Below are 72,089 nucleotides of genomic sequence, written 5' to 3' on the forward strand. Positions count from 1 at the left end.
GCTTCCTCCTCTCCCTCCTACCCTTTCCACCCACGCCCGCCCCTTTTGGTCCCTTTCCATCCTTCGCTTCCCTCGCCCGAAGGCGTGGAGAGGAGGGTCTTCTGCCTTGCAGAATCTCGAGTCTGGTCGTCGGCCTGTAAAATAGCTTTTTAGACTGCTTTTTCGGGTTGCCTTCGAGTCCGGAAAATTGGTCGGCATTTGCATTTAGACATCATAGAGTCACTTTGTTGGCATACTATTGCAAATAATTGCTTTGTAGATTGCTCCTTGTTTTTTTACCTTGTTTTGCAAAAAACAAAGTAGTTCATGTTGGTCTTGTGGTGTACTTTGGCGTGGTGTACTTTGGCTAGCAGAATCATTCTCAAATCTTAAAAAGTGGTTTTCTGGACTTCTCTTCTATAGCAAACTTCAGTCATTTTTGGGCTGCTTTGAAATTTCGCAGGAAACTTCTAGCAGTGTCATACAAAATTTGTTTCTGAAAGTAGCTCTATATCCAAAAAATTGTGAAAATTCCTGATAGGCTGCAAAACATGGGGTATTTACAATGGGCACATTATGGGTACATTATATAATGCATGCTTAGACACTTGATACTTTTATAAAACTGGGAACAATAGGGAATATTAAACTCATAAAAATTTATTTTTCGTTTCATTGCAGAAAGCTTCCACGAGTCTGAGAGTTAAGAAACTTCCGTGAGTCAGCCGGAAACTTCCTCAAGTCATCTGGATTGCAAGCCATTATTTCATTTCTTATTGTTTTAAAACTAATAAGCAGTGCATTGAAAGCTTCAATTATATTTACGTACCTATTTTACTAATAAACATGTTTTTACAGTTCTTGAACAGGAGAAAAATTATTTGCTTACTGGTGCGCAGCTATGGCTGTGTCACTTGAGAGCTTGCGATTGACAGGCGTTCAATATGTGGTGTACTTACAGACATGCAATAGCTATGCTTTGCTATGTTAACCATGTCATCTTATTCACACCAGCTTGGTGCAAAGGCTTATTTTTGCAACAGCGCTTGACTATATTGCAAAGACTTGACTCAAGAGACTGAAAGCCGCTAAGGCAACTAATTAGTGTTGCAATTCTTGATTGCCATGGTAAATCATGGTTGTATCTTGACGTTAGCCCCCTCACATAGTTAGTCGCTGCAGTACGAATCGGCTTCAGTACTCGTCCTTACCACTATATAAGGAGTTTAGCTATTCAAAGCCTTATGGCTTTTTGGGATTAAAATATCCAGGCCGTAACTGGGTGTCCTGTAATAGTTTTCAAGTCGTCTATGGTAGATCTTGCAAGACATCTTGCAGCCCAAGGACTGGGTGTTATGCCGGCTAGAAGACGGCTACAGGACTTTTCAAGACGTCCGGGCTATTAATATCTTGCCAAGATGTCCACAAAACGTCTTGTAGACCTTGCCAAGACAAATTTTAAGACATTTTTTTGTGTAGGCCAGAATGATGGTGCATGAGCTGGGAAAAGGATGGCTAAACACATCTTATATGCCTTTTTAAGATGTTAAATAGACCTATCTAGAGGTGCTGTAGTCGTCTTCAAGAGTTCTTCAAGACATCTTGCAAGACGTCTTGTAGCCCAAGAAAGACTGGGCATTATCCCTACTAGAAGACGGCTACAAGACGTTTCAAGACGTCTTGGGCTATATAACGTCTTGCCAGGATGTCTACAAAACGTCTCGTAGACCTTGCCAAGACAAATTTTAAGACATTTTCTTTTGTAAGCCAAACTAATGGTGCATGAGCTAAGAAAAAGATGGCTAAAAGACATCTTATATCCCTTTTTAAGATGTTAAATAGGCCTATCTAGAGGTCCTGTAGTCGTCTTCAAGAGTTCTTCAAGACATCTTGCAAGACGTCTTGTAGCCCAAGAAAGACGGGGCGTTAGCCCGACTAGAAGACGGCTACAAGATGTTTCAAGACGTCTTGGGCTATATAACGTCTTGCCAGGATGTCTACAAGACGTATTGTACATCTTGCCAAGACGTCTTTTAGCCGTCTTGTAGCCATCTTTGCGTTCAGTGGGCAAGGGGCTCCCACATTCCAGGAATCTAGTCGTTTCTCGAGACCACACCAATTTTAAGAATTCGTGCTTCAGCGTGCGACTATTCGCTATTTCTGCCGAAATGTTCCCTGCCCAAATGCGGTTGTTGTGTGAACCAGGGGTCGCATCAGAAGAGTTAGGACTGGATGCCAAGATTCCCTTTCATGAATTTCCTGACTGCCAGGAGTACAAAAATGAGAATATATGCTGCCAAATTTGATAAACAGTGCCTTTGGACAACAATCACTTGTTCGTAAAGCCCACTGTTATGAGCCAATTCACTAAAAAGTGTAAAGCATGTTTGTAATATTATTCTATGAACACAAGAGCACCGTAAACTAACCACCCAAAGTACGTTCCAAGTGTATTTGTGTTCAAATGGTAAAGACTCGTAGACCATGTTGACATGTGACTTTCATAGATCACTGTACCTTCTCAACATTCTTGCGAATTTCTGGGGTGTAATGAGCCTTGCCTTATTCACTGAAGCCACTAAAGTAAGTGGACTTAGTAAGGTACCGTACACGTAACATCAACAGAGCCAACACAATAAAGAGCACAAACGTTTACTGACACTGCCGAACAATGAATTCCAATGTTTTGTTCATGTGGGACGCTGCTTTTCTTGCCCACGTCGAAACATGAATGCGAGGAGCTGGTGGGGCTGCCGAGCGCCTTATCTGCAAGTATAAGTTGATGTATAACTATAGGTGCTTTCGAAAGCTGAAATGATGAATACATTCGGCCAACGGAACCGAGCATCCCGCGACCTAAAGCAGCTTCCGTCAGATAGCGCTACTTTCTTTGCATTCCCGGGGTCAATAACAATTTGTTCATTGCAGCAAAAAAAAAAAAAAGATCATTTGTGGTTAAACGAGACACTTGATCGCTGCGACTTAGGATCATTTAGTAAATGAGGGTGCTCAACAGGAAGATTGGGGGGGGGGGGTGGGCAAATAACCTATCAGAGATGCAATATATGGTAGTGATCATAACTATAGACATGGTACGGCCTACTTATGGTTTGATGTGGTGTTTCTTTAGTCCGTCATTTCATTAGAAAGGGTTTGTATTCACACAAATATTTAAATATACAGAAAAACAACTTGGACGCAAATTACACGATCGAAGCCATTAGCATAGTGCCGCGCGCAAGGCTGAGAAGGCAACGCTCGGTCACGGTCCTCCAGAAAGTTCCCGTTTATTCATGTACCGCACGTAACTTCTATCATTTATCCCTGCTTTTGTTTTCTAGAAAGTGCGTGTTCATTCTCGCCCCGATCACGCGACGCTCGAACCGCTTTCGCCGAATCTTCGAGATAGCGGCGCACTCTAGATAAGAGGCCGCCCGCGACCTTGTCGAGTCAGTCTCGCCCTAGCGCTCGATTCTGCTGACACGCCGACTTCGACGCCCGCGACGCTCTGCTTTCTTCTGTTTCCTTCTTTATTTTTTTGGCACAAGTTCGCCACATTAAACGTTTATTTCTTTCTGTTTATTTCCTGTTTTTTTGTTTGGTCACCACCCGTGACATTTGGTGGAGGTGCGGGGTACCGCATGCCCCTGCCGCGTACCCCTCCGAGGGCCCACAGTGCAAGTCCGACGCCTAGCCCACGAAGAACCGACGAAAGCACTTCCGAGATCCGGTTCAGTCGTCGCACCCAAGGTCTACACCCGGAATTCGGACCCCTACCGCCGAAGACTAAGCAGCCAACGAGGCCAACGATGGACAGCCAGTCGTCCCAGAACCCGTCCACCGCCAGCGTCGTATACCTGCCCGTCGCACCCAAAACTCCGACGCCTTTCCACGGAGACACCCACGAGGACATCGAGGACTGGCTGCAACATTATGAACGTGTGGCCCGACATAACGGGTGGTCAGCTGAGCACTGCTTGCAGAACCTTTACTTCTCGCTGGAAGGTACTGCAAGGTACTGGCTGGAGAACCACGAGGCTTCTTTAACCTCGTGGGAGGTGTGCAAGCAAGAGCTAGTGAAGACGTTTACCAGCCAACACCGACGCGAGAGGGCCGAAGACATCCTTCGAACAAGGACCCAAGGTCTGAATGAAAGCATCACCAGCTTCGTTGAGGATGTTCTTCGCCTGAGCGCCCGCGCCGATCCTCAGGCTACAGAGGAGAAGAAGCTGCGACACCTGATGAGGGGTGTCAAAAGCGAGATATTCGGAGGTCTCATTCGCAATCCTCCGACAACTGTCGACGGGTTCGTCACGGAGGCGACGAATATGGAGCGTGCGCTACTAGCACGCGCCAGACACTACGAGCGGCACCCTGGCGTGACTACTCTGGCGACATCCGGATACGACCTTGGTACCGACCTCCCAGGCATCCGTGACATCATCCGTGAAGTCGTCCGGGAAGAAATCCGCAAGATGCTCCCCGCTACGGATCGCTCGTCCTCCCTGTCGCTCGCCGAGGTCGTCCGAGAGGAAGTCCACCGAGCCTTCCAACCTGAGATTCCGATCAAAACGACGACGCCAGAGGAGCCTACTTTGAGCTACGCCGCAATGGCCCGAAGATCGCCGCAAGCTAACCGCCAGACCACGGCGCCACCCCGACGAGACCCTCAGATGCCACAGTATCCTCGACGCCAGGAAGGACAAGTCCACGACGTTCGCCCGGAGCAACCCTCGTCGAGGAAGACCGACGTGTGGCGAACGGCCGACCGACGCCCGCTCTGCTACCACTGCGGGGAAGCCGACCATGTGTACCGCCGATGCCCATACCGACGACTCGGGCTGCGCGGATTCCACCCAAACGACCCGCGCCCCCGGTGTGGTGAACGCCCTCGGGAGATCGACGAGTACCTGCGACGACCCCAGTCCCCCGAGCCTGCGTCCCGCCGAGAGTTCCGATCGCCATCGCCACGACGTCCAGCTTCGCCGATGCACCGACCCCGACGTGAAAGCCTGTCGCCCCTCGCTCCTCGCCGGGGAAACTAGGCGCGGCAACCCCTGGAGGTGGAGTTGCCGAAGACGACCGACGTAAAGAGCCTCCAAGAACGCCGGAGCGCTCCCACTCTCCCGACACCACGCATCGCTACGACGCCCCTGCAACGGTGTCCAACAACCTAAACGTCGTCATCGACGGTCACGACGCATCGGCACTCGTGGACACCGGAGCAGACTACTCAGTCTTGAGTGGGAGGCTCTCCCGCCGCCTTCGAAAAGTCATGACGCCGTGGGAAGGACCCCAAATACGAACCGCCGGAGGACATCTCATCACACCAGTCGGGAGATGCACTGCTCGCGTCGAGATCCACGGTGAAACGTGCCCTGTCAAGTTCGTCGTTCTGCAAGACTGTTCGAGGGACGTTATCCTCGGAATGGACTTTCTCTGCGAGTATGGCGCCGTCATCGACCTCGGAACAAACCGGCTGACGCTACGAAAACCTGCTCCACCAGCGGAGGAACCCGAAGCGACGTCACCCACGGTCCGAGTCCTCGCAAACCACGTAAACCTACCACCGCGGTCGAGTGTTTTCGTACTTGTCGGGATCGATGAAGCTTCCTGTGGCGAAGTTCTTCTCGAGGGAAGCCTCCAATTGCTCCTGGGAAGAGGCATAGGCGTCGCAAGGGGAGTAGCTGAACTTCAGGATGGGCGGACTGTGGCCCTCGTGACGAACTTCCGAAACGAAACGCAACACCTCACGAAAGGTGCAGCCGTGGGCCACGTCGAGAAACTCCGAAACCCCGCCGAAATCACTGCGATCACTGACGAATCCTCGCCGCCCCAGCAAGACAGTACGTCGCCAGCGCAGCTCGACATTGACCCTAAGCTTCCGGACCCTGAACGGCGTCAGCTGGTTAACCTCCTCGCCGAATACCGCGACTGCTTTGCGACGTCGTCAAAGGTGCGCCAGACCGCGGTTGCCAAGCACCGCATCGTTACTGAGGACGACGCGCGCCCTGTGCATCGATCGTGAAGACTCGATGGAGTCTTCGACTACAAGAGTTCAACATGACAGTGGTCTATAAGTCAGGCCGCAAGCACAGCGACGCCGACTGCCTGTCCAGAGCCCCCGTCGAAACCCCTTCCGGCTGCAGCGACGACAATGACGACGAGTGCTTTCTAGGAGCAGTGAACACCGACGATATGGCACGACGTCAACGGGACGATCCTGAGCTGCGCGCATTAATCGAGCACCTGGAAGGGGGCAGGAGTACCGTGCCACGTGTCTTCTCACGAGTACTGCCGACCTTCGCCCTCCGACAAGGTGTACTCTACAAAGAGAACTTCGGCAACAACAACACACCTTGGTTGCTGGTAATCCCGAGTGACCTTCGAGAGGAGATCTTCCAAGCCTGCCACGACGACCCGACATCCGGACACCTTGGTTACAGCCGGACACTGGCCCGTATTCGTGAAAAGTATTACTGGCCGAAGCTCCCCAAGACCGTCCACCTATACACACGATCATGCCACGAGTGCCAGCGACGCAAGAAACCGCCGACGAGGCCGGCCGGACTTCTGCAGCCCATTTCTCCTCCAACTACACCCTTCCAGCAGATCGGAATGGATCTACTTGGTCCTTTTCCGCCTTCGACGTCGGGGAACCGCTGGATCATCGTCGCCACAGATTATCTCACGCGGTACGCCGAAACGAAAGCTCTTCCTTCAGGGACTGCTGTGGAAGTCGCCAAGTTTTTCATCGAGTCCATCGTCCTCCGGCACGGCGCTCCCGAGGTTCTGATTACAGATCGCGGATCTTCGTTCATGGCCCAGCTGACGCAAGAGATCCTTCGTCTCAGTGGCACCGGCCATCGTCGAACCACTGCATACCACCCGCAGACCAACGGACTGACCGAGCGACTCAACAAGACAATCGCCGATATGATCTCTATGTACGTCGACGTAGAGCACAAGACGTGGGACGAGGTGCTGCCCTACGTCACGTTCGCCTACAATACGGCGGTTCAAGAGACCACTGGATTCACCCCTTTCCAGCTGGTACATGGTCGGAAGGTAACGACCATGCTGGACGCCATGCTGCCCCATGAGCCATCTGACAACGAGAGCGACGACGCCCAGGCGGTTGCTCAACGCGCCGAAGTTCGCCAGCTCGCCCGACTCCTGATTCAAGACCAGCAACGCGTCGACGCCGGCCGCTACAACCTTCGTCGCAGGGACGTCCACTTCCAGCCCGGAGATAGGGTGTGGGTATGGACGCCCATCCGTCGCCGCGGCCTCAGTGAGAAACTGCTGAAACGGTACTTTGGACCATACAAGGTACTTCGTCGCCTCGGCGAGCTGAACTACGAGGTGATGCCCGACGGAACACGAACATCGTCACGCCGCCCACCACGACCTGAGGTCGTCCACGTCGTGCGCCTGAAGCCGTACTACGCTCGATAGGACTGTGGACCTTTTGTGCTCCAAAAGACTCTTTAGTTTATCGTTCTTTTTTTATTTTGATTTGTTTTACACTGCATCGGGGCGATGCACTTTTAAAGGGGGGAGTAATGCCGCGCGCAAGGCTGAGAAGGCAACGCTCGGTCACGGTCCTCCAGAAAGTTCCCGTTTATTCATGTACCGCACGTAACTTCTATCATTTATCCCTGCTTTTGTTTTCTAGAAAGTGCGTGTTCATTCTCGCCCCGATCACGCGACGCTCGAACCGCTTTCGCCGAATCTTCGAGATAGCGGCGCACTCTAGATAAGAGGCCGCCCGCGACCTTGTCGAGTCAGTCTCGCCCTAGCGCTCGATTCTGCTGACACGCCGACTTCGACGCCCGCGACGCTCTGCTTTCTTCTGTTTCCTTCTTTATTTTTTTGGCACAAGTTCGCCACATTAAACGTTTATTTCTTTCTGTTTATTTCCTGTTTTTTTGTTTGGTCACCACCCGTGACAATAGTAAGTAAGGGTTAGATTGAGAAAGGGAGAGGGACAGCAAGGACGAGAAAGGAAAAATGTTCGCGTCCCATCCTCGCCTGCCCACACCCCGATGTGGATACCAGCAGTTTTTGAAATGATGTCCCGACGCCACTGCGATCGGTGAAATATATTTGTATTCAATCCTTGGACTTTTCGCCCATGCCGTGCTGCTTGTAGTGCCGCATATTCAGATAGAAGAGTCGCAGCACCCCAGTGTTCAGGCACAGCGCCTCGAAATCACCGTTGTTTGTCATGCAGCCTTGCTGCTTCCGTGCTGCGGCTTGGTATTCTTGACAGCAAACAAACTCGAGGAAGATCACCATTGGTGCAAAACAATCGCATTGGCACCTTTGCAGAAGACTGACATCAAGTATGCATGCTAGCATTTCAATAAAACGCGCATCCCATACCAGTCCGTGTTGCCGAGCCGCTGGTCACCGTCGTCGAGTGCATCTTCAGCTTCGGACACCTCCACGTCTTCGTCGAGCGGCCTCGGCGGGCCGTCGGTGTTCGGTTCCACCGCGCTCCACACATAGGCGTCCCAAGTCGGCGTCGAGTCCTACGAAAATGACCATAAAACCGCTGGCAATTTTTCCTGAGAAAGAGTGTCTCAGCGGTCTCTGAGCATTTTTTTTTTGTCGACAAAAAATATAATACACACAATTGTAACGTTTTAATTTTTGGGATGCTATGAGCGCGTAGATCACCTTACCACCATAGAATCCTGCGACCCAACAAGGGCGTCGGAGCAGGGCACCTGACAACACTCCATGGTCAAGGCCACGGAGGCCTCGTTACCGCTACAGTAACAACGCCGTCTGTGACAAAGTGTTTTTTTTTTTTTTTTGTAACGGCAATTGGACTAGCGGGATTTCATTCCTGTCGACACTACGCCACACGACACACAGAAGTGCGAAGACATATATTAGTTCTCAACGATAATTAATTCGGACCAACCCATTTCTAGAACATCGTGGGTTTTCGACGGTGTTTCGACGACCGCAGCCCTGTAATTGACCGCTTCTGCTCAAAACGTCGCCATTGTATTAACACCCCCCCCCCCCCCCCCCCCACCCTCTTAGACTCGGTGGTAAATTGAGCGTATGGTTGTCTCATGAAATGTTCCCGAACAGTTGGCTACTCTAGCGGACGGCAATGCAGCGGCGGTATACCTTCGTCCGAAGTCGGTTGGTCTTGCAGCAGGCGACTCTTGGTGAGCAGACGGCAGCCAGCTCCTTCGTTCTCGAATTTAATCCAGTGACACAAACGCTCCGGTGACGTGGTGTCACGTGCCTCGCTCTGACACTCTTATTGGGTCGCGGTGGCCGTAGCCTCCACAGTACGCTAAGATTGGTACGGCTGCTGCAGCCCAAGTGGACGGGATGATTGTCGTTGTTCCTAGAATTCGTGGGTAGATCGGCCGTCACAAAGAAGTGTAGTCTCGAGTGCGTATTTATATTTTTTTGCTGCTTAAAGCCGGGAAGCATGCGAAGAGTACATAAAAGTATGCTCGTTGATCTCAACGGCGTAGTATCCGAGCGGTGTTGGTGGCCATGAAACTATTGTAGGATTCCATCGTCACCTACAGACCACTTCCAATGGTGTGGCTTGGCGTATTCGAATTTAATTTTAGGTTTCGTCGTATGCACGTTTTGCGTCATAGCAAAAACAAGATATACGTAGCAAACACTTCCTGCTGCTACGCGTTAAATCTTACAACGAAAGCAAAGCAATGCGAAAAAAAAAAACACCTGGTCCCGTCCCGTAGCACTGCTCTCTATGGCACCATCCATCGATCGCAGCGCTCCAATCGGTCTCGCTCGGGGCTAATAGACGCTGCTTCCACAAGCAGTGCCCCCCCCCCCCCCCCTCCCCTGAATCCCCACGGCCCGCTTCCCCCAGAGCCGTTTATCGAGAGAGTTTGGCCATACATTGGTTTGAATAGGCGAGCGTCTCGGGGCCAACCACAGGCCGCGAAACAGCCCCTAGCGGTGGTCGTGAGCTCTAAATTTGTGACACGACTAATTCAAGCCGTTTTAGCGTCGCTAGAGTTAAAAGGTGTGACTCTCAGTGACTGAAAACTTTGTGCGTGCGAGGTGTTCGTCACGCCAATATTCAAGTGTAGAATAAACGAACGTGCGCTTCAAACCAGGGCCAACTTGCTAGAAACAGCGTCTCAACTGAGACGGTGAATGAAAGCACTGCCAAAGCCAGCGCACGAGCCGAGCGGGACTCCGCGTCTCCAGACGCTCGCACGCCCCACCCTTTGCACTGTTTTTTTTCCGCCAGTCACAGGACGCTGTTCTAACAAGCCAACATCAGCAGTGCAGAGAAAGGTATGGGCACGAGCGCGTGGCTTTGGAAAGTGGCTCCTATGCACGAGTTCTCGCACAAACAAAAGCGTTTTGCTGAGCTAGGTTCACGCGCCTGTACCTTTGTCTTCACTGCCGACATTTGTGAGATGGAGCAGAGAGGCCGAGATTGAACGCCTCTATTTCACGCTCTGAATGTCGTTTGCAATATTGTGACGTCGCGGTCTCCTGATTGGTCGACGCTGTGTCACAAATTTAGTTTACGCTCTAAGCGCGGGGGGAATAATCGGCGCTGGCGGCGGCCTTTGCTCCGCCTATTGGCCAAACTCTCCCAATACACGGCTCTGGCTTCCCCTGGTTCAACGCGCCACCCTTTCGTGGACGGCCGCTACTGTAACTGCAGTGTATTCTAAGCGCAGCGTCTAGATGGCGTTTCACTGCACTTTATTGAACACGCCGCTTTGAAACTAAATCTAGATGCCGCTTCAAACGATGGCGAGAAGCAGGCAAAAAAGCCGCAAAAAGAAAACTGCGGCTCAGTGTAATTAAAACGGGTAAGTCGAGCTCCCTTCATTTGATGACACGTCCAGTGTCCTAAAATGCGGTCGATATCAGAATTGGTAACTACAGCGGACCTTATCGTATCGGTCAGCTAGCGTAGGCGTTACACATTCTTAAACCTCTTCTCATAGATATTGTCGTCTCCACTGGACTCGACAAAACTAACAACCTCTCCTGCCCCAACATCAGTCTGCCAGTATTTGCTCGTGGGACTCCTTGTCTTAGAGAAAAAAAAAAAAACAACAAGAAGAGCCGTGAGCATCTGTCCGGGTGAGTAAATAAATATTCAACTTCTTTCTCAGGAAAGCCTAAGCTAGAGAGCTTATGCTAGGAGAGATTTTATACCAAAAGTTTGAGTCCAGTAACAGAAGTTGCCGACGTTTATAAAAAGTCGCCTACAGGTCTTCTTTCTTTAGCCCCGTTCGGCGAGGAGGGCCGGGAGTTCTACACAAAGAGCTAAAAACTCTGCATTCAACTGAACTCTACTTCGAAATTAAAAACAGCGCGAAAAGACGAGGATAGACAGAAAAGTAACACGGACGATGAATGGGTGATATATTGGTAGTTGCCACTGTTCGATTAAATCTTGTGTTTAGGTGAGTTGGTTCGTAGTGATTTAAATGGTTTAAAAGCGAAAACAGAACAAGGACAATAAAGACACAAAGACGACAGGACGGGCGCCCTCCCTGTCGTTTTTGTTTCTTTATTGTCCTTGTTTTATTTGCGCTTTTTAACCTTTTAAATGCCAATGTTCGTGACGTCAAGTCACGCGACATATGGTCACGAATGACAATGAATGAGGCGGTAATAACTGAAGAAACGAAACGTTTAATGGGACGAACTTGCACCCAAAAATAATAATAAAAAAAGATAACAACAGAGTGTCACGGGCGTCGAAGTCGGCGTAAGAGCAGAGTCGAACGCTGGGGCGAGACTGACTGCAGATCGCCACGCGGAGCCCCTTATGCACGGGCGATGGCTTCTGGAACAATCGGCCTAGAACGTTCGACGACTAGAACATTCGGAACTCGATCAGACGAGAATGATCTCGAACCCACGAGAACGCAATGTTGAAAGGATAAATAAAATAACATTCCACTGACTGGAATCGAACCTAGACTTTCTGCGCGACAGTCAAGCGCGGTAATCACTCGGCCACGCACGCGGTCGCTCACCGACGAGCGTGGCAATATTGGCACGTGGCAACTGCGAAAGTTAATTCCTCCGAAAAAGGCTTTTAGCCCTTATCCTTCGTCCAGCGACCTCTCGTTCAGCAGCCCGACGCGGTACCTCTCGGCCACAAAGACAGGCAGCCTTTTCGCGCTGTTCTTTTTTTTTTTTCTTTTTTTTTTTTAATTTTGAAGTATGTACCAATTCGCCCAAGCCTCAACTTTAGCATGAACTCTACTTTTTACGGGCACAACCCAACTGAAATTAACCTGGGGTTTTTATCTCTTATAAATATGGCCGAATAAAAAGTGTGACTCCCTCGCATGAAGAATATGGTGCAAGCAAGCTCTAAAGAAGAACATACGTGCGTACCTTGTGTCGTTTAAAACGCAACAAGTTGTTTTTTTTGTTTTTTTTTTGCTGCTGCCGTTTTTTTTACAGACTTAAAACATTTTATATTTTTGCTTTATGGGTTGCATGGTTCCGTTCAACGTTCTGCTGTAATTTTTCCAGTGAGAATGTATTGCCTGCTACCACTTTCAGTGTCGTTTCTATGTAGATTTAAAGAAAGGTTGTTATGTTGTTTTGTCACTTCATTGGTGACTGTCTGCTTTACTTTCCTTGGCATCGTCCTTGCCGTGCAGAATTCGGTTTTTTGTTGATGTTCATTTTAACAGTTCTGTTTGTCTCCATCACTAGAGCCCTGCGTGGATGACACTCTGATCATCCACACCCGATCCAGATCCTCAGACTTCATACCCGCATCTGAACCGCATTTAGAGACTTTGTATACGTATCCGAACCGCATCCGCAAAAATCGGAACGTATCCGACTCTCAACCCCGCATTAATTTTACATTAAAACAAATCAAGCATGACTAAAGTTTTAAAAAAAAAGACGTTTACAAATCTCTGCAACGCGAAATTAGAGCGCAGCTCTTGAGGAGGATGAGGGGAGGCTACTGAGGGGAGGGTATGCACCTTCTTCTCTTCTCTTCCTCCTCCTGCTCCTCTCCCTTTTTCCTCCTCCTTTCTACCCTCAGCTAGGGTCAGTGGGGACACAAAGAGTGGACCCTGATGATGAGAGGAAGCCCTCTCGTCGGATCGGAGCTCATTTCGTCCGTGGGCTCTTCAGGCAATGCAGTTAGCTGACCCTTGGGGGCCGACTGCCTCGACGGCTCAAAGGGCTTCCTAAGGGCAGATGTACGGGGTGGCTCTCCTCTACGTTCCAGGAACGCGTTCCTTTTAGGAGGGAGGAAGGAACGCCGCCGTTCCATTTTGCATAGCTGGAACTGGAACGGGAACTCGTTCCATTTTTACGGGAACGAAAACAGGAACGGCGTTCTTTTTTTCGCTTTTCGGGTTATTTTTAGTTTATTTCTAAGAGGGAAATTCCGAAAAGTATAAAAACAATATGCTTATAAAGAGAAGGATCTCGTTAACTTTGTTGTTATTTATCTTAGGGTTTATTTCGTGGGACCTTCGCTTGGTAACAGTCGGGTGCAGGAGAGCTAATGGACATTGATTCTTTTTTCAGTGTCCGAGACTGTGGTACAAATAGCAAAATTTTTAGTCGAAGGAAAAGACACAGAAAAAGGGACGTCTCAAACTCAGCTACTCTCTTTGCTTCCACGAATCCTCATACACCCGGAAATTTAAGACCGACTACAGCTATTTCCACAAAAAAAACAACCTACAGTTACAACAAAAGAACACGTCACCAGACATCGAATGCACCATTATATCCCGAACACTGGTCACCTAGGAATTAAACAAAAATTAATTTTTATTTCATCTCCTCCGCTCCTCCTCCTCCTCCTCCTCCTCCTCCTCCTCCCCCTCCTCCTCCTCCTCCTCCCCCCCCCTCCAACCTGAACAACAAATCCGACATTTTACGAAGGGCTGGTAGTTGTCAAGACTGAGATTTCAAAAGCCGTGCCCTCTTCTGCACTTGCTCGTCTTGGGGACAGCAACGTCGAGAAGCAACTATTGGGAAATTCGAACAAGGAACTTTGTTAGATTGAAACGTGGGAGGTTGTTGTACAATTTGGCTCATCTGAATTGCCCATCACAAACCTGAGTATGGTTAAACGCTGAGTTTTTTTAAAGCTGAATACAACAACCAATGAAAACTTTCTTCTGTTTGTTTCCTTCTCCTCTCCTTTTATTACGACACTGAAATTCGTATGTTGCCATTTGATAGAATAGATAGATAAAAAATGCCTTCGTTTAATCTAACTAAATATAGTAATTAGCTCAATAGAAAAGTAACCTATATGTAACGATACGTTCCTTTTTTTAAAACTGTAACGGGAACGAGTTTCTTTTTCACAAATGGAACTTGTAGCTGGAACGCGTTCCAAAAATCAGAAGTAATTGGGAACGAGCTTTCGTTCCTCTTTTTGAGGAATGTGTACAACACTGACCTCAGCCTACCCACCCTTAGACAAGAAGGAAAGGCGTTTCCTTGCCTAAAGTTAAATGTTTTCGTTTACCTTCAGTGTAAGAATTTTCGTTTCTTTTTTTCATTGCGAACAGGTTCGAGGGTAGGCAGGGTGACGACCATCAGAATACACACATTGCGATTAGTTTTCATACACCTCTGCCACACGGTTCTTACTGCCCGAACCGAATCGTTGCCACTTGAAGCACCGCTGAATGTTCGACACATGTGGTCGAACACAGCATTCAAGGTAGCCTGCCTTTACAGTCCCAGGGAGAGCGGTCCAGTCAAAAGTAAAAATAAACACCCTTGCTCTTGTGATCTGTGTCATCACAGCGAACGTTGTTTGTAGCGATAAAGGATGACGACTGGAAAGGGGTGTAGGAAGTCTCTAAAGCTACGAAAGGCCGAAGCTAGGGAGGCCTGCAGGTAATGGAAGGTGGCTTACGTGGTGCTGCGCACGCGACAAAGGAATATCGGTGGCCGGGGGCCAAGCGGGCACACCGAGCAAGGAAAGGGACATCGACCTAGGTCGAAGGTTCGAACAAGACTGATTTATGAGGCCGTACGGGGCACGCACTTCTCGAACTTAGGATCGAATCGGTGCGCTTGCAGTGGCCCCCTATAAAGTAGCGCGCCAAAAGAAAATACAAACACTACGGTGGTGCGCCGTGCCGCATCAACTCCCTGGTTGGAAAGGCCCTCCGCAGCTCAGCGTCAATCAAATCTAGCCAGTTGTCCCCAAAAAATAAGTCCTTAAATAGTTTTAGTTTTCGATGAGGACTGACACTAACTTTCTAGTCGGACGGTGCGTTGAGTGCCAGAAGGGTATCACTCTGCTGCTTGGCATTGATCTCCATAAAAAGGGCTCCAGTCGACATTTTTTTTTTTTTTTGGCGCTACATTTCTCCCCAACAACGCCTCCAAGTACCTTAGCAACTCGAAAAGGCGACAGTTTACTAAGGGGCTGATCGCTTTCAAGATGTAGGATTATAAACAAGGAAAGGTTTATGTTTAGGACCCATAGTAAATGGGAGGATGATTCGGTGCCTCGGGTGCATCGCCCACCACGGAGCCCAACACGAGGGTAGGCACTGCGCCAGTAAACTACCAACAGTACACTACCAGTGTTTCTGAGGCACAATATCCAAGCATGGTTACACGAACTGGACCTGATGCCACAAAAGTTGGGTGCTTGCTGCCTAAGAAGGTGAAAAAAGAAGGAAGATAGCGTACCAGAAAGAGAAAGGAGGAGGTAAAAGTGAATGAAGAAAACAGAAGACGCGATTGGTTGAATATCCTGGCCGGGCCTTACCAGGACACCCGTCTATGAGATGAGCAAAAGCCGAAGTTGTTTGTTGCCTCGCCCGGTGGGCCCCGAAGGGTTTAACTAAGCCTACCCCGGGCTTAGTTCAACAACTAGGATGCCCTTTTACAGCGATACCTGGCATGGGATCTTTCCACCACTAGAATTTACATTCGTTGTTGATGTAGTAGTAGTTGTTGTTGACATTGTACATGGCGTATCAGGGCGTAGGCTGTCCGTCGTCGAGGTTTCCAAATCTTTGAAAAAGAACGTCCGCCTCCCGCGGGATTCGAACCTCGGTCCGCTGCGTGCGAAGCGGAGGCGTTCCTCCAGAGCCGGTTTTTGCAGTACCCGACGCCCACTGCACGCGTTCTCTGAAAAAAAGAAAAAAAGAAGAAAAGAAAGCTGATAACAAAACGCCGTTGTTGCACTGTCAATGCCAAGAGCTCGGCCAGGGAGCCGCACTTTCATGCGCTCTGAAACAAAAAAAGAAACAAAAGCGTTCGGAAGAAATCGGTAAGATGTCTGTTTCGTTTGAACGCTTTTGTTCACGCACCCCACGTTGCGTGAACCCGACGCCGATTGTCCAACAACTTTGCCGAGACGTGTCGCAGCTACTGCTGGGACTGTACGGCGGATAAACACAGCGCTGCTAATTTTTTTCCCGGACACGGGAAAGTCGCGCGCAGCCAGATATAGGTGGGTAAACCCACGTCGTTCGGAATCCGCGGTGACGTCGCTTAGCAAACACCTACACATGGAGGTACCACCTGCGGGGTTTGGCGCAGAGAAATACTATGGAATTTAAAATGCCACAGAAAGCGGGTTTTAGTTTCAGATCTGCGGGCCGTGCGTCACAAAGCAATCTATTCAAGGGCTATTAGCTTTGGGATAAACTGCTGCCTACTTGTGAACGGTGAACTAACAACGGTATATTAGGAAGGTAAATATTATTTTGAAAGTAGCGCAATACCAAGCGCCTCATGCAGGGCTGAAGAACTAAGAAAAATAATCTCCCTCCGAAGAGTTTAAAAATAGACTCGTGAGTTTGTCAGCCTTTGAATAAGAGACCTCTGGTCTGTGAAGCAGGCGTGTTTTTTAAGGTGATAGATGTCTTGTCTTGCTTTGCATTTTAGGGCGCAGCTCTTAGGCACCCGATTTGTTTTCCTTTCAGATTAGAGTCGCTAGACATAATAACCGGAGGAACCCTAAGATATCAGAGGAATGTCGCTGAAAGCCCGCATCGAAGACGGCATTGTACATTCACCCTATCCCGGTGGTTCTGTACCAAAGATTTCAGTCTGTCAGGCCATAAAAGATAGGCTGCTTCAACAAGGTGAACGGACTGCATTAGTAAGCATGCCGATAAGTTTTGTGTACAGTGTGTTGAAGAAATGTGACCACTATGTATAATATAGTGTTAAGCAGAATTAAACTTAGCTGCATCGCTCATTTCTCAAGTGCAGTGCAGGACCTGTTATGTTTTCTTCTGTATGCATACCCCAGCAATTAAGGATAGTCCACCCTCTTGCAGTGTGGTTAAAACCAAGCACCTTACAACTTCTCGTGGTCTCGTACGATGAGAGAACACCCTGGTGCCTTCTATCAAGTAGTGGAGGAACACTTGAGATTTCCTCATACATTTCCTCTCTTGTAGTGCATCATAAACTTTTTAGGCTTGAAAAAATTCACAATGTTACGAGCGACCATTTCTATAGATAGTACGCACATTTTATCTGGCATAGACTGCAAAACCTTAACTCTAGTGAAATGAAGTTACGGGGCGACCTGATAGATGGCAGCAGCGTGCTAGCTTGTTCTCTCGTCCTGAGAGACCACAAGGCTGCACAGCGCACTCGGTTGCAACTAAACACACTGCGTGAACCAGCTTCGAGCCAGAAGCCTGCTTAGAAGGCTTGCCATTGTCGTGATATACCTAATATAAATTCAATCGTTAACATCATAACCTTGATTGTGTAACGGAGACTATAGAGGCAAGTAACGATGCTAGCATAATCCTGATCAAAGGGCTCAAAGGTGCCATATTTCTTAACGGGGAATTCGTATTACAATAGCTAGGAAATGCGAACAGGATTGCTTCTTAAACTTTTTACTGCGTGTGCCCAACCATAAAGCCTCTGAAACGCAACGGTTCCTACTACAATAAAATGAAAGTTATCTTTAAAAAAAAGCTTAACTTAAAGAAACTGACAATTTTGTAAAACATAAAAAAACTTCAAAGAGTCTTCAATATCACGGATTCCTATCCTTTGGACAAGATAAAAATTGTTTCGGCAGGTTTATTGCTTTGTTAAGTGACGGCGCGTAATAGACAGCACAATTGCGGTCGCCAAAAAGTCCACGGCAAATCATACTGAATTGCACGGTACAATACAAATACCTATATTTTCTTGTCAGCAGGTCAATTTGTAGCTTACTAGGCCAGCTCTCAGGGAAGGTAGGAACTAAAAAGTCGGAGGCTAATTAAAGTAAACATGCATTTGCAGTGGTGGACATACTGGTAACTCTAAAGCCGCCAGAAATATACGTTATGCTTCTGGGCACTCTACCTTCTTCGAGAGGAGAGACTAGATCGTGACACGCCAGGCATGATGTCCTCACTCACAGTATTACACATGCTCATAGTCGGCTTTTGGTGATTCCAAAATAGGCTTCCTGCCATTACGGTTATCCCAATTAAAAATAATATTTATTGACCCTTCTGCCGCTGCAGATCTGCAAAGAAAATAAAGTGACAAGCTCAGAGATGCTGAAGATGCTTCATCAATACGCCGTCGGTTTCCAACGCCACGGCGTAAAGCCAGGCGACAAAGTGCTCGTACACGTGGACAATTTTCTGGAAAGTTTCATTGCCATGTATGGAGTCGTGTTTGCTGGAGGCGTCGTCATACCATCTGAGCTGGCATCAGAAGAAGGTAGGCAGGTTCAATCAGCCTTTGTTAAGCTTTTCATTTGAAAAGCATCGGTATCTATATTTAATAAGGTTCGCTTGCATCGGTACTTTTTCAAACGAATTAATATGATGTTGGTGTTGCTTGTCCCGGCAGCGTATTCCCGTTTGCTCAAGGAGTAAGACCGTGGAGCAAGCAGAAGACGACAGTGACCCTTTCGCGCTCGTTGTTTATTTGAGGTAAGAAGAAAGCTTTCACCGAGGACGGCGGTGAGAGTTGTCTTCTTATCTCAAACCTAACCTTACCCAACCTAATCTAACCACTCTCACCAAGGACGGCGGTGAGAGATGTCTTCCCATCTCGAACCTAACCTTACCTAACCTAACCTAACCTGTGTCAGGTTAGGTCAGGAAATATCTTCCAATAGATCAATTAAGTCAAGGTAAATGCTCAGGAGGTTTGGAAGTTTCCAATTAATTCAATAGTTGTGTGCCATAGTTAGTTCTGTTTCTAGTTTTTACAACATGCCTATGTCTAAAATTGTAGCGTGTGTCAGAGCTTGTAGATTCCGACACTTACACTCTGTTCACCCCTAAGTCGAGACTGCGGTGGAAGCGACGTCCGTGTTAGACCAGTCCTGTGCCTCTCTTTCGCCAGGTCATCACGCTCCAGGCCATGCCCACGCGTGGAGGGCTAGGTCAGGTGATAAGAGGGCGGCGGCTGATTGGTCCGGGGGCAACGTAGCTCCCACCGTAGTCTAGCTTAAAGGGACACTGACACACCCAATTTTTTTGTTAATTTTTTGCCAGGCGATTTAAAATGGTTGTTGGAATACTACCCAATTGATATTTTGCTACAGAGTCGCGTATTTTTTTTTTTTTTATAAAGCCGAAAATCGCAATTGCTCGAAACCGAAACCGAAACCCATACCGCACGGAGAAGTGGAGAGGAGAGAGCGAGTGGCGGAAGTCACGTGGCTACACCCGACCGTGCGATTTGTTTTTCCGCACGTAGCAGGCGAAATGCGCCGCGGGGTCCGTTCACCGTGCGATTCCTTTGCAGTTATGTTTGTTCCGCTCGTTGTGCTGTACTTCAAGATGAGATGTGTTGTACATTTAAGTGTTGGCAATTAGGAGTGAGTGTCTGCCCGTGGTGAATTTTCATGATCGGCTCCGAAACCAATACTACCAAAATGTTGCATAAAGAGCTGCCTCACATGTCCAGCATCTGAAAGATCAACGAGTCGGGATCAATGGCTGGCTGCAATTCCTGTAGAACAGTTATGGGAACCTCAGAAAGCGGACTCTACCCGATTCATATGCTCCTTGCATTTTGTCGAAAGTGACTACATTGAGTTCGCAGGTGTCAAAAATGGAATCCAATACCATTTAGTTCGGGGACGTATTGTCCACAACAAATGTCTTTTTCAGTGATAATAGTAACAAAAGAAATGTAAAAATCGCAAAATGTTTGACAAAAAAAAATGGTACGCATATATTAGGGACCGAACGCGTGCCCACTGCGTGTGAAGCGGACGTCTTTCCACTGAGCTAACGAAGGAACTGTTTCGTTCGTAGTAATGCAGCCAGTCAACTGTATGTCGGAAAGTTTGCTGCCGTTTTCTCTTCCGGACATGCACTCCCGGCTTGAAGTCGGGCAACATCACGCACTGGCCACATTCGCACCTAATGAAGAAACCGTACGCGTGCGTATTCAACTCGAAGTGCGCACTTCGTGCTTGACGTTCGAGCGAGCGATGTCTTCAGCCACAAGAAAGGACGACGGCTCGGCGACGTCTTCGTGCAATCGGCTTGCTGGTCGGGCGTGTCGTACGGAATGAATATCAATTCTTTTGATCAGTCAGAAATTTCTCTTTCGAAGGAAGACAGAATTCGCCGGCACCGTGAACGACAGTTTTGAAGTAAAGGTCCCACGCCCGTCGTCGGTGATGTGACGTCAAAGAGCTGAGTTGGTCTAAATGTACTAAAACTAAGATTTTCCTGTTTACACCGCAACAACCTTATGTGCCTCAAAGTGAACCATACTGAACAGTGGTTTTGCTGGGGCAGGCGAAATAATTGTGAAACATGATGAATAGCTTCTTTAGATGTGACTCAGAAAGACAGACGACTCGCCGGTTTTACTGTTCATTCAACGGGGAAGGTTCTCACTAGAAGGGTGACATGTTTCTGTCTTCCTCATTTAAAAACCGCAGTCCGTGTCAGTTTCTTAAGTCGGGCAATGGCAGCTCATTCTTAAAAGGAGTCGTCACGTGAAACGTTTCCCTTCCGCCTCGGACGCAATATAATTCTATTCTCCCAAGAGAACTATACTCGGCCACAACTTTTCTTGGCAATGCAGTGGAGAGAAGGAGAGCTCGTGCAGAGCTTTATTTAGCGCTCAAAATGGGAGAGGGAACGCGTGCCTATACCCTCCGCTGCATTGCCAAGGAAAGTTGTCGGCGAGGATAGTTGGCTTATATATATCCTCGGTCATTCCTTCCAAGGACCATTTATCCCAAACACCCGAAGAGCCAAAGTTTTTGCACATTGTCACACAAAGGCCTGGATAATTGCTAAGCAGAAGCATCGCCAGTTGAGGAATGGCGCGAGCTCCCTGAATTGTTTACTTTCCCAACAAACGGGGGGCTATATCCGCATATAGGCTTATTCCCGAATAAAATTCCCAAGGGAAGGCACCGAGGCATACCGCGAGTGGCACCTGCTTTACTCGAGAACGCACAAAACGTTCTTTGGCTTTTACAAGGCATTTGGAATTAACTATTTATTCCGGTCGTTTGTTCTTCACAAATGTCGAAGCTTACGGTTTGACCTTGCTTGACGAAAGTACAAGGCTGGGGATCTGTTTGTCCTGTCCTCTCAGCTTTTAAATTGTGTTTAACTAACAGGTGATGTGCCCTTCGCCTTGCAGCCTATGAGCCGTTCATCCCTAAGCTGACACACTGTCAACTTAGGAATGAACGCTGGAAGCTACGTGTTTGTTGGAGCAGTCACACGTCTATCGTTCGCCACGTAACCACGCTCTCGTTCATACCCAGGCGCAGAGAAAGGGACGAGTGATTAAAGGAAGGTGCTTGATTGGTTCTGGTTGGCTTGCAGCTCCCACCGCACTGTCAGCTCAGGCATGAACGAAGTATAGTATCGTCGTGGTGCCGCGACGCCGTGGATCTTCGCGCCTGAAGTTCGTAACCCGTTGCCTTCCAACGATGTCCACACGCAAGCTTTTCTTCTTCGCCTTTCCAGCCCCTCTCTGTACGTCTGTTCAGCGCTCAGGTGGCCGTTGTTTATTTCCTCAGATGCTTTTTCCTACATTTCACCATGCAAAATAAATTTTCTCTGCTCTTCTAAAGCTTGCAAACGAATTTTCTAATTTGGGACAAAAGTAAATTTAAAAGTAATGAGTAATTTCCTCGATATTACTGCCTGAAAGTAATTCATTACATTACTAAATTACTAGCCTAGAGAGGTAATTCATTACATTACTCATTACTCCAAAAGTCATTTAATTACTGCAATTCCGTTACAGTAATGTCATTAATGCCATCTCTGCTCGAGACGGTCGGTCGCATCCGCTGGTAACACCACACCCGGGCGCAGAGAAGAGGACGGGTCAGGTGATCAAGGGAAGGAGGTTGATTGGTTCTGGTCAGTTCCTAGCTCCCAACGCACTGTCAGCTCAATGATAAACGAAGTTTAGCATCATCGTGATGGCGTGACGGCGTGAATCTGTCTTGTCTGGAGTTCGTGAGCAGTGACTTTCCAGCGATGTCTCTACACGTCAGCGTCAGCTTTTCTCCGCCTTTCCAGCCCGCCTTTGTGCGTCAGTCGAGTTCTTCGTACGAGCCTTTGCGGTCAGATGGCCATCTATCATTTGCTATGATATCTTCTTCATGACAATTCACCATTAAAAAAATGTTCCTCTTTTTGTTTAAAAGCTCGGGCTAAGGGACTTTTTAATTTGGGATAGAGCAATGAGTACATTTATCGAAGTTACTGTCTGAAATGAATTCATTACATTACTAAGTTACCAGCCTATAAAATTCAATAATTATATTACTCATTACCACAAAAAGGAGTTTAATTCCTGTAATCTCGTTACAGTACTGTCATTACTGCCATCTCTGTTCAGTGACCACAATGCGGTGCTGGTTTGTGTTCAATAACATTGTATAAGACGTTGAGGCAGTAACATTAATGAGAGGAACGGTTCATGCATATACATGCAGTTTCTTCGTTCCCTGGATTTCAAATTTGGGCGCGCGATTTTCGAAGTGTACTTCAATTACCCCAAGGCAGTTCTAGTTTGTGTTCCTAAAATTGCTTAACATTTTCACAAAATGCTCTCTAGTTAATACACCCTTATTGGTTCCAAAAAGCCACGGAATTTTCGTCCGGTGTGTTACTCGATCGGTTTAATACAAAACGCCTATGCGGACTCCATGGTGCGCGCTCGCACCTTTACCGTTCATTCAGACCATCTGTTCTGAAATGACACCTTAGCGGCTCCGATGTCACACCTCAGCTGTCGCTGTGTTTTACCTTACGGGTAGCGTAAAAGTTTAAAATTTTAAGTAGATAATTACGCGAGGTATTTTCATCTGTACCTTTTAATTTGGTTAGTCATGACCCCTTTCGCGTGCCAATTTTTATTTAGACCCAGAGAAAGCCTGTTATAAACGGCCTCCAGCGGCGTTTCCCTTTTTCATACCCAACTGTTATTTCTTAACGCAGTTTGAGGCGAGTCCTTAGATCTTATTAACTGAGTGCAGCCTTCGCGTTTGCAATTTTTTTACGTAAAAAAAGAAATTTCTGGCAATTTTTGTAATTTCGACAGACGAACTTCAGACAAAAATAAAGGACGGAAAGGCCAGTCACGTGCTCACCACACCAAGCGAAGGCGACCTGCTGAAAGAGTTAACTCCAGACACGCATATTCGGGTAAGCATACGTATATGAATACTGTAATATAGCGATAGATTCCCCATCCCCGAGAGATGTGAGAAAACCCACGCCTAGTCATCGTAGAGTTCGGATCAATGATGACCTCGGCGTAAATGCGACTAGGTAGCTATGGCGGGTTATAAGCAAACATTGCTGACTGGAAAGTAGAGTCGTCTTTCCTTCATCGTCCCTCACCGCGATAACATGTGTGGCAGAAAAACCTAATCTAAAAATAGCGTTCTTTCAACTTTTCTTATTTGGACACCGAAAGTTAACCAACTCTATTATTTCACCCTATTAGGGCCTCAATTTTAGGCGGGCTATCTCACGGGATTTCACGGTAGGTAGGCGTAACTCTTCACACACGAATCATAACGTTTTGGTTCCATATTCGTCTTCGTATCGACAAAAGCGATCGAAGAAATCTTTTCTCGTTGATGGTGTACTTATCTTTGAATTTCATAAAAAATGCTTAGCAAGGCTTTGCAAACGTGTACTACGTTAAATGTGCCTATGTGACGCCTGCCGTTTCAATGTACTTCTCGTAAAATCAATTTGGGAGGATGGCTAGCTGTCGTTTCAATGTATTAAGTTGGAAATTTTCGTAGAATATAAAAACGCTCTCTCATTTGATACTTTTTGTTAATTTCCAGGAACGCTTTGTTGTAGGTGATAAGCCTGGATTCATTTCGGTGACAAATTTTAAGAACGTACCGGAAGAAAGTTTTATTGACCTTCCAGTGGTCGATGTTGAAAGAGAACTGATCGCTCTTTGCTTCACATCCGGCACAACGGGCCGCCCAAAGGCCGTCGAAGAAACGCACTACAGTTGTGTCGCTGGGCTCCAACTATACAGGTATGCAATATCGTCAATGCAGCACAAAAAAAGAAAAAAAAACGCAAAAAACAACAACGATCTATTTTTTTTTTGTTTTTATTACAATTTGAAGAAATATTGCACAATTTAATTAGAAACAATTATACTATGAATTACTTCACAGACAAAACCTCATGATTGCAACGTTCCCACTAAGAGCGATTCAGTTAATTAATTATTTTGTACAGAAATCTGGGTGTATCGTGTCGGCTGCGTAGTGGATATTGGACAATTTTATAGTGCCGCGTGCATGGCGGAGTTAGCAACGCACGCATCGTGCGTTTGCCGGTCTGAACGGGCTTCGCACTCCGCTTTGCCCACTTTAGTTTTATTTCTTCTTCTGTACTCTCTTGGAATGTCTTAGCCCATTGTCGGCTGTCATCGTGTATTCTGGCTAGGAAGACTCTTGAACGTGCCACGTCGATAAACGCAGAGGTAAAGCGCTTCTTCGGAAAAGTCGCTCTTCCGTCGCCGACGCAAGAGTAGTTGGACTTTCTCCTTAAGTTTGTAGGCACATGTTCATCTCGTTAAATTATTATTTTTAGCTTTACATATAGGGCTGGGAACTAATCACTTTATTAATAATGTTGTAATAAGTGTAAAGCGATTTATTTTCCCCTAGAAGCTAGTTCAGTACCCGGAATAAAACTAGGTATACCGGATAATATGTGATTGAAGAATTCAAAATGGGATTGATGAAAAGATAGGGCTACCTGAGAAAGCCACCTTCCGCGTGTCTTTACAGCTGGATGCCCGCTTCACGCCGAAGCTGAGAAGCGGCACTCGTGGTGCTGCTTTCGCCTTTTGATGCATATAGCTGGAGTACGAGGGCAGCAGCGTTTAATCCTAATTCGTAATTTACTGTGTTCGATTGAACAAGGTGACGAAACTTCAAGGTCAAATTGCTCGACGTGCGCTATTCGTAGAGCCCGTTCCCAGATGCGCACCGAGGATGTGGAAAAGGGAACCAGAAGATCACAATGCCGAGGACGGTGCCCGATACTCCTACATGACTAAACACAACCCCCCCCCCCCCCCAAAAAAAAAAAAAAAAAAAAAAAAAATTTTGTGTTTTGTTGGAGTAGCAGATTCTGCACCAGCCGGAGTAAAAAACTGTCTAAACAAAACAAAAAAAAAAAAAGAAAAAAAAAAGAAAAAATAATATTGTGCAAAAAAAAAAAAAAACGCACACTCTTTAAAAAGAACGTTGCGGCGAGCGCGTCGACTTTAAAGGGGTACGGAAACGAAATTTTAGCGCCGATCTTTCTGCATAAATATGGGCTAGGGACAGGCACCACCTCGGAAATATCAATATCGCGCTGTAAAACACAGGAGAACTAATTTTAAACTTAATTAAACGATTTCAAATTCACATCTGGTGGATGGTGGGAAAGTTCTCGTGACATCACTTGTGGCATAGGAGCAGCGCCGTTCTGCGGTAATACGGCGTGCCGGCAGAATTAGCCTAGGCCTGAACGCATTTGCAAAGCCTTGGCGGAGAAAGCCAAAGCGTAGTTGGCCACATTGAGCTCGTTCTCGTTGCGGCTCTCTGCACGACACGACCCGAGCGTGCTTCTGGCACGGCCGGTATTAGTTGCTGCGAGTTGCGAGCTGCGAGACGACGTTAAAAAAGACATGTTTGAACTACGAGAGAACCAGCAAGAGCCACGCAAATACCTGTTCACACTCGGAGCGGACACGCGCGTTTGATCGAAGTGCTGGATTCGCTTTGTTAGACCGCGTTTCGGTAAGCGCTTCTGGACCGATCTTTTACGATTGCAACTCGATATTGACGTAACACGCGGCAAAGAAAGGTTGGACCGACAATCGCGTAGCTCCCACGAACTGAACGAATAAAAAATTCTTCCGACACTAGGAGGCCCATATTGTGGCTATATCTGTACCAGCGCGAGTTGATAGTCAGCGCTGGTCCTGTTTGCCTCTCCGTCTTCGTATTCGTCTTTATTGTGCGCTTTCACTACTTTCAACCCCACGAACTGCTATAGCTCGACAGTGACCTAGCGTCGTGTCAGAATACAAATGGTATACTAGTAACAAAGTGTACATACCGTGTTGCAAAGGTAATCCGTATGGCGTTTATTTGAGCTCTATATCACACAAAACAAGGAGATAGAATCAATGAGAGTCTCTTTTCGACGACAGCGTTCGTCAACGCTGTCTCGGAAAACAAGGAGTTCGAGATGACAAGGGGAAAAGCTTGACCTCTGAAACTTAGTTCAGGGATCAAACTATTCATCCGGGAAGGGTCCACAAGGGTCGCGCGGGCATATTCCATTCAGCAAGCCAGCCGGTCATGGGCAGACGGTCTTGGCCAAGGACCGCCGGTGGAACGGTGCGCCGAGTCGGTGTTGCTGCTAGGCCTACTATATTCTGCTGAGCTCGCTTGGTCGGTAGAATCAGACTCGTACGTAATCCGTTACAAGTAACGAAATTACTTGTAATCCCTTACATTTATCAGTAATTTAGTAACGGAATAATTACATATTTTCTGGAGTAATTTTAAAGTAATTCCCTTACATTTTTCACGTAACGGATTCCTTGTAATCCGTTACATTTTTTTTTTGTCAGAACCAACCCCCCCCCCCCCCCCCAATCTAAATAAAGATTTTTTTTGATTTTTTTTTCATTTTTGGAAAGTCGAGCGCAGTGGCACTGTCACGCGAATCGACCAGCGCAAAGCGAGACTTGGCACTTGAATCTATCTTTTTTTTAGACCCTAACATCAATGTCGAAAAATCCAAATGAACAATTCTACAAAAAAAAAGGGGGGGGGGGCAAGTTATTTCCGATTTTTTTTTTACTCCCTTTGTTTTTTCTTTGCGATTGAAGACGGGGAGAGGAGGATGCCAAGTGATTGTGCACCTCTTCGAGAAGCTCGAGGCGGTAAGTGCACTGAAAAGAATTAACAATGTCCTTCTCGGTTATAGCGACTAGAACCATTTTCATAATGTCACAACATGAGACAACGCTCCGTCTACCTTACCCTTTTTGTGAGTCAGCTTTTTGCGAGCACTTAGAAAATGGTAATAGTCTTCCTTTCTTCTTCTTCCTGCTTTGCCGCAGCAGTACGCATCTTATCTCAAGCAGATATTTTTACAAATAAAACATAATTTTGGCTGACGTCGACTTGATATTTTGGCTTGATGAGAGAGTGAAACTCATGTACTAGAGTACCAAGCGCGGCTTACTTAGTACTCTAGTACTCTACCGTTTGCTGCCCGTGGTATCAGCGGACGTCTATCTGGAGAACACCGGAGTAAAATTCAGTCGGTCCGTGCTCCGTGCGTTTTTGAACGGCACCAAGAAAGGTACACACGGAAAACGTGCGTTTACATTTCCTTGTTTTAACCGACGTTCTAATTAATTGTTGCTCTGAGTTTCTTTTTTTTCGTTTATTACTTATATTTATATACTGGAAACTTTTTTTATTTACCAACGTCTCAAGTGAGGCTCGAACCGTTCAGAACCAAAGGAAGAAGAATATTGAGCCAAACCTTATTAATTATTTAATTATCACCTTACTGTTACAACTATGTTTTGCTATTGATGACTTCTACAGCTTCGCGATATAGACAATGGAGAATTTTAGTAGATTGGTCCGATCACTCCGATAACGATATCCGATACTTCGCCGCCGTCTTTGCGTGTGAATCATATCGTTATCGGGTACGGTTATCGCGGGTATCGGAGGTATTGGAAGGATCTACTAAATCTTTCGAATAGCAGGCAACGGCTGCAACGACGAAGCTTTGCTCTACATTCGAGGTAAATAGTACTTCCCTTGCTTCGCTGAGAAAGCTCAATGCAGAGCATGAAGCATTCGTGAGGAACAATATGGCACTCCCATCCAATGCCTCAGCTCAAATGGTGTTCAGCGTAGCAGTCGACATATTGAGTAAGAAATAACGCGAAATGTCTGACGAGACTTTCGAGAGCCAGCTGTTGCTGAAAATACTCAAGGTCATTAAATGGAACAGGTGGCAACAATAAGCACTTGAATAACCCTCTTCACTTTGTTTCTTGCTTGAGGATAATATTGTTAAAAAGTAACGCCACGAAAGTAACGGATTACTTTTTGGGGTAACGGTCAGTTACTTTCATGGGAAGGTAATTGTAATTGTAATAAATTACAATTTAGCCTCGAGTAATTGTAAATGTAATTCCTTACTATTTTTCAGTAACGTGTACAAGTCTGAATAGAATCCTGGCCGTTGTAGCTCTTCTCAGGTGTTTGTGGATCCTGCGTTCTTGATCGTCGTGGCCTTTTTCAAGTACTCCTTCCTTTTTTCTTGCTGGTTGAAGTCGGGACGCACGAGGAGAGCACGTAGAAAAATAAATGCCCGTTGGACGTCGCTACCAAGTAACTGAGCGACGCTGTCGGCCATCTTGATTTGATCGTAAAAGCTGCGGAGCTGTCGTAGGATTCTGTCGTAACCTGCGCAAAGGTTGCGACAATTTCGTTTCGATAATACGGGTTTTCTCTCAAATTTGTCGTACGCACTTTTTCGTCATAAGTTCGCTTTGAGAATCCGACCTCAGAACTGGTTTTGTCAGTGATGCCGTGGTTGCCGACTTCCCGTGGTGCAGCGTGCGTGCAGCCCTTGCACATCTCAAACGGCCACGTTGTCAAAGGTCGTAAATCGTCGACGCGCCACCAAGTGGCAACGCTCGTAACCACAACATCCACGCCGTAGCCTTTCCCGGCTGGCACAAGTGACGTCACGAATGCGCCCAATATCCCAAGAGGCATCGCGCTCTCCGATGGCTGATTTTCGAGCGCGCGCCCAATCGGGCCCCTTAGGGTGAAAAATATATCCATCCGTTCAAAATAAAAACGCCCGATTATGATTTACGCATATCATTGATCATATTAAACCTATTTCTGACCATAATAGGTGTATTTCAAGTTTCGCTTCAGTATCCCTTTAAAGGGACACTGACAGGGAATTTATGCTCGCCAATCTATTGACTTGTACATGACATATGACAGCCAAACTACCTAGAACACGATTTGCGGCTCGAAATTCGTTTTCTTTCAGCCCGAAAACGGCCGATCGAGAACTGGCCGGCTTGACTGGCGCTCACTCTCTTCTCCGTGGTCACGTGCCGTTTTCTATAGCATAGCCACAGCCACCAAAGATAATCAAAGTCATGGGTCATCGGGGGCACACATTCAGTATTAAAATATAGAAAACAAATATGATATACATTTTTTGTAGCTTCTAAAAAAGGCATTTACGTTGAATGAAAAAAAAAAAGTTTCAGAGCCACGTGATTTCCGGTAACTTTCTCCTCTATATTTCCTCTTCCTTCCCAGTCCAGCTTCGGTATCGGTTTCGAGCGGTTCCGTTTTTTTACTTCTTTTTACGTTATTAAAAATATAAATGACACTGAAGCAAAATATTGATTGGGTAGTCTTTTGACACCATAATTCGCGAGGTCAGGTGCTGCCGACGAAAGCGGAGGTTTTGAAGACAACCAGCAGAGTTTGAGTGGCTGTCCAGGCCCACGTGATAGGCTCGCTCCAATATTCGGTGCAAGAACAAAGAAAGTATATTATTTTTCGCCTCGAAAAGCTAATTAATAAACTAATTAGTTAAACGTTTCGAAACAGACCGGAACCGGAGCAAAACCTCCACGTCTGGCACGGAAAATGCCAGTAACGGGATTTGCTCGCCAAACAAGTTTGACTTTCATTGAAGAGTACAGCGAAAAAGCTCAAGCACGCCGCACCTGATGTCACCACCCGCCATCTCCTTCTGAACGATCAAGTCTGTCTGCTATGGTCATCGACTACGAATAGACGAGCACTCGAGCACGGTGCCTGGAGCCAGCTTCAGCTGCGCCATCTTCCAAATGCCATCTTCTACCAACGCGGAAACGCTAGCTTCGGCTCCAAGCTAGCTAGGCTTCCAAACAGACCGCTCTATGCATGGTCATCCCTCGGCTTCGTACTGTTTCACTCAAAGTAAAGACTTAACGCAGATGGCTAATTTCATCCAGCGTTTAATATTTGAAAAAAAAAAAAGCCTTACACGAAAGGAATATCTATTTATTTTGTTGCCACCCAACTTTTTGTTTTCTCCTTTTTTCTGGGAACACGAGGCTAACGTATCAAACTGTCAAAAAATGGTTACACATCGATTATGTATATAACGCACCGGTGATAATTTCAAGAGCTACGCACACTAACATATGTCAGCACTGCAAAAGGGCAGTCAATTACGAGGGCACCCCTGGCTTTGACTCGAAATTATGGTCAGTATCTTTGAGAAATTTGTGAATTTTAAGGTAACGTATTTTCAGACTATCATTAAGCTTCAATTCCTCCTGACGAATACACCCGGAAGAACGTAGAAAATTTCAATCAGTATTTGAAGTTCTGTCATGCCCATGCCGAATGATAAACAAATGAAAGACGTTTACAACTCCCTGTAACGCCGAATCAGAGCGAGCTCTTGAGAAAGAGGAGGGGAGGGTACGGAGAGCAGAGTATGCCCCGCCTCCTCATGCGTACCCTCTCATCCTCCCCTACTCTTTTTCTCCTCCTCCCCAGCTCCACCCCTCCTCCCCCACGCCTCCTCCCTTCCTTTCCTCCTCCTCCCCCCTTGAGGTATTTCGTTTTTGGGAGAACGGAAATGCAGTTCTCATATTTGGAAGCTCCACTCTGTCGAAGTTCTGCCGGTGCCAGGAAATAGGACAGCAGGAGCAAGGCGGGAGAACGAGACAGCGTTAAAGTCAACACCTTGACGAAGCACGTGATACTCTCGATGTCATCCTACTTGCTGTCGTCTCTGTCGAAGGCTGCTCGGCGTTTTTGATTTCCTCAGCATTAGTCTTGAACGTGCTCCGCCGAGATGGCACAGCACAACAGCGAGTGCAGGTCCCTCGGGGCCAATTGGATGTTTTCCTGCATGACTGGTATGAAGCTCTTTTTTGTCTTGCACGAAATATTTAGTGAGTGCGTGGGCGAGAGATACAGAGCTACCACGAGCAAGTCGTTGTCGACCTTGGCGGCCTATAGTTTACCAACTTCGTCTAACGTGCCACAGATATCGATGGGCACAGCACAGTCCCGTACCCATGTAGATGTCCACTTGGATAACGAGTATACAACACGCTTTCATATGTGCCTCCCTGTGATTTATGAATGGTGATATCACTTGCCTGCACAACTGGTAGTTGGCACCTACCATCCTTCTCCCCCTCTCCTCCCCTCCTCCTCCCCCTCCTACCATCCTACTCCTACCCCCGTCTCCCTCCCCCTCCTCATTCTCTTCTCCTCCTCCTCTGCCTCCATCCTTCTTCTCCCTCCTTCTTTTCTCCTCCTCCCTTCTCCTCCTCCACACCTCCACACCTCCTTCTGATCTTCTCCCTCGTCCTCCCTTATTACACTCCTCCACCTTCTCTCCCCCTCCCTCCTTCTCCTTCGTGACGTCACTCGTGACCCTCGTGACGTTACTCGAGACGTCACGTGGGACCTCATTATGGGAAATGTCCCATAATGCAACGCGTGGTTACGCCGCTCAAGCCGGAAACTGCTTTAAGACGTACACTTTGCATTGAAACGACATATCGGGTGACTCAAGTCACCAGGCTCGTTCTAAAACGGACCATAAAAATCGATACCTGGACATATCAATCTAAACTTTTCGTCAAACGTGTATTTCACAAGTCGTTTTTTTCTTGTAAAATTACAAAGCGTAGCTTTCTTTCTGTAAAAAACAGGGCTAAGAAACTCTCCAGGGTCTACGGCGGGCGGCGACGCATAAGACCATTGCCAGTAGCGGGGTGTGTTTGGCGTTCGTATTAATAGATGGCGCTACCTCCTTATCGCGACGGCTCGCGACCGCCGCGGTTTATTAAAATGAACATACTCTTTTTCAAATGTACCATTGGCTAAAATATAAATGGGGACAACATAAACAAAACTTAAAGTAGAAAAAACGCGTCTGCATAACGACGGCGCTTTTGCTGCCAAGGGATTTCGTCTGCCTGTCGTCTGCTTTCTTTCTTGGTCAGTTTCACCTTCGGCCGCTGCTCAAGACGCCATCTATCAATACGAACGCCAAACACACCCCGCTACTGGACTTGGCCGTCCACGCCGCCGCCCGCCGTAGACGCTGGCAAGTTCCTTGGCTCTATTTTTTTACAGGAAGAGAGGTACGCTTTCTAATTTTACAAGAAAAAACGGACCCATGATATACACCTTTGACGTGCAGGCGCCGATTTTTACGGTCCATTTTAGGTCGAGCCTGGTGACTTGGGTCATCCTATATGTAAGCCGGTAAACGTTCCCCCCAAAATATGCTGTTCGTAATAAAAATAGACCTCTTGCGGGAACAAACTACCAATGTTGGCGGACGTCATGGATTGCAAAATCATGCTAATTAGAAAAGTAATGAACTAAAATTTAATAAATAATTTTCTTTAATTCGTTCTTTTAAGCATATGGTTTTATTGAGAAACTTGCTAACCATCATCGAAAGCCACCGAATAAACTCTTTTTTAGAAAGATATAAGGCAGCGAGCGGCCATTTACGGCGTTCAGTAAAAACGTTCAATTCGGACGCGCTTCTAGGTTTCGGTTTCTTATTGGAGCGCATCTCTGCGAGCGCGGTCCTGCTCCCCAGTGGCCGAGACGCGCAAGTTCCAGGGCCGGCGTTAGGCATGGGCGAGCGGGGCGGGCGCTCCGGGCCCCGCGCTTACGACAGGGCCCCGCAAGTGACAGAGGGGCCCCGCGGTCACTCGCCGGTTGAACTTTTTGTAAAATTTCAACATCGCCACTACAGATAACTTTCATTGCTGAATTTTCCAAAGGAAAAAAAAAAATAGTTAGCTGACCGACGGGCGCGGGGCCCTTCGCCAATTTGCGGATTGCTCCACCCGGACAGAAAAATTCCTGTGTTACAAAACTAACCTCTCCTCGTGGAGTTTTCCAAAGGAAAAAATAGCTGGCCGACGGGCGCGGGGCCCTTCGCCAATTTGCAGACTGTTCCACCCGGACAGAAAAATGCCTGTGTTGCCACGATGCCACCCGGACTGTTCCACCCGGACACCTTTGTAATTGCTCAGTTCTCTGTTCTGTTCATTTATTGCATATATAAAAAACCAAGCCAATCTGCACATAGCACTACTGAATAAATACACACCAGAGATATCCCGCATGATAATGTGCCCGTCTCGTTTTTCTTGATGTTTAGTATAAGCGAAGTTAGTTTTAAATTTCAGATTTTGCTTTTTAAACTTTTGTTGACATTTTTTTTTTTTTACTTTCTTGCCCTGGGCCCCGCGTTATGTAGCGCCGGCACTGCGCGCAACACACTTGCGCCATATACTTCCGTCCATCCTACAAGGGAGGCCAAGCGGTGGCTTCGCGCCGCAGGACCGCGGGCTCAAGGATGCCCTCCAATAAGATACCGAAACCATGAAACGCACCCGAACTAAGTGTTCTTTCTGAATGCCGGAAAATACTCCCCCTGCGTTATATCTTTCTAAACAGCACTAATTTAGGTGTTTACAATGATGCTTAGCAAGTTTCTCAGTGGAACCATATATTTAATTTCACACACACAAAAAAAATACTAATAAGCTTTAGCTAATTACCTCGCTGATCAGTATGCTTTTTCGCAATTCTTGATGTCCGCCATGACTAATAACTTGTTCCTGCAAGTTTTTTTTTAACTCTTGAAAAGCATATTTTTATAAATTTTCGCAGAAACACCCTGCAAATGTACCCCGGCATACGTTCCTTTTTCGAGTCCCTAAACCAGTGGTCTCAAACTCATTCGAGTGTGGGGGCCGGAAAGCCCACACCGGAAAGACCGGGGGCCAACGTAAGAAGGGGGGGGGGGGGGGGAGGGGGGGTTAAGAAGATTTTAATAGGAAGAGACCTGGTGCCCTATGCTTTCTGTAAACTCACGGTTTTGCCAGTGACATTTTTAAATTGGATTTGTTTATATGACTACTTTGGGCCCTGACGTGATGTGATAACAGAAATTAAAATTACACTGCCCCGCCAACGTGCTGGCATTTTTAATACAACAAGAGAGCAAGCAATCTGTCGTCCCAGTTCAACATGTCTTAAAAACAAAACAAAAAAACAAGAATCATTTAATTTTGGAAGTTATTCAATTCCTCACAATTTTTATTATAACACTTTCAACAAATACTTTTAATTGGGATATTTTTTTGAAGGTGAGAATACCGAGCTCATAGCTTTATCTTTGGCAATTGCTCCTGCTAAGGGAGAGTTTGCGCAGCCGACATGCATTATTCAACGAATAGGTCGAGGTTGCAGGCTAGTACCGGAATTGTTGTACATTACTAAAAGCTGGGAAGCAAGAATTAAAGCGAAACAAAGGGCAAATAAACACAGAGCATTATAAAATATGTGCATGCGTGAAAAGAGCAGAGCTATATACCTTCCGAGCGAAATTGAATCGACGAGATGAGATCACTATGACACATGTCATTTCTAGCGCTCGAGATATGGAAACCGGGACTCGCAGCCGGTTGCCTGCGTGCCGTTTCTCAGCAAGTCAAATCAAATCAAATCAGTTTATTTTTCACCTTGTACAAAGATGAAGGAGCTGTGGAAAAAAGCTACAGCATTGCAGCTTGACGAGTCCACAGACCCTTAATATTGGCAGCTAAGCAGCATCGTGCTAAAGTATTCACAGTAGATAAAAACAAAAAAACAAAAAAAAGGCGGGAAGAAAAGTAAACTTCACAAAACATTGCAATAACACATTCACAAAAAAAAAATCATTGTGATCATAAATGTTTAGGGCGCACACATTTAAACAAAAGTCAAAGTTAGTCAAAGTCGCGGGCCGCATGCGGCCCGCGGGCCGCGTGTTTGAGACCCCTGCCCTAAACGTACAACTTGCACGGATGCTCAGTAGTGCACTATGTACGTCATGCTTATTTTTAGCTGGAAGGCAGATTCACCAAGATATGTTACAATCCATAATGCAAAGCGAGAACCCTGAATTTCGATTTCTTTTTTTTTTATAAGTGGCGATTTGCCATACTGTTAGCGTTTTGTATTTCAATGTTGCCGTTCAGAGCTCCCCACCAGTGTGAACCTGCTGAATCGCTCCGATTTCATTCAGACTCAACATGATGTTTGACGAGACGGAAACCGTTGGAGCGCTGTTCGCTGTCGCACAGACGGTTGGATTCCGAATGCTCATGAGAGTTGTCTGCTCCGGCGCCACGTGCGTCATCATTCCCGAAGGAACAAGCTTTGACGAGACGGTGGACGTCGTGCGAAGACACAAGGTAATACAGTCCGTCTATTCTGGAAAAACAAAAAACTGAATATTGTAGTATCTGTTAATATTGCTGCGTGCGAATTGGCAACGCACGCAACTGCCACGCGGACAAACGAAGTTCAAACCCGCTCGGCCACGTCCTTCCTTTTACCGATCCGTGCTCTTCCGGAAAGTTCCAGTCCATTTTCGGCTGTTCCGAGCGACATTCGATGGATATAAAATATGTATTTGTCAAGATCCAGTATCTAAGTACTTGCTAGAAATGCTTCTAAACTTTAGTTGAGCGAAAATGAAGGTCTTAGCTTTACATTTGAAAACGGTAACCTTTATACCACTTCACGGTATTTTTCAATACCCTCATGAGTGTTGAAAAAGATTTATTTTGTGTGTTATTTTTTCGCCTTTTACTGGAAAATGTGTAATCATGTGTGAAGGGCCCGGACATGCTGATAAAGTGTTCACTATACATTAAAATATCCGTTCTTCTCCCGAAACAAAAGAAAAAATAAGGAAAACATGAATGCTAATATTGAAAACGTGTTCGTTGATCGCGCCCATTGAGCACCTCCGAATTATTTTTTGTGCCCTTCCCACTAGCACCAAAGATGTTAGATAAGTTGAAACAAACAATAAAATGTAAACAGACTGATAAAACTGCTAAAAATCAGCAGCGTTTTTTTAAGTAATGGTGCCATCCTTCACGCGGTCTCTTGTTATCGCATTTTTTTTTCAAGTACGCTTAAACTGTTTATTAATAAACATCGTGTACAGAGATTTCAGAGGCGATTTCATCATTGTGAGGAACTCACCATCAATTCATGAAAAAAGACACGTTACATGTCTACTTAAAGAAAGGCCTGCGCCGGTATTCTGAGCGTGATATTCATGCAGGCATGTAATATCACAAAATCGTCTGTATTCTTCCTCAAGTTTTAAATCTAATACACACCTGGTTGTCGTTTTCTTGTTTGCTTTTCCGCACGGCTATAAGGAAATGTATTAAGTAAACGAATGGGCTCTATCAAAAGCAAAAAGTTGCAGCGTTGAGTACCTTGTTTCCGTCCTCGCTGTACACTTTTTTAATGATTTCTGAACACGACAACAACTAGCTCTTATGGTCCTGGCACTTTCTGTTTCATCCGCACATAGTTTGAATGCAGAATAAACGGCTCGGTCAAGCTTGGACGCTGGAGAGCTAAAGTTGCGGAACGAGATTTTATGTTGGGCGAGTATGCCACTGAGCAACCCTCTTAATGGGCAGGGTTTGCTCAAACGATCGGAAGTTATTGACGATAATAATATTAATAGCTTTATTCACCACGTAAGCATGATAGGGGCTAAGGAATAAAACCTACCCAAGCCGCTTAACTGGCCCTAAGCATAGTATGAACAAGCTTTAAGATTTCCCTTTGAAAGTTCTGTTTGGAGACCCAAATCAATCAGCGACCCTAGCCCTGAAACAAACCGATTGCGGCACGTCCCGCATGCAGCCCTTGGGTCGTATGTGATAAAAACCTTCATTGCAGAATTAGCAACTTTTTCATTGTCAACATATAGCTCTTTCTAACCTCTCCAACGAATTTGGATAGCAGAGCGTTTCGAGTAAAATCATTGTTGCAGTGACAAAGGCATCTTGAATGAAACCTTGCTTCAACAAACAACGACAGGAGAAGATACGAGGGCGAATTTATTTGTCCATTTCGGTCATTATGAATTTTATTCCGGAACAACCGCGGCCATTTTAAATAAATAACTACACCGTGCTGTCAAGTACGGACCGCTTTTGATACACTGTGAGGGACACCGCAAGGACGAGACAGAAATTAAACCCAAGTGTAAGAGCAATCTGCTCTTTTTAGTTATCTCTCCACCACTTAAATGGCTTGTGAAATTCCACATTGCTAACCCCTGCGTGTCTCAGTAACTAGGAGCAACAAAGAGAAATTGAGGTACAGCCTTCTCAGTTTTTGCACGGCCATATATCGCGCATTTCTGAGTTCGCAACAATATAGCTTATTTATTTATTTACTCAAAATATCTCGAAGGCCTTTTGGCATTAAGTAAGAGGGGCAATAGGGTTGGGTAAAAACATGAAGAATAAATTACGACACATACCGCACTTCATTATATTAACATCAGTACAGTATCACAGATATAAGTATAGATCACAGATCACAGAATTGTTGAATGTTAATGTTGTCCCAAAAATACGCTTGAAGCTATTAGTGTTAAAGTTTCGTGATTTCTATTAATTTGTTCTAGAAGACAGCAGTAAGTTCCACCGGGCTATAGCATAATCTGTGGATTAAGCATAGAAAAGAAATTGTACGGTGCGTTTCCGGCAAGGAAATCAAATAATTTTGTTTTATTAATAATAAGCTGTCGAAACGCGAGTATAATGATGAAATGAAACAAGCAGCTCTGTTTTAAATATATTTGATTTGATTAATAAAAAAAGTTTGGTGAGGAGACCAGATGGCGACACATATTCTAATTTCTGGTGGACATTTGTTTCGTAAGATAATTTACAAAGGTGAGGGGACCAGATTTCCGGTTTCGCTTCAAATAACCTAGTGTACGGGAGGATTTAGCGGCAATCCTATCAATATGGGGAACCCAAGAAAAATTCCAGGTCAGTTCAACACCGAGGTAGGAAGCAGAAACAGCGGCGATGGGCGAATCCTTAAGTGAATATGTGAAGTTTCAGTTCGATCGTTTACCGGTGAATGAAACAAGTTTGTATTTTAGCAGTGATAAGGGCCATTAGCAATTTATAGCACGAGCGTACTACTTGGTAAACATCGCTTTGAAGACGCAGATGATCATCAGGACCGTTAAGATTTTTGAATAGCACACGCTTGTTAGCATATAGATGCACACCCTATGTTAGTGACTGTGGGAAGTTGCTAATGTAGATTAGAAATAAAAGGGGGCCAAGGGCAATACCTTGTGGAACCCCAGAGGTTACACCTAAAAGCTCAGAAGTGAACTACCGGCTACGGTAGCCTGCTCTCTGAGGGAAAGGAAGTTCTGAATCCAGGAAAGGGTTAGGTGGTCGATGCGGAGTGGGGAAAGTTCAGATTTCGGAAGGCGATGCGACACGCGGTCGAACGCTTGGGAAAAGTCGAAAACAAAGCCATATGTCAGGGTTGGACATTTTAGGGTGCAGAAGCACGTAATAGAGTAAAAGGACTTTGTCAGAGCAACAGTGATGGAACGGCGACGGAAAAATTTACATACACGTTTCAACTACAACAATGCATTTATCACTATGATTATAGCTTTTTTTGTTCTTTTGTTTTTTGCCTGCAGATCACGACGCTTTTTGCTAGCACCACAGCCCTACACCTGCTTGCCAGGCACGTGGTCAAGAGCGGAATACGCCTTTCCAGCGTAAGGAACGTAGTAGTCGTCGCCGTTCGCGTAACAGAAAATGCCCTAGAAACGATGCTTTCAGCGTTCTGCATAAAAAGCTTCAGGAGCATGTACGGGACGACGGAACTCTCGAATGTGATCTCCTGGATGCCACGCGACACAATGGAACATAAGACAATCGGTTTTCCTGCTCCAGACGTGCAAATGAAGGTAGGTGAATCCCTATTAAACATAAATAATAAAAAATATACCATGATTTGCCTAACAAACGTATCAGAACTTTAGTAAATCGTATCAGGCATCGATTGGTTCTTATATTATCAAAACGATATTGCCCCTAGATGGTTAGTATCTTCTGTAGCGAACACAGGATCAGGAAACATTTCAGGCCTGGAAGACTGACGAATGGTCTGCAAGGGCCTAAGCGTTTCCTGATTCTGCGATCGCCACAGAAAAACCTGACCGTCTAAGTGCACTTCAGCTTTTGACTTTACTTTTTCGAAGTTCTTGTAATTTCTAGAAAGGTTAGTTCATCGCGAAGTTCTTATGCAATCTTATAGGTTCTGACATGTTTAATGAACACATTCATACCACTTTTTCACCAGAAATGTAAAGAACTAATAAATATACTCGAGATATTGTTTTATTTTTATAAACTTATCGTCGCTTTAAATTAAAAAAAAAAACAGGTTGTTGATATAGACACTGAAAAAGTTCTTGGGCCTAAGGAACACGGAGAGCTCTGGGTTAAATCACCCACAAGTATGAGAGCATACTACAACAACCCAGACGCGACTGCTGAAGTGATCACTCCGGAGGGATGGCTGCGAACAGGTACCGCATTGAATACTGGACATTTTTTTACAATCAAGTTCACCTTATTTGGTCTCAAATGATATTCGAGCATTAACGTCTCGTCCCAGTATATCAACGAGAAACCAACTTTGAGCCTCCACAACCAGCCCTAAAAAAAAACAGTATTTTCAACAAGCGGTACTTGAAGAAGGTTGCTCGAGCATCCAAAATAGCTTTTTTTTTTTTCTTTTTTTTCTTGGCGTGGAACAATAGTTGTTTCCCTTGCACGTAGACGACGCCTTTTCGCTTCGTGCTGCTAAGATGCAGGTGCAACAAGTATAAGCATTCCCTTCTTCCGCGAGCACCGACTCCACAAGGTGGCGACTAGAAGCGCTTTTCGCGAGTCATCCAAGACGCAGATAGAAGGCGTAACTAAGAAAGCGATAATTATATAGAAAATGTACATACAAGTAAAATCACGTAACCACCGTTCACATTCCCGCGAGCCATAACGCTCTAACAAACCAATAGATTTCCGGATCTTTTACCGGTTAGAAAACTTCCTCCCTCCCTTTCTTCCTCCTTCCTCACCTCCCCTCCACCCCCCCCCCCCCCCCCGCCATAGCGGATCCAGACCTACATTTTAGGGGGGGCGGTTCCTCAGTGTAAAACGGCGGGGGGGGGGGGGGGGCGGGAGTGTTTATATTTTTTGTGGAGTTATCGTTTTTACTAAACTCTGATAACATAATATGGATCTTGAGAGCTTTTGTATCGGTTGACCTGTCGGGGATGAACTCTTTGAATTAAAACCTTTCGGGTGACCACGCTAGAGATAAATATCTAGAAAATTGTGGTGGCACTATCCTTTCTGAACACCATAACGCAAGGAATTTTGTAGTTCATAGGAAACGGGATTACTCCATTCGCGTGGCAGCGCGCTAGAAAGAGAAAAAGAAGTTTAACTACTGGGGATGAATGTTCGGTGCTATAGCGGCTGTGACAATTGCAGAGAGTGTAACTTGATGGCTCAGATATCCCCGGCGGGGCTACAACTTTTGGGCTCCTTTTGCTTGAATATTTATATATTCTCATTACACCCGCAGAGCATGTACGGAGAGCCAAGCTTTGCCAACTATACGGAGGAAGCTCATGCAGCTAATGACAATGCGAAAAACGTTTTAATGTAAAACTCGGCTGCTCTTTGAGATTACGCTTGGCATAGTAGTTAAAACCTTATATTCAGTGCCAAAATGCAAAACCTGGTTTTAAAACATACTTTTTATTGTCGCCGATTGCTTCAATGGAGCGAGTACGTTGCAAACAAGCGACAAAAATGGCCTGGCGGCTTCGACGCTGCTCGCGGCGTCAAAATACTGTTGACGCAGCGAGCGAAACGAACGCTGCCAGGCAAGTTCGCCGGTTGTTCGCCGTGTATTTGGAATGTCCAGAGCGCAGCACATGCGGCATTGCCAACCCAAACTCGTGTTTTCACGTGTTCTGATTCTGGATGCAACTCGAGAGAACGAAAGCGAATAATTGTTGAATATTTTTGAAAGCATGTTGCAGTTCGGCAACTATAACTTTAAAACTTAGGTGGATCCTTCCAAATTATATTCAACTGCACTTCGTCTGGATATTTTCTGTATGAAAGGAACACTTACTTGTTTCTGGGTAGTTAGCTCATTCGTCGCGATCGAGAGGACAAGTGCAGAGTTATAATGGGGCAGAGCGGTTGTCCGGTCGGCGAATCTCAACTGGGCTAAAGGCCGATCACGACTGCAGCATGGATTTTTGGGAGTCGGTGTTCACTCCAACGGGCACAGGCACTGACTCTTTAATTTTTGTATAGTCGCATCTTTGAAAGGGCTCGTTTTCCCCAAGTCCCTAGTTAGGGAATTCGAAGCCGCAGTTGCAAACCAGCAAGCCCCGCCTCTGTTCCGTTCGACACACACATATTCGCTCCTGCAAAGCCGCGCGAAAGCTCTGCCGTCAATCCACAGAAGCCGCGTTTAACTCGAAAAGTAAAGACGGCGCCAAGGGGAGACAAGGGGTAGCGGGCGCCTTTCCTAAAATATGTCCCGCCATCCTAAGTTGAAAAAGCATTGTATACAGATAAGTGCCTATGGCGTCGGCTTGAGGACCCCGTGTAAGCAGCCTCCAGCCTTTAGAGTGCTCGTACCGTTTATCTTTCTTTTATTAGCTTCCCGCCACGAGAAGTCGTACCGCAGGCAGTATGAAGCCCATTAGAGGAAACACCTCCCCCTTCTGGCACTCGTCGGCTTCTTTCTGTATTCCGCGCTGCGGCGCTGATCCTCAGTGAGGGATGAAGGCGAGGACGAAAGCGGGCTATGTTTAAGCCAAGGTCGTGGGGAAGTCCGGAGCGTCTTCAGGGGAAGCTCAGACCCAGACTGCACTGTACCCAGAGCATTTGCTTCCTCTCTTAGTTGAGAAGAAAAGCAATTGGTCACCTAGTTGTACAAGCTGCATCCCCCCCCCCCTTTCCTGGAACGTCTCCTCCTGGTACGTCCCCTCCGCACTTCCCTTGGCAATGAGCACACACCTTTAGTGAGCCCGTGGGCGACATCATCTCAAAGCAAGCCAAGAAAGACATGCCAAAAGACAAGCCCAGAACCACGAAGAAACCATCAAACGAAAAGTGATGAAAAGGAGGCCGCTAGAGAGGAAGGTTAATCCGCTGAGTATAGGATCGTACCCTTAAGGAAGGCTGCTTGGCGTCTGCGTTTGGGAGCTTTCAGGGCACAAATTTTTCGCAGACAACCTTCAAAGAAAGAGAGGGAGACAGAGAGAGAGAGAGAAAGGGGACTAGATATCTGAAATAATACTTAAAAAACAAGCGAGCTGGTGATGCTTCATGGTAATAAAACCCGAGACTCAGGGACACAGAAGGGGACGAACACAACACGTTGTGTTGTGTTCGTCCCCTTCTGTGTTCCTGAGTCCCGGGTTTTATTACCATGGGACTAGATATGTTGAAGGTATTTCCCCCCCGTGCTCGACGTGCATGGCCTTGTTTGGAAGTGTGCCTTCGGTCGAGGACCCTGATATTTGGTGCGCCTCCCCACTGTCTCTCCACTTCGAAACTCCTGGCGCCGTCCCTGTCGGGAAGACGTACCGTGACTTTGACGGAGATAAACCTCACTTTGGAAGCGCCCAGCAGGCGCGTCCACCCACCGCTGTTTTAATCCTTTGTCCCTCGCGTCGATTGCTTACGTTTTTTCTTCGAGCTCACGAAAAGCCCCGGGGGGGGGGGGGGGGCGATCGCCCCCACCGCCCCCCCCCCCCCCTTGGATCCGCCACTGCCCCCCGCCCTGTTCCGGTCCAAGAACGCACGTGCATCACGCTGTCCGCGTCGTCCTGTCGTGGTCCCGATTCACCAAGACTGTCAGAACGGCTGTCTCGACTGGTGGATTGCTCTTTGAAAGACCAACATATCTTTAGAGGCAATTGACCTATTTAGGCACCTTTTCTTCGTTCCACACCCCTATTTTTTTTTTGGTTTTCCGTGTCGCTAAATTATTAACAAAAGAACATTAGTCAACCTATGTAGATATAACTGTTTGAATAAACAAAGCGCGTCGGGGGCTAACGGCTGCCATTTGATTTGCAGGAGACATCGTCTATTACGACGAAACTGGAAGATTCTACGTCGTAGAACGTATTAAGCAATTCTTTCACTGCATGGCATGGCAAGTTGCCCAGTCGGAAATCGAAGCCGTTCTGTTGTCTCACGAGGCTGTCGAGGAAGCAGCCGTGATCGACGTTCCACACCCGGAATATGGCGATGTGGCAAAAGCTTTTGTCGTCCTGAAGCCGTCTTACAGAGTACCCGGGAGAACCAAGACCCACGACCTGCAACGCTTCGTCGCAAGTAACGGAATTTCGTGATTTGAGAACGTTACAAACGCCGCACACGAATTGACGACCTGACCGCAACCTTTTAAAGTCCGACCCCAGCCGACACCGCGATCTATCGGGGCCAATCAAGCGGCGCCAAAAACTGCATACATCGTCACGGCGCCCATCGCCCTTGTATGCTGCCTATCACCGACTGAACCAATCATGCGCAGTGGTTGGCTGGTTTATATCCAAGGTGGCGCGAGCTACCGCCCGTTATAAAAAGTACAGCCGTTACATCCATTCATCCATCCACCTAGTGAATGCGCCGCGATCCTGCGTTTTCTTTTTCCTGTGCGAGATTGGTCGACCGGGTGATCTCCAGCCCCCAAAGACGACAAACGCCATGATGAGGCACATTTGACGCTCCTTGATTGGCTCCACCTGATCGTACAGCGCCGACTGCGTTTGGACTTCACAGAGACCATAGGCAGTTTAGCGAGTCGTTTCCACACGAACGGTTCGTCCTCAAACGCATTGGCAACGCCAATGCGCATGCGCGCGCGAGTCGTGGGGGCTTCGGTAGGTTCCTCTTGTTCGTTTCTCTCACTCGGGCTGCTGAAGTCGTCAGTGAAGCCCACTAACGGCTGCGTTGCATGCTACGTATGAAACGGAGTATAGTCTTAAATAAGCTGCTGCACCTTCACTCACTCCCAGAGACGCACCCCACGACAGTTCTAGAAATATGTAAAATGCAGACCGTATCGTTAATGACTCGGGTATAAAAAAGATGCCGGTCCGTTTGTCCGCCGCCCTACCTGAGCGCTAGGCTTGGGACAGCGGGAGGCAATTTGCCATCCATGCTTCTCTGGTTCATTTGAGAGGTTGAACCAAATCATTTCGAGGACGGCTCACGATGGTAAGCGATCACGAATGCTGTAATCTACGCATGCTAGTAATTCGTTTGCGATCTGCGTGCTGACAAACTTCGACGGCATACAACGTGAACAATCACTTAAGTTCAAGATGACAGAGACACACCACCTACCTTCGCGGTCGTTGAGATACTTTTTACTCTAACTAGCTTTGCAGGTTTTGAAATTCCGAACGGTAAATGTTACGTCGGTCGTCTTGTTTACACCAGTCGATCGCACGCCGGAATTACGGGCCGCCGCGGTTTGGCACCCTGCAGAACGTTTTATATGTTTACTAGAAGATGACGCTGCCTGTAAAATGCAATCAACATGGTCATCGTTTGCATGGTTGCGCCAGTTTACGATCCGCTGAAATACGTTAAATTTCACGCGTGGAACAGTGCGCTCCGAAAGCGGCTCGCTAAAACTACTACTGGAGATTTTTAGGAAACCGTTTTCGCACATCCGATACGTGTCAAGTGCCTTGCGGCGCGACGAAGGAACAGACAACGACGTAGTTCCCAGCTTAACGAAGCGTGAGTTTATTCCGTACGCCGTATATATCGCCACGCGTCGTACCTTCGATACGAGGCAAGCGAACGCGAGCATGCGCGCAGGTCAGCGTGATAACAGTCAGGATGACACCACAATACGGTGCGATGGGCGCTCCGGTACGAACTGCGCATGAGCTAAAACAGAAGACTCGCACATGCTCAGTTCGTACCTGAGGGCCCATCGTACCGTATCTCATGTTCAAAAACGGTTCCCTAAAAGTATCTATTAGGGAGGTTTAGGGAACCGTTCTTGCACGTCCGATATCGTATTATGGGCCCTCCGGTGCAAACTGCGTATGTGGGAGTCTTCTGCGGTAGCATACATGCGGTTCCTACCTGAGGGCCCATGGTACCGTGTCTGATGTTCGAAAACGGTTCTAAAAACTATCTATTAGAGAATTTTAGGGAACCGTTCTTGCACGTCCGATATCGTATTATGGGCCCTCCGGTACAAACTGCGTATGTGGGAGTCTTCTGCGGTAGCATACATGCGGTTCCTACCTGAGGGCCCATGGTACCGTATCTGATGTTGGAAAACGGTTTCAAAAACTATCTATTTGAGAATTTTAGGGAACCGTTCTTGTACGTCCGATATCGTATTATGGGCCCTCCGGTACAAACTGCGTATGTGGGAGTCTTCTGCGGTAGCATACATGCGGTTCGTACCTGAGGGCCCATCGTACCGTGTCTGATGTTCGAAAACGGTTCTAAAAACTATCTATTAGAGAATTTTAGGGAACCGTTCTTGCACGTCCGATATCGTATTATGGGCCCTCCGGTACAAACTGCGTATGTGGGAGTCTTCTGCGGTAGCATACATGCGGTTCCTACCTGAGGGCCCATGGTACCGTATCTGATGTTCGAAAACGGTTCTAAAAACTATCTATTAGAGAATTTTAGGGAACCGTTCTTGCACGTCCGGTATCGTATTATGGGCCCTCCGGTACAAACTGCGTATGTGGGAGTCTTCTGCGGTAGCATACATGCGGTTCCTACCTGAGGGCCCATCGTACCGTATCTGATGTTCGAAAACGGTTCTAAAAACTATCTATTAGAGAATTTTAGGGAACCGTTCTTGCACGTCCGATATCGTATTATGGGCCCTCCGGTACAAACTGCGTATGTGGGAGTCTTCTGCGGTAGCATACATGCGGTTCCTACCTGAGGGCCCATCGTACCGTATCTGATGTTCGAAAACGGTTCTAAAAACTATCTATTAGAGAATTTTAGGGAACCGTTCTTCCACGTCCGATATCGTATTATGGGCCCTCCGGTACAAACTGCGTATGTGGGAGTCTTCTGCGGTAGCATACATGCGGTTCCTACCTGAGGGCCCATGGTACCGTATCTGATGTTCGAAAACGGTTCTAAAAACTATCTATTAGAGAATTTTAGGGAACCGTTCTTGCACGTCCGATATCGTATTATGGGCCATCCGGTACAAACTGCGTATGTGGGAGTCTTCTGCGGTAGCATACATGCGGTTCCTACCTGAGGGCCCATGGTACCGTATCTGATGTTCGAAAACGGTTCTAAAAACTATCTATTAGAGAATTTTAGGGAACCGTTCTTGCACGTCCGATATCGTATTATGGGCCCTCCGGTACAAACTGCGTATGTGGGAGTCTTCTGCGGTAGCATACATGCGTTCCTACCTGAGGGCCCATCGTACCGTGTCTGATGTTCGAAAACGGTTCTAAAAACTATCTATTAGAGAATTTTAGGGAACCGTTCTTGCACGTCCGATATCGTATTATGGGCCCTCCGGTACAAACTGCGTATGTGGGAGTCTTCTGCGGTAGCATACATGCGGTTCCTACCTGAGGGCCCATCGTACCGTATCTGATGTTCGAAAACGGTTCTAAAAACTATCTATTAGAGAATTTTAGGGAACCGTTCTTGCACGTCCGATATCGTATTATGGGCCCTCCGGTACAAACTGCGCATGTGGGAGTCTTCTGCGGTAGCATACATGCGGTTCCTACCTGAGGGCCCATCGTACCGTATCTGATGTTCGAAAACGGTTCTAAAAACTATCTATTAGAGAATTTTAGGGAACCGTTCTTGCACGTCCGATATCGTATTATGGGCCCTCCGGTACAAACTGCGTATGTGGGAGTCTTCTGCGGTAGCATACATGCGGTTCCTACCTGAGGGCCCATGGTACCGTATCTGATGTTGGAAAACGGTTCTAAAAACTATCTATTAGAGAATTTTAGGGAACCGTTCTTGCACGTCCGATATCGTATTATGGGCCCTCCGGTACAAACTGCGCATGTGGGAGTCTTCTGCGGTAGCATACATGCGGTTCCTACCTGAGGGCCCATGGTACCGTATCTGATGTTCGAAAACGGTTCTAAAAACTATCTATTAGAGAATTTTAGGGAACCGTTCTTGCACGTCCGATATCGTATTATGGGCCCTCCGGTACAAACTGCGTATGTGGGAGTCTTCTGCGGTAGCATACATGCGGTTCCTACCTGAGGGCCCATCGTACCGTGTCTGATGTTCGAAAACGGTTCTAAAAACTATCTATTATGAATTTTAGGGAACCGTTCTTGCACGTCCGATATCGTATTATGGGCCCTCCGGTACAAACTGCGTATGTGGGAGTCTTCTGCGGTAGCATACATGCGGTTCTTACCTGAGGGCCCATCGGACCGTATCTGATGTTCGAAAACGGTTCTAAAACTATCTATTAGAGAATTTTAGGGAACCGTTCTTGCACGTCCGATATCGTATTATGGGCCCTCCGGTACAAACTGCGTATGTGGGAGTCTTCTGCGGTAGATACATGCGGTTCCTACCTGAGGGCCCATGGTACCATATCTGATGTTGGAAAACGGTTCTAAAAACTATCTATTAGAGAATTTTAGGGAACCGTTCTTGCACGTCCGATATCGTATTATGGGCCCTCCGGTACAAACTGCGTATGTGGGAGTCTTCTGCGGTAGCATACATGCGGTTCCTACCTAAGGGCCCATCGTACCGTATCTGATGTTCGAAAACGGTTCTAAAAACTATCTATTAGAGAATTTTAGGGAACCGTTCTTGCACGTCCGATATCGTATTATGGGCCCTCCGGTACAAACTGCGTATGTGGGAGTCTTCTGCGGTAGCATACATGCGGTTCCTACCTGAGGGCCCATGGTACCGTATCGGATGTTGGAAAACGGTTCTAAAAAGTATCTATTAGAGAATTTTAGGGAACCGTTCTTGCACGTCCGATATCGTATTATGGGCCCTCCGGTACAAACTGCGTATGTGGGAGTCTTCTGCGGTAGCATACATGCGGTTCTTACCTGAGGGCCCATCGGACCGTATCTGATGTTCGAAAACGGTTCTAAAAACTATCTATTAGAGAATTTTAGGGAACCGTTCTTGCACGTCCGATATCGTATTATGGGCCCTCCGGTACAAACTGCGTATGTGGGAGTCTTCTGCGGTAGATACATGCGGTTCCTACCTGAGGGCCCATGGTACCATATCTGATGTTGGAAAACGGTTCTAAAAACTATCTATTAGAGAATTTTAGGGAACCGTTCTTGCACGTCCGATATCGTATTATGGGCCCTCCGGTACAAACTGCGTATGTGGGAGTCTTCTGCGGTAGCATACATGCGGTTCCTACCTGAGGGCCCATCGTACCGTGTCTGATGTTCGAAAACGGTTCTAAAAACTATCTATTAGAGAATTTTAGGGAACCGTTCTTGCACGTCCGATATCGTATTATGGGCCCTCCGGTACAAACTGCGTATGTGGGAGTCTTCTGCGGTAGCATACATGCGGTTCTTACCTGAGGGCCCATCGTACCGTATCTGATGTTCGAAAACGGTTCTAAAAACTATCTATTAGAGAATTTTAGGGAACCGTTCTTGCACGTCCGATATCGTATTATGGGCCCTCCGGTACAAACTGCGTATGTGGGAGTCTTCTGCGGTAGCATACATGCGGTTCCTACCTGAGGGCCCATGGTACCGTATCTGATGTTGGAAAACGGTTCTAAAAACTATCTATTAGAGAATTTTAGGGAACCGTTCTTGCACGTCCGATATCGTATTATGGGCCCTCCGGTACAAACTGCGCATGTGGGAGTCTTCTGCGGTAGCATACATGCGGTTCCTACCTGAGGGCCCATGGTACCGTATCTGATGTTCGAAAACGGTTCTAAAAACTATCTATTAGAGAATTTTAGGGAACCGTTCTTCCACGTCCGATATCGTATTATGGGCCCTCCGGTACAAACTGCATATGTGGGAGTCTTCTGCGGTAGCATACATGCGGTTCCTACCTAAGGGCCCATGGTACCGTATCTGATGTTGGAAAACGGTTCTAAAAACTATCTATTAGAGAATTTTAGGGAACCGTTCTTGCACGTCCGATATCGTATTATGGGCCCTCCGGTACAAACTGCCTATGTGGGAGTCTTCTGCGGTAGCATACATGCGGTTCCTACCTGAGGGCCCATCGTACCGTATCTGATGTTCGAAAACGTTTCCAAAAACTATCTATTAAAGAATTTTAGGGAACCGTTCTTGCACGTCCGATATCGTATTATGGGCCCTCCGGTACAAACTGCGCATGTGGGAGTCTTCTGCGGTAGCATACATGCGGTTCCTACCTGAGGGCCCATGGTACCGTATCTGATGTTCGAAAACGTTTCCAAAAACTATCTATTAGAGAATTTTAGGGAACCGTTCTTGCACGTCCGATATCGTATTATGGGCCCTCCGGTACAAACTGCGTATGTGGGAGTCTTCTGCGGTAGCATACATGCGGTTCCTACCTGAGGGCCCATGGTACCGTATCTGATGTTCGAAAACGTTTCCAAAAACTATCTATTAGAGAATTTTAGGGAACCGTTGTTGCACGTCCGATATCGTATTATGGGCCCTCCGGTACAAACTGCCTATGTGGGAGTCTTCTGCGGTAGCATACATGCGGTTCCTACCTGAGGGCCCATCGTACCGTATTTGATGTTCGAAAACGTTTCCAAAAACTATCTATTAGAGAATTTTAGGGAACCGTTCTTGCACGTCCGATATCGTATTATGGGCCCTCCGGTACAAACTGCCTATGTGGGAGTCTTCTGCGGTAGCATACATGCGGTTCCTACCTGAGGGCCCATCGTACCGTATCTGATGTTCGAAAACGTTTCCAAAAACTATCTATTAGAGAATTTTAGGGAACCGTTCTTGCACGTCCGATATCGTATTATGGGCCCTCCGGTACAAACTGCGCATGTGGGAGTCTTCTGCGGTAGCATACATGCGGTTCCTACCTGAGGGCCCATGGTACCGTATCTGATGTTCGAAAACGTTTCCAAAAACTATCTATTAGAGAATTTTAGGGAACCGTTCTTGCACGTCCGATATCGTATTATGGGCCCTCCGGTACAAACTGCGTATGTGGGAGTCTTCTGCGGTAGCATACATGCGGTTCCTACCTGAGGGCCCATGGTACCGTATCTGATGTTCGAAAACGTTTCCAAAAACTATCTATTAGAGAATTTTAGGGAACGGTTCTTGCACGTCCGATATCGTATTATGGGCCCTCCGGTACAAACTGCCTATGTGGGAGTCTTCTGCGGTAGCATACATGCGGTTCCTACCTGAGGGCCCATCGTACCGTATCTGATGTTCGAAAACGTTTCCAAAAACTATCTATTAGAGAATTTTAGGGAACCGTTCTTGCACGTCCGATATCGTATTATGGGCCCTCCGGTACAAACTGCGCATGTGGGAGTCTTCTGCGGTAGCATACATGCGGTTCCTACCTGAGGGCCCATGGTACTGTATCTGATGTTCGAAAACGTTTCCAAAAACTATCTATTAGAGAATTTTAGGGAACCGTTCTTGCACGTCCGATATCGTATTATGGGCCCTCCGGTACAAACTGCCTATGTGGGAGTCTTCTGCGGTAGCATACATGCGGTTCCTACCTGAGGGCCCATCGTACCGTATCTGATGTTCGAAAACGTTTCCAAAAACTATCTATTAGAGAATTTTAGGGAACCGTTCTTGCACGTCCGATATCGTATTATGGGCCCTCCGGTACAAACTGCGCATGTGGGAGTCTTCTGCGGTAGCATACATGCGGTTCCTACCTGAGGGCCCATGGTACCGTATCTGATGTTCGAAAACGTTTCCAAAAACTATCTATTAGAGAATTTTAGGGAACCGTTCTTGCACGTCCGATATCGTATTATGGGCCCTCCGGTACAAACTGCGTATGTGGGAGTCTTCTGCGGTAGCATACATGCGGTTCCTACCTGAGGGCCCATGGTACCGTATCTGATGTTCGAAAACGTTTCCAAAAACTATCTATTAGAGAATTTTAGGGAACCGTTCTTGCACGTCCGATATCGTATTATGGGCCCTCCGGTACAAACTGCCTATGTGGGAGTCTTCTGCGGTAGCATACATGCGGTTCCTACCTGAGGGCCCATCGTACCGTATTTGATGTTCGAAAACGTTTCCAAAAACTATCTATTAGAGAATTTTAGGGAACCGTTCTTGCACGTCCGATATCGTATTATGGGCCCTCCGGTACAAACTGCCTATGTGGGAGTCTTCTGCGGTAGCATACATGCGGTTCCTACCTGAGGGCCCATGGTACCGTATCTGATGTTCGAAAACGTTTCCAAAAACTATCTATTAGAGAATTTTAGGGAACCGTTCTTGCACGTCCGATATCGTATTATGGGCCCTCCGGTACAAACTGCCTATGTGGGAGTCTTCTGCGGTAGCATACATGCGGTTCCTACCTGAGGGCCCATCGTACCGTATCTGATGTTTGAAAACGTTTGCAAAAACTATCTATTAGAGAATTTTAGGGAACCGTTCTTGCACGTCCGATATCGTATTATGGGCCCTCCGGTACAAACTGCCTATGTGGGAGTCTTCTGCGGTAGCATACATGCGGTTCCTACCTGAGGGCCCATCGTACCGTATCTGATGTTCGAAAACGTTTCCAAAAACTATCTATTAGAGAATTTTAGGGAACCGTTCTTGCACGTCCGATATCGTATTATGGGCCCTCCGGTACAAACTGCGCACGTGGGAGTCTTCTGCGGTAGCATACATGCGGTTCCTACCTGAGGGCCCATCGTACCGTATCTGATGTTCGAAAACGTTTCCAAAAACTATCTATTAGAGAATTTTAGGGAACCGTTCTTGCACGTCCGATATCGTATTATGGGCCCTCCGGTGCAAACTGCGCATGTGGGAGTCTTCTGCGGTAGCATACATGCGGTTCCTACCTGAGGGCCCATGGTACCGTATCTGATGTTCGAAAACGTTTCCAAAAACTATCTATTAGAGAATTTTAGGGAACCGTTCTTGCACGTCCGATATCGTATTATGGGCCCTCCGGTACAAACTGCCTATGTGGGAGTCTTCTGCGGTAGCATACATGCGGTTCCTACCTGAGGGCCCATCGTACCGTATCTGATGTTCGAAAACGTTTCCAAAAACTATCTATTAGAGAATTTTAGGGAACCGTTCTTGCACGTCCGATATCGTATTATGGGCCCTCCGGTACAAACTGCGCATGTGGGAGTCTTCTGCGGTAGCATACATGCGGTTCCTACCTGAGGGCCCATGGTACCGTATCTGATGTTCGAAAACGTTTCCAAAAACAATCTATTGGAGAATTTTAGGGAACCGTTCTTGCACGTCCGATATCGTATTATGGGCCCTCCGGTACAAACTGCGTATGTGGGAGTCTTCTGCGGTAGCATACATGCGGTTCCTACCTGAGGGCCCATGGTACCGTATCTGATGTTCGAAAACGTTTCCAAAAACTATCTATTAGAGAATTTTAGGGAACCGTTCTTGCACGTCCGATATCGTATTATGGGCCCTCCGGTACAAACTGCCTATGTGGGAGTCTTCTGCGGTAGCATACATGCGGTTCCTACCTGAGGGCCCATCGTACCGTATCTGATGTTCGAAAACGTTTCCAAAAACTATCTATTAGAGAATTTTAGGGAACCGTTCTTGCACGTCCGATATCGTATTATGGGCCCTCCGGTACAAACTGCCTATGTGGGAGTCTTCTGCGGTAGCATACATGCGGTTCCTACCTGAGGGCCCATCGTACCGTATCTGATGTTCGAAAACGTTTCCAAAAACTATCTATTAGAGAATTTTAGGGAACCGTTCTTGCACGTCCCATATCGTATTATGGGCCCTCCGGTACAAACTGCGCATGTGGGAGTCTTCTGCGGTAGCATACATGCGGTTCCTACCTGAGGGCCCATCGTACCGTATCTGATGTTCGAAAACGTTTCCAAAAACTATCTATTAGAGAATTTTAGGGAACCGTTCTTGCACGTCCGATATCGTATTATGGGCCCTCCGGTACAAACTGCGTATGTGGGAGTCTTCTGCGGTAGCATACATGCGGTTCCTACCTGAGGGCCCATGGTACCGTATCTGATGTTCGAAAACGTTTCCAAAAACTATCTATTTGAGAATTTTAGGGAACCGTTCTTGCACGTCCGATATCGTATTATGGGCCCTCCGGTACAAACTGCCTATGTGGGAGTCTTCTGCGGTAGCATACATGCGGTTCCTACCTGAGGGCCCATCGTACCGTATCTGATGTTCGAAAACGTTTCCAAAAACTATCTATTAGAGAATTTTAGGGAACCGTTCTTGCACGTCCGATATCGTATTATGGGCCCTCCGGTACAAACTGCGCATGTGGGAGTCTTCTCCGGTAGCATACATGCGGTTCCTACCTGAGGGCCCATCGTACCGTATCTGATGTTCGAAAACGTTTCCAAAAACTATCTATTAGAGAATTTTAGGTAACCGTTCTTGCACGTCCGATATCGTATTATGGGCCCTCCGGTACAAACTGCGTATGTGGGAGTCCTGCGGTAGCATACATGCGGTTCCTACCTGAGGGCCCATGGTACCGTATCTGATGTTGGAAAACGGTTCTAAAAACTATCTATTAGAGAATTTTAGGGAACCGTTCTTGCACGTCCGATATCGTATTATGGGCCCTCCGGTACAAACTGCGCATGTGGGAGTCTTCTGCGGTAGCATACATGCGGTTCCTACCTGAGGGCCCATGGTACCGTATCTGATGTTGGAAAACGGTTCCAAAAACTATCTATTAGAGAATTTTAGGGAACCGTGCTTGTACGTCCGATATCGTATTATGGGCCCTCCGGTACAAACTGCCTATGTGGGAGTCTTCTGCGGTAGCATACATACGGTTCCTACCTGAGGGCCCATGGTACCGTATCTGATGTTGGAAAACGTTTCCAAAAACTATCTATTAGAGAATTTTAGGGAACCGTGCTTGTACGTCCGATATCGTATTATGGGCCCTCCGGTACAAACTGCGCATGTGGGAGTCTTCTGCGGTAGCATACATGCGGTTCCTACCTGAGGGCCCATCGTACCGTATCTGATGTTCGAAAACGTTTCCAAAAACTATCTATTAGAGAATTTTAGGGAACCGTTCTTGCACGTCCGATATCGTATTATGGGCCCTCCGGTATAAACTGCGTATGTGGGAGTCTTCTGCGGTAGCATACATGCGGTTCCTACCTGAGGGCCCATCGTACCGTATCTGATGTTCGAAAACGTTTCCAAAAACTATCTATTAGAGAATTTTAGGGAACCGTTCTTGCACGTCCGATATCGTATTATGGGCCCTCCGGTACAAACTGCGCATGTGGGAGTCTTCTGCGGTAGCATACGTGCGGTTCTTACCTGAGGGCCCATCATACCGTATCTGATGTTCGAAAACGTTTCCAAAAACTATCTATTAGAGAATTTTAGGGAACCGTTCTTGCACGTCCGATATCGTATTATGGGCCCTCCGGTACAAACTGCGCATGTGGGAGTCTTCTGCGGTAGCATACATGCGGTTCCTACCTGAGGGCCCATGGTACCGTATCTGATGTTCGAAAACGTTTCCAAAAACTATCTATTAGAGAATTTTAGGGAACCGTTCTTGCACGTCCGATATCGTATTATGGGCCCTCCGGTACAAACTGCGCATGTGGGAGTCTTCTGCGGTAGCATACATGCGGTTCCTACCTGAGGGCCCATGGTACCGTATCTGATGTTGGAAAACGTTTCCAAAAACTATCTATTAGAGAATTTCAGGGAACCGTTCTTGCACGTCCGATATCGTATTATGGGCCCTCCGGTACAAACTGCGCATGTGGGAGTCTTCTGCGGTAGCATACATGCGGTTCCTACCTGAGGGCCCATCGTACCGTATCTGATGTTCGAAAACGTTTCCAAAAGCTATCTATTAGAGAATTTTAGGGAACCGTTCTTGCACGTCCGATATCGTATTATGGGCCCTCCGGTACAAACTGCGCATGTGGGAGTCTTCTGCGGTAGCATACATGCGATTCCTACCTGAGGGCCCATGGTACCGTATCTGATGTTGAAAACGTTTCCAAAAACTATCTATTAGAGAATTTTAGGGAACCGTTCTTGCACGTCCGATATCGTATTATGGGCCCTCCGGTACAAACTGCGCATGTGGGAGTCTTCTGCGGTAGCATACATGCGGTTCCTACCTGAGGGCCCATCGTACCGTATCTGATGTTCGAAAACGTTTCCAAAAGCTATCTATTAGAGAATTTTAGGGAACCGTTCTTGCACGTCCGATATCGTATTATGGGCCCTCCGGTACAAACTGCGCATGTGGGAGTCTTCTGCGGTAGCATACATGCGGTTCCTACCTGAGGGCCCATGGTACCGTATCTGATGTTGGAAAACGTTTCCAAAAACTATCTATTAGAGAATTTTAGGGAACCGTTCTTGCACGTCCGATATCGTATTATGGGCCCTCCGGTACAAACTGCGCATGTGGGAGTCTTCTGCGGTAGCATACATGCGGTTCCTACCTGAGGGCCCATGGTACCGTATCTGATGTTGGAAAAAGTTTCCAAAAACTATCTATTAGAGAATTTTAGGGAACCGTTCTTGCACGTCCGATATCGTATTATGGGCCCTCCGGTACAAACTGCGCATGTGGGAGTCTTCTGCGGTAGCATACATGCGGTTCCTACCTGAGGGCCCATCGTACCGTATGTGATGTTCGAAAACGTTTCCAAAAACTATCTATTAGAGAATTTTAGGGAACCGTTCTTGCACGTCCGATATCGTATTATGGGCCCTCCGGTACAAACTGCGCATGTGGGAGTCTTCTGCGGTAGCATACATGCGGTTCCTACCTGAGGGCCCATGGTACCGTATCTGATGTTGGAAAACGTTTCCAAAAACTATCTATTAGAGAATTTTAGGGAACCGTTCTTGCACGTCCGATATCGTATTATGGGCCCTCCGGTACAAACTGCGCATGTGGGAGTCTTCTGCGGTAGCATACATGCGGTTCCTACCTGAGGGCCCATGGTACCGTATCTGATGTTGGAAAACGTTTCCAAAAACTATCTATTAGAGAATTTTAGGGAACCGTTCTTGCACGTCCGATATCGTATTATGGGCCCTCCGGTACAAACTGCGCATGTGGGAGTCTTCTGCGGTAGCATACATGCGGTTCCTACCTGAGGGCCCATCGTACCGTATCTGATGCTCGAAAACGTTTCCAAAAACTATCTATTAGAGAATTTTAGGGAACCGTTCTTGCACGTCCGATATCGTATTATGGGCCCTCCGGTACAAACTGCGCATGTGGGAGTCTTCTGCGATAGCATACATGCGGTTCCTACCTGAGGGCCCATGGTACCGTATCTGATGTTGGAAAACGTTTCCAAAAACTATCTATTAGAGAATTTTAGGGAACCGTTCTTGCACGTCCGATATCGTATTATGGGCCCTCCGGTACAAACTGCGCATGTGGGAGTCTTCTGCGGTAGCATACATGCGGTTCCTACCTGAGGGCCCATCGTACCGTATCTGATGTTCGAAAACGTTTCCAAAAACTATCTATTAGAGAATTTTAGGGAACCGTTCTTGCACGTCCGATATCGTATTATGGGCCCTCCGGTACAAACTGCGCATGTGGGAGTCTTCTGCGGTAGCATACATGCGGTTCCTACCTGAGGGCCCATGGTACAGTATCTGATGTTCGAAAACGTTTCCAAAAACTATCTATTAGAGAATTTTAGGGAACCATTCTTGCACGTCCGATATCGTATTATGGGCCCTCCGGTACAAACTGCGCATGTGGGAGTCTTCTGCGGTAGCATGCATGCGGTTCCTACCTGAGGGCCCATGGTACCGTATCTGATGTTGGAAAACGTTTCCAAAAACTATCTATTAGAGAATTTTAGGGAACCGTTCTTGCACGTCCGATATCGTATTATGGGCCCTCCGGTACAAACTGCGCATGTGGGAGTCTCCTGCGGTAGCATACCTGCGGTTCCTACCTGAGGGCCCATGGTACCGTATCTGATGTTGGAAAACGTTTCCAAAACCTATCTATTAGAGAATTTTAGGGAACCGTTCTTGCACGTCCGATATCGTATTATGGGCCCTCCGGTACAAACTGCGCATGTGGGAGTCTTCTGCGGTAGCATACATGCGGTTCCTACCTGAGGGCCCATGGTACCGTATCTGATGTTGGAAAACGTTTCCAAAAACTATCTATTAGAGAATTTTAGGGAACCGTTCTTGCACGTCCGATATCGTATTATGGGCCCTCCGGTACAAACTGCGCATGTGGGAGTCTTCTGCGGTAGCATACATGCGGTTCCTACCTGAGGGCCCATCGTACCGTATCTGATGTTCGAAAACGTTTAGGGAACCGGAACAAATTACGATCGATAAACAAAAACGATCGATACCTTGGATCGGGCGTGTGGACCGATCGTGTGCCCTGAAACGGCTTTGAGGGAACCGTATTTGCAGACGATAGCAGACGATCGGTACACGTCGCGCCCCCTGGCAACGGAAACCTGCATCTGCCTCATCGAGAAAAGACAAATTTGCGTGTGTTTGCACAAATCGCAGAAACTCAAGTAAATAAATATCGCACCCTTATTATATAGAGAACCAAAAATATAGTATACCTACTTATAGTTCGTCTCGTTTTTTTACTGGAATGAATGCGCTGCCGTAATACAAAACCTGGCGCACCACGGCGTGTCGCCCCTAGCACAGCGAAGTTCTAAAATGTTCGTCTGCTAAAGAAGCAGACGAGCTTTCCGACAACAATGGCGCTCGATATTTTTGACCGTGACTTGGAGTTGGCTCTATTCAGCGAAAGCAATTGAGAAAAAGTGATTTTGTATGACTGTCTGTGCACTAAGTGTGGCGTGAGTCTCTTTTGAACTTCCCGCTTTCTATAAGCGAGGCACGCACGCGCGTGGCTTGGGGCCCGTGACTTGTGCAGGGGCACGAGGGAATAAATATTCTTTTTGGTGTGCCGTGACACGGAGTCAGTCGCATTTCTTTAGGGTGCCACCGAGCACCGATACACTAAGATAAGCCGCTTGTTGGCGGCAAGGCATAGGACGTTTAACTTGGCGTAGCTTTTGAGTAAACGAAAAAGTTGTGATACCAGGAATGATGTGCGGATACCACGAATGATGTGCCAGCGTATTTTGGGTTTTTTTTCTTTCAGTTTACCAGATTTATATACCTGGGGAATAAAATAATGCCTCGACCGTACATGGTAACTTGTTTTCTAATAAATCATGCGTTCTCAGCGGGCAAGCTTCGGTATTTTACATCAACCAAATATGATGTTTACACCAAACACGTCCTGATATGTTGAAACTTTGCCAAAAGCAAACTCGATTTGGCACAAGAACACGCTCGCGCGCGCTTATCATCAACATTCGAAGCCGTCTGCTAGCGTTCCTGTCTCTTTCCTTCGAGGCCCAATGCAGGATCGAGTATTAAGAAAGCCATGGTCAAATAAAACTAGAAATATTAAATCTCGAAGAAAATACAAAAATAACCAAAATATACTCACTTTCTCAAGTTGATGCGGCCATGTTTCTTATACAAAGCTAATTCAATTCAATTTTCAATTTAAATCAATTTTTATTTTAAGATCGTCATACAAAATAAAGAGCTGGCCCACAAAAGCAGCATTCTGCTTGTATGTAGGGTCAGCCGACCAACTACAATACATGTTGTTACAAAAAAAAAAAACACTCTGGAGCGCAAAAAAAAAAATGAAAGGAACACAAAATTAGCAGCACAAATAAATACAAAAAGGAACACTTTAGAGCATGAAATATAGGTGTTTATAGCCAAGTCTACTCACGCAACCATGAAATAAAAGTACGAAACATCTCCAACGGTTAGGCTACGATATCTACAGCTCAAATGCTTGACACCAATTCCTTAGTTTCCCTTTTAGTACCCCAGTGGATTCTATATTCATAAGGGACTCTGGGAGTTCGTGAAATAAGTAAGGAATGTAATGATTTCTGTTTTTCTTTCCATACAGTGTGTATATTTTTGGAATGACGTACCTTTCAGTAAGTCTCAACTCTCTATTTTTATTTACGAGGAGGTCAATCCGTTCCTTCGCTCCTCGCAACGAGAAGTTCTTTTTCAACGCTGCGTCATTCCAAAGTGCTAGAGCGAAAAAGGAGTAGCACCTAGCACCTCCCGAAGTAGAAAGATGTTGTCTACTGCTGTAAACCGCTTGCGAGGAGGAGGCGGAGGGACGGAGTTAGATGCGGCGCTCATGTTGCTCTCTTACGGTACAGATAGCAGACGATCACGGTCGTACGCCCGAGTACCGATCGTTGCGCCGTGCACGGTACGACCACGAAGAAAACATAAAGGAAAACGTGTAACATTACTGCTGTACACTTATTAAAACTATCACCCAATTTTCAAAGGGCTCGTTTTATAGGATATATGTGATTAGCATTTGTACAGAAATTTTTAATTCATGCAACATTTTTAAACTAAAAAGTATCCAGAGCCTTGATGCAGAAGGCTGTTGCTCACTGCCACTACAGATAATCCTCAGTAATAACAGCAGCTGCAAAAAACGGGTGATAAGTGCTCAAAATGCACATCCAATGTTTGTATAAAAGTAACAAAAAAAAACTTATAATATGTAAACAAAAAAAAAGGGGGGGTTTGCGGTAGCGGGTCGAACTCTCCACCACCGGTCCTTTACGAGCTCAAAAAATCGGCGCTCCATTCCACTGAGCTACTGAGCAGACGAATGCTGGGTACGCTAAACACCTATTTATTTCTATTGAAAAAGTTTTATTGCGTTTTGTTCTTTATTCTTTTTCTTATTTGCTAACTCAAACTTTATGGACTTGCTGTCACACATGGCGCTCCTGCCAGGCACTGCCACGATTTATTTTATTCATGTTTGGAGCCCCGGCGCGCTCTCTTCGCCAGCGAAATAGCCGTTTGGCCAACCAAGCGAGACTGTCCATGTCGGCCATTGGTCGTGCCGGTCGTGCCTTACGGTTCCACCAGCGCATTACGGTAAGATCGCAGAAGACAGGCGCATGCGCAGTTCGTACCGGAGGGCCCATCGTACCGTATCGGATGTGCAAAAACGGTTCCCTAAAACTCTCTACTATCTATTAGAGAATTTTAGGGAACCGTTCTTGCACGTCCGATATCGTATTATGGGCCCTCCGGTACAAACTGCGCATGTGGGAGTCTTCTGCGGTAGCATACATGCGGTTCCTACCTGAGGGCCCATGGTACCGTATCTGATGTTCGAAAACGTTTCCAAAAACTATCTATTAGAGAATTTTAGGGAACCGTTCTTGCACGTCCGATATCGTATTATGGGCCCTCCGGTACAAACTGCGCATGTGGGAGTCTTCTGCGGTAGCATACATGCGGTTCCTACCTGAGGGCCCATGGTACCGTATCTGATGTTGGAAAACGTTTCCAAAAACTATCTATTAGAGAATTTTAGGGAACCGTTCTTGCACGTCCGATATCGTATTATGGGCCCTCCGGTACAAACTGCGCATGTGGGAGTCTTCTGCGGTAGCATACATGCGGTTCCTACCTGAGGGCCCATCGTACCGTATCTGATGTTGGAGAACGTTCCCAAAAACTATCTATTAGAGAATTTTAGGGAACCGTTCTTGCACGTCCGATATCGTATTATGGGCCCTCCGGTACAAACTGCGCATGTGGGAGTCTTCTGCGGTAGCATACATGCGGTTCCTACCTGAGGGCCCATCGTACCGTATCTGATGTTCGAAAACGTTTCCAAAAACTATCTATTAGAGAATTTTAGGGAACCGTTCTTGCACGTCCGATATCGTATTATGGGCCCTCCGGTACAAACTGCGCATGTGGGAGTCTTCTGCGGTAGCATACATGCGGTTCCTACCAGAGGGCCCATGGTACCGTATCTGATGTTGGAAAACGTTTCCAAAAACTATCTATTAGAGAATTTTAGGAAACCGTTCTTGCACGTCCGATATCGTATTATGGGCCCTCCGGTACAAACTGCGCATGTGGGAGTCTTCTGCGGTAGCATACATGCGGTTTCTACCTGAGGGCCCATGGTACCGTATCTGACGTTCGAAAACGTTTCCAAAAACTATCTATTAGAGAATTTTAGGGAACCGTTCTTGCACGTCCGATATCGTATTATGGGCCGTCCGGTACAAACTGCGCATGTGGGAGTCTTCTGCGGTAGCATACACGCGGTTCCTACCTGAGGGCCCATCGTACCGTATCTGATGTTCGAAAACGTTTCCAAAAACTATCTATTAGAGAATTTTAGGGAACCGTTCTTGCACGTCCGATATCGTATTATGGGCCCTCCGGTACAAACTGCGCATGTGGGAGTCTTCTGCGGTAGCATACATGCGGTTCCTACCTGAGGGCCCATGGTACCGTATCTGATGTTGGAAAACGTTTCCAAAAACTATCAGAGAATTTTAGGGAACCGTGCTTGTACGTCCGATATCGTATTATGGGCCCTCCGGTACAAACTGCCTATGTGGGAGTCTTCTGCGGTAGCATACATGCGGTTCCTACCTGAGGGCCCATCGTACCGTATCTGACGTTGGAAAACGGTTCCAAAAACTATCTATTAGAGAATTTTAGGGAACCGTTCTTGCACGTCCGATATCGTATTATGGGCCCTCCGGTACAAACTGCGTATGTGGGAGTCTTCTGCGGTAGCATACATGCGGTTCCTACCTGAGGGCCCATGGTACCGTATCTGATGTTGGAAAACGTTTCCAAAAACTATCTATTAGAGAATTTTAGGGAACCGTGCTTGTACGTCCGATATCGTATTATGGGCCCTCCGGTACAAACTGCCTATGTGGGAGTCTTCTGCGGTAGCATACATGCGGTTCCTACCTGAGGGCCCATGGTACCGTATCTGATGTTCGAAAACGTTTCCAAAAACTATCTATTAGAGAATTTTAGGGAACCGTTCTTGCACGTCCGATATCGTATTATGGGCCCTCCGGTACAAACTGCGCATGTGGGAGTCTTCTGCGGTAGCATACATGCGGTTCCTACCTGAGGGCCCATGGTACCGTATCTGATGTTGGAAAACGTTTCCAAAAACTATCTATTAGAGAATTTTAGGGAACCGTTCTTGCACGTCCGATATCGTATTATGGGCCCTCCGGTACAAACTGCGCATGTGGGAGTCTTCTGCGGTAGCATACATGCGGTTCCTACCTGAGGGCCCATGGTACCGTATCTGATGTTGGAAAACGTTTCCAAAAACTATCTATTAGAGAATTTTAGGGAACCGTGCTTGTACGTCCGATATCGTATTATGGGCCCTCCGGTACAAACTGCCTATGTGGGAGTCTTCTGCGGTAGCATACATGCGGTTCCTACCTGAGGGCCCATCGTACCGTATCTGATGTTCGAAAACGTTTCCAAAAACTATCTATTAGAGAATTTTAGGGAACCGTTCTTGCACGTCCGATATCGTATTATGGGCCCTCCGGTACAAACTGCGCATGTGGGAGTCTTCTGCGGTAGCATACATGCGGTTCCTACCAGAGGGCCCATGGTACCGTATCTGATGTTGGAAAACGTTTCCAAAAACTATCTATTAGAGAATTTTAGGAAACCGTTCTTGCACGTCCGATATCGTATTATGGGCCCTCCGGTACAAACTGCGCATGTGGGAGTCTTCTGCGGTAGCATACATGCGGTTCCTACCTGAGGGCCCATGGTACCGTATCTGATGTTCGAAAACGTTTCCAAAAACTATCTATTAGAGAATTTTAGGGAACCGTTCTTGCACGTCCGATATCGTATTATGGGCCGTCCGGTACAAACTGCCTATGTGGGAGTCTTCTGCGGTAGCATACACGCGGTTCCTACCTGAGGGCCCATCGTACCGTATCTGATGTTCGAAAACGTTTCCAAAAACTATCTATTAGAGAATTTTAGGGAACCGTTCTTGCACGTCCGATATCGTATTATGGGCCCTCCGGTACAAACTGCGCATGTGGGAGTCTTCTGCGGTAGCATACATGCGGTTCCTACCTGAGGGCCCATGGTACCGTATCTGATGTTGGAAAACGTTTCCAAAAACTATCTATTAGAGAATTTTAGGGAACCGTGCTTGTACGTCCGATATCGTATTATGGGCCCTCCGGTACAAACTGCCTATGTGGGAGTCTTCTGCGGTAGCATACATGCGGTTCCTACCTGAGGGCCCATCGTACCGTATCTGACGTTGGAAAACGGTTCCAAAAACTATCTATTAGAGAATTTTAGGGAACCGTTCTTGCACGTCCGATATCGTATTATGGGCCCTCCGGTACAAACTGCGTATGTGGGAGTCTTCTGCGGTAGCATACATGCGGTTCCTACCTGAGGGCCCATGGTACCGTATCTGATGTTGGAAAACGTTTCCAAAAACTATCTATTAGAGAATTTTAGGGAACCGTGCTTGTACGTCCGATATCGTATTTTGGGCCCTCCGGTACAAACTGCCTATGTGGGAGTCTTCTGCGGTAGCATACATGCGGTTCCTACCTGAGGGCCCATCGTACCGTATCTGACGTTGGAAAACGGTTCCAAAAACTATCTATTAGAGAATTTTAGGGAACCGTTCTTGCACGTCCGATATCGTATTATGGGCCCTCCGGTACAAACTGCGCATGTGGGAGTCTTCTGCGGTAGCATTCATGCGGTTCCTACCTGAGGGCCCATGGTACCGTATCTGATGTTCGAAAACGTTTCCAAAAACTATCTATTAGAGAATTTTAGGGAACCGTTCTTGCACGTCCGATATCGTATTATGGGCCGTCCGGTACAAACTGCGCATGTGGGAGTCTTCTGCGGTAGCATACATGCGGTTCCTACCTGAGGGCCCATCGTACCGTATCTGATGTTCGAAAACGTTTCCAAAAACTATCTATTAGAGAATTTTAGGGAACCGTTCTTGCACGTCCGATATCGTATTATGGGCCCTCCGGTACAAACTGCGCATGTGGGAGTCTTCTGCGGTAGCATACATGCGGTTCCTACCTGAGGGCCCATGGTACCGTATCTGATGTTGGAAAACGTTTCCAAAAACTATCTATTAGAGAATTTTAGGGAACCGTGCTTGTACGTCCCATATCGTATTATGGGCCCTCCGGTACAAACTGCCTATGTGGGAGTCTTCTGCGGTAGCATACATGCGGTTCCTACCTGAGGGCCCATCGTACCGTATCTGACGTTGGAAAACGGTTCCAAAAACTATCTATTAGAGAATTTTAGGGAACCGTGCTTGTACGTCCGATATCGTATTATGGGCCCTCCGGTACAAACTGCCTATGTGGGAGTCTTCTGTGGTAGCATACATGCGGTTCCTACCTGAGGGCCCATCGTACCGTATCTGACGTTGGAAAACGGTTCCAAAAACTATCTATTAGAGAATTTTAGGGAACCGTTCTTGCACGTCCGATATCGTATTATGGGCCCTCCGGTACAAACTGCGTATGTGGGAGTCTTCTGCGGTAGCATACATGCGGTTCCTACCTGAGGGCCCATGGTACCGCATCTGATGTTGGAAAACGTTTCCAAAAACATCTATTAGAGAATTTTAGGGAACCGTGCTTGTACGTCCGATATCGTATTATGGGCCCTCCGGTACAAACTGCCTATGTGGGAGTCTTCTGCGGTAGCATACATGCGGTTCCTACCTGAGGGCCCATCGTACCGTATCTGACGTTGGAAAACGGTTCCAAAAACTATCTATTAGAGAATTTTAGGGAACCGTTCTTGCACGTCCGATATCGTATTATGGGCCCTCCGGTACAAACTGCGTATGTGGGAGTCTTCTGCGGTAGCATACATGCGGTTCCTACCTGAGGGCCCATGGTACCGTATCTGATGTTGGAAAACGTTTCCAAAAACTATCTATTAGAGAATTTTAGGGAACCGTGCTTGTACGTCCGATATCGTATTTTGGGCCCTCCGGTACAAACTGCCTATGTGGGAGTCTTCTGCGGTAGCATACATGCGGTTCCTACCTGAGGGCCCATCGTACCGTATCTGACGTTGGAAAACGGTTCCAAAAACTATCTATTAGAGAATTTTAGGGAACCGTTCTTGCACGTCCGATATCGTATTATGGGCCCTCCGGTACAAACTGCGCATGTGGGAGTCTTCTGCGGTAGCATTCATGCGGTTCCTACCTGAGGGCCCATGGTACCGTATCTGATGTTCGAAAACGTTTCCAAAAACTATCTATTAGAGAATTTTAGGGAACCGTTCTTGCACGTCCGATATCGTATTATGGGCCGTCCGGTACAAACTGCGCATGTGGGAGTCTTCTGCGGTAGCATACATGCGGTTCCTACCTGAGGGCCCATCGTACCGTATCTGATGTTCGAAAACGTTTCCAAAAACTATCTATTAGAGAATTTTAGGGAACCGTTCTTGCACGTCCGATATCGTATTATGGGCCCTCCGGTACAAACTGCGCATGTGGGAGTCTTCTGCGGTAGCATACATGCGGTTCCTACCTGAGGGCCCATGGTACCGTATCTGATGTTGGAAAACGTTTCCAAAAACTATCTATTAGAGAATTTTAGGGAACCGTGCTTGTACGTCCCATATCGTATTATGGGCCCTCCGGTACAAACTGCCTATGTGGGAGTCTTCTGCGGTAGCATACATGCGGTTCCTACCTGAGGGCCCATCGTACCGTATCTGACGTTGGAAAACGGTTCCAAAAACTATCTATTAGAGAATTTTAGGGAACCGTGCTTGTACGTCCGATATCGTATTATGGGCCCTCCGGTACAAACTGCCTATGTGGGAGTCTTCTGTGGTAGCATACATGCGGTTCCTACCTGAGGGCCCATCGTACCGTATCTGACGTTGGAAAACGGTTCCAAAAACTATCTATTAGAGAATTTTAGGGAACCGTTCTTGCACGTCCGATATCGTATTATGGGCCCTCCGGTACAAACTGCGTATGTGGGAGTCTTCTGCGGTAGCATACATGCGGTTCCTACCTGAGGGCCCATGGTACCGCATCTGATGTTGGAAAACGTTTCCAAAAACATCTATTAGAGAATTTTAGGGAACCGTGCTTGTACGTCCGATATCGTATTATGGGCCCTCCGGTACAAAGTGCCTATGTGGGAGTCTTCTGCGGTAGCATACATGCGGTTCCTACCTGAGGGCCCATCGTACCGTATCTGACGTTGGAAAACGGTTCCAAAAACTATCTATTAGAGAATTTTAGGGAACCGTGCTTGTACGTCCGATATCGTATTATGGGCCCTCCGGTACAAACTGCCTATGTGGGAGTCTTCTGCGGTAGCATACATGCGGTTCCTACCTGAGGGCCCATCGTACCGTATCTGACGTTGGAAAACGGTTCCAAAAACTATCTATTAGAGAATTTTAGGGAACCGTGCTTGTACGTCCGATATCGTATTATGGGCCCTCCGGTACAAACTGCCTATGTGGGAGTCTTGTGCGGTAGCATACATGCGGTTCCTACCTGAGGGCCCATGGTACCGTATCTGATGTTGGAAAACGTTTCCAAAAACTATCTATTAGAGAATTTTAGGGAACCGTGCTTGTACGTCCGATATCGTATTATGGGCCCTCCGGTACAAACTGCCTATGTGGGAGTCTTCTGCGGTAGCATACATGCGGTTCCTACCTGAGGGCCCATCGTACCGTATCTGACGTTGGAAAACGGTTCCAAAAACTATCTATTAGAGAATTTTAGGGAACCGTTCTTGCACGTCCGATATCGTATTATGGGCCCTCCGGTACAAACTGCGTATGTGCGAGTCTTCTGCGGTAGCATACATGCGGTTCCTACCTGAGGGCCCATGGTACCGTATCTGATGTTGGAAAACGTTTCCAAAAACTATCTATTAGAGAATTTTAGGGAACCGTGCTTGTACGTCCGATATCGTATTATGGGCCCTCCGGTACAAACTGCCTATGTGGGAGTCTTCTGTGGTAGCATACATGCGGTTCCTACCTGAGGGCCCATCGTACCGTATCTGACGTTGGAAAACGGTTCCAAAAACTATCTATTAGAGAATTTTAGGGAACCGTTCTTGCACGTCCGATATCGTATTATGGGCCCTCCGGTACAAACTGCGTATGTGGGAGTCTTCTGCGGTAGCATACATGCGGTTCCTACCTGAGGGCCCATGGTACCGTATCTGATGTTGGAAAACGCTTCCAAAAACTATCTATTAGAGAATTTTAGGGAACCGTGCTTGTACGTCCGATATCGTATTATGGGCCCTCCGGTACAAACTGCCTATGTGGGAGTCTTCTGCGGTAGCATACATGCGGTTCCTACCTGAGGGCCCATCGTACCGTATCTGACGTTGGAAAACGGTTCCAAAAACTATCTATTAGAGAATTTTAGGGAACCGTGCTTGTACGTCCGATATCGTATTATGGGCCCTCCGGTACAAACTGCCTATGTGGGAGTCTTCTGCGGTAGCATACATGCGGTTCCTACCTGAGGGCCCATCGTACCGTATCTGACGTTGGAAAACGGTTCCAAAAACTATCTATTAGAGAATTTTAGGGAACCGTGCTTGTACGTCCGATATCGTATTATGGGCCCTCCGGTACAAACTGCCTATGTGGGAGTCTTCTGCGGTAGCATACATGCGGTTCCTACCTGAGGGCCCATGGTACCGTATCTGATGTTGGAAAACGTTTCCAAAAACTATCTATTAGAGAATTTTAGGGAACCGTGCTTGTACGTCCGATATCGTATTATGGGCCCTCCGGTACAAACTGCCTATGTGGGAGTCTTCTGCGGTAGCATACATGCGGTTCCTACCTGAGGGCCCATCGTACCGTATCTGACGTTGGAAAACGGTTCCAAAAACTATCTATTAGAGAATTTTAGGGAACCGTTCTTGCACGTCCGATATCGTATTATGGGCCCTCCGGTACAAACTGCGTATGTGCGAGTCTTCTGCGGTAGCATACATGCGGTTCCTACCTGAGGGCCCATGGTACCGTATCTGATGTTGGAAAACGTTTCCAAAAACTATCTATTAGAGAATTTGAGGGAACCGTGCTTGTACGTCCGATATGGTATTATGGGCCCTCCGGTACAAACTGCCTATGTGGGAGTCTTCTGCGGTAGCATACATGCGGTTCCTACCTGAGGGCCCATCGTACCGTATCTGACGTTGGAAAACGGTTCCAAAAACTATCTATTAGAGAATTTTAGGGAACCGAGCTTGTACGTCCGATATCGTATTATGGGCCCTCCGGTACAAACTGCCTATGTGGGAGTCTTCTGCGGTAGCATACATGCGGTTCCTACCTGAGGGCCCATGGTACCGTATCTGATGTTGGAAAACGTTTCCAAAAACTATCTATTAGAGAATTTTAGGGAACCGTGCTTGTACGTCCGATATCGTATTATGGGCCCTCCGGTACAAACTGCCTATGTGGGAGTCTTCTGCGGTAGCATACATGCGGTTCCTACCTGAGGGCCCATCGTACCGTATCTGACGTTGGAAAACGGTTCCAAAAACTATCTATTAGAGAATTTTAGGGAACCGTTCTTGCACGTCCGATATCGTATTATGGGCCCTCCGGTACAAACTGCGTATGTGCGAGTCTTCTGCGGTAGCATACATGCGGTTCCTACCTGAGGGCCCATGGTACCGTATCTGATGTTGGAAAACGTTTCCAAAAACTATCTATTAGAGAATTTTAGGGAACCGTGCTTGTACGTCCGATATGGTATTATGGGCCCTCCGGTACAAACTGCCTATGTGGGAGTCTTCTGCGGTAGCATACATGCGGTTCCTACCTGAGGGCCCATCGTACCGTATCTGACGTTGGAAAACGGTTCCAAAAACTATCTATTAGAGAATTTTAGGGAACCGAGCTTGTACGTCCGATATCGTATTATGGGCCCTCCGGTACAAACTGCCTATGTGGGAGTCTTCTGCGGTAGCATACATGCGGTTCCTACCTGAGGGCCCATGGTACCGTATCTGATGTTGAAAAACGTTTCCAAAAACTATCTATTAGAGAATTTTAGGGAACCGTGCTTGTACGTCCGATATCGTATTATGGGCCCTCCGGTACAAACTGCCTATGTGGGAGTCTTCTGCGGTAGCATACATGCGGTTCCTACCTGAGGGCCCATCGTACCGTATCTGACGTTGGAAAACGGTTCCAAAAACTATCTATTAGAGAATTTTAGGGAACCGTTCTTGCACGTCCGATATCGTATTATGGGCCCTCCGGTACAAACTGCGTATGTGCGAGTCTTCTGCGGTAGCATGGCCCATCGTACCGTATCGGATGTGCGAAAACGATTTCGTAAAACTGTCTGTGCAAACTGCGCTTATGCTACCTCAGAATACTTACACATGTTCAGTTCGTACCGGAAGGCCCCTCGTACTCCATCGGATGTGCAAAAGGGGTTCGCTAAGACTTCTCTAATTTGTGTTTCTATATCGATACGCAACGACAATACGATTTCTCCGCAAAGGTTCTGGAGGGATATCGGTATTTTCATCATGTCAAAGCAATTAACTAGAACTCCTAAAAATTATCTGAAAAACAAAGACAAAATTAAACCACGTCATTTCGGAAGCTGACGGTGTTCGTTCGAGGTTATCGGAGAGACGAAGGTCAAGTTATGTTACTAACGCTAAAGCGCCACGTGGTGGGTGTCACGGGACCATCGTCAAGCTGACGACGTCAGCTGACCACCGTCAGATGATGACGTAACGTGCGCCCTTCCGCTAAATTCGGTGGCCAATAGAACCGTGTATGACAAATTTAGCATCTCCGCAAGGTCACGTTTAGCGGGACGCAAGGTTGAAAAATTCGTCACCTTAACCGTATAAATCAGGTTCACTATTACTTCTTAAATTACGCCTCGGATGTAAAGTTTCATGATTTTATGTCAGCAGTTTTGTGTCACAGGACACTGCATGCCACCCTAATGCTTAAACGCAAAAAAAGACTTCAATGTCTCTTTGAAATACGTTAGAAGTGATGATGGATCCCGATGTATAGACATTTCCAATGTTTACAAATCCACAGCCCAGCGTGCGATCTCCACAGCTCAGCACGCGCGTGTGCGTCGCTCCGGAAAACGAGCAAAGCACGCGCCATACGCACGAACACTGGAAATGGCACCGGCCATACGCTCTTTCTTGGAAAGGTCTATATTACTCCGATGGAGAATTATGTCCGAAGCAAAAATACATCTTCAATGAAATGTGTCGGATATTGAACAGAAAGCGAGACATGCTCAAATCATTTCAGGTTATTTTCGTTAAATCAGCGAAGCGAGGTAAGTTACTACACGGAAATGTACATATTCTGCTCATTGTGGCGAACATATTAGCCATCAGAGGTTACAAACATAAAGAAATAAGGATTGACGTGAGGCTATGACGTTTTTATTCAAAAGATGCATCGTAAAGAATGGAACGCACGAGCTCCGAAATTGGGTGCTGGGCGGCACTCGCCGCTCGCCGTTCGCGGCTTTAGCCGTTCGCCACTAACCAGATCCGAAAGACGCGGCGCCGCGAGGAAGTGACGTAGTGACGCCAGCACCGCTTGCTATGGATACTGCCGCACGGCGACTGTTTTCAACGCTCGTGTGTCTTCTGCATAAAGGGGCCCTGTAACGACTTTTTAACTGGTTTTTAATTTGCACGGAACCTGAGCGCACTGAACACAGTAACTTAATGAAATTTATTTTTTCTCGAATTTCTCTTTATTTTAAAAGTTATAGCAAAATTAAAATACAAAAAAAAGCAAAAAACAACCTCCTTCATGACGTCCTTGGTTGCTTGAGTGGCCGTGGAAGAGAGGAGGGGTAGTGAGCTCAGCGACTGCTCACGGCTGCCGCACTCAGCGTCGACGGCTTGAGAGGGCGCCACTAAAGCATCTTCTGGATAGGCTGGATGAAGTTGTCAGCAAGGGCGGCTCGCATTGTATTTGCTGCGCGATTAAACACCGGTTCGGCATGACACTTCATTGGCCGCAAACGACAGCAAACACGGCGTAAATATCAGTTCAGAACGGGAGCCACTTCGCGCAGCCATACCGCCAAAGCGCCTAACCGCAAGCCAAACCTGCTCGCCGAAGGCCTTCGGAACGCTCGAAACCGGTCGGATCCTCGAGCTCATACGACCGCTGCGCTGCCGCGTACATCCGGGGTCTTTCTACGCTCGCCTCTCGTCGGTGCCTGATCCCACTCGCCTTTTCTAGTATGCGTCGCCTTTGCCACCACTTGGTGGCGGGTATGTCGACAGCCATTTCTTGCTTCCGTACTTTATAAACTGCATTTGTTTTTCTTCTGATCTAAAGTAGTGAAAAAAATACTTTTGTAAATAACTGAAACGGTTCGCGCCACTTGTGTTTTGTATATCGACTAAA

General features: G+C 46.9%; 3 protein-coding genes across 3 annotated transcripts in view; all 3 read left to right on the plus strand.

The window, feature by feature from the left end:
• Positions 1-16,927: 16,927 nt before the first annotated feature.
• On the plus strand, positions 16,928-25,530 carry LOC115323369 (long-chain-fatty-acid--CoA ligase-like). Its single transcript, XM_040206405.1, has 5 exons — positions 16,928-17,101; positions 18,483-18,684; positions 23,515-23,618; positions 24,275-24,477; positions 25,244-25,530. Exons 1-5 carry the CDS (start codon positions 16,973-16,975, stop codon positions 25,269-25,271), a joined length of 666 nt encoding a protein of 221 aa, XP_040062339.1. The 5' UTR covers positions 16,928-16,972; the 3' UTR covers positions 25,272-25,530.
• Positions 25,531-39,245: 13,715 nt separating this feature from the next.
• Positions 39,246-43,874, plus strand: LOC8037026 (4-coumarate--CoA ligase-like 2). The gene is made up of 3 exons (XM_040206290.1): positions 39,246-39,383; positions 39,863-40,007; positions 43,597-43,874. The coding sequence occupies exons 1-3, from the start codon at positions 39,246-39,248 to the stop codon at positions 43,872-43,874; spliced, it is 561 nt and encodes a 186-aa protein (XP_040062224.1).
• A 27,045-nt stretch (positions 43,875-70,919) lies between these two features.
• LOC121836575 (P2X purinoceptor 7-like) overlaps positions 70,920-72,089 on the plus strand; it is a 5,697-nt gene continuing 4,527 nt past the window's right edge. Inside the window, exons 1-2 of the mRNA XM_042291510.1 lie at positions 70,920-70,995; positions 71,116-71,122. Of these exons, the coding sequence (XP_042147444.1) occupies positions 70,920-70,995; positions 71,116-71,122 (83 nt within the window). The remainder of the gene's footprint in view (positions 70,996-71,115; positions 71,123-72,089) is intronic.

This window comes from Ixodes scapularis, unplaced genomic scaffold, assembly GCF_016920785.2.
Source record: "Ixodes scapularis isolate PalLabHiFi unplaced genomic scaffold, ASM1692078v2 PGA_scaffold2__306_contigs__length_199485367, whole genome shotgun sequence".
NCBI classification, from domain to species: Eukaryota; Metazoa; Arthropoda; class Arachnida; order Ixodida; family Ixodidae; genus Ixodes; species Ixodes scapularis.

Bases quoted from the DNA above. Each gene is read 5' to 3' on its own strand.
- LOC115323369 (XM_040206405.1), top strand. From the start codon at position 16,973: ATGTCGCTGAAAGCCCGCATCGAAGACGGCATTGTACATTCACCCTAT. The intron at 17,102-18,482 runs GTAAGCATGCCG...CTGCCGCTGCAG, and splicing joins AAGGTGAACGGACTGCATTA to ATCTGCAAAGAAAATAAAGT. The intron at 18,685-23,514 runs GTAGGCAGGTTC...TAATTTCGACAG, and splicing joins TGAGCTGGCATCAGAAGAAG to ACGAACTTCAGACAAAAATA.
- LOC8037026 (XM_040206290.1), top strand. From the start codon at position 39,246: ATGCTTTCAGCGTTCTGCATAAAAAGCTTCAGGAGCATGTACGGGACG. The intron at 39,384-39,862 runs GTAGGTGAATCC...AAAAAAAAACAG, and splicing joins CTCCAGACGTGCAAATGAAG to GTTGTTGATATAGACACTGA. The intron at 40,008-43,596 runs GTACCGCATTGA...TTTGATTTGCAG, and splicing joins GGAGGGATGGCTGCGAACAG to GAGACATCGTCTATTACGAC.